The following is a 72,089-nucleotide window of genomic DNA, read 5'->3' as shown; positions in this document are numbered from 1 at the left end:
TATCTTATAGGAAATGCATGGTAATGCAAAAGCTGTTGTTTATAGGTAGATACTAGGCTATCTGCCCGAAGGCATTTATAAGCCTAGCCAGAATGTGCTGGCATTCGCCACCCCCTTAGATTAGTTCCCTGTGCCTCTGTCCAGCAGACCCACTGAAGTGATCCCCGGGGTAAACTTTCTGTTTTCCATCCACTTGTCAAGGCCTCTCTTGAAGAGTGTTAGTGAGGAGCTCTGCCTAATGTAGTTTGGAATCTTTTTCCAAAGCATAGGAAGTCTCTGGTAAAGGAATATATCCCTCCAGCACGTCCTATTTATTGTTGTGGTGAGGTTTAGATCCCTAGAGCTTGTGGCTCGAGAGGATATGGTTTTCTTTAGGTGGAGCATGTCCATCAATTCTGGGTTGGACATGGTTTTGTATGTCAAGCAGAGATCACCTCTGAGTAGGCGATATGCAACTGCAGCTACAGTTTCTTCAGTCGAGTTGCATAGGGCATCTGTTTGAGGCCAGTGATCCTCTTGGTGTGGTACTTCTGTGGTCTTTCCAGCTGTTGCAGGTGTCTTGTAAGGTACATCCCAAATGGGGTGTTGTACTCTATGATGGGTCTGACGAGTGATGAGTAGAGGGGCACAATGACCTCTTTTGATCTGGATGCAAACCCTTTTGTGATTAGGTGGGCCACATAGAAGGATTTTCTAACCACTTTGGTAATGTTATTATTTTCCGTATTTAGGGGACTACCACCTTTGCAGTAGTTTGTGGGTACTTTGTCTTTTCCAAAGGGGATGACTATGGACTTTTTGGCATTTAGCTTGAGGCCATGATTTTGACACCAGGTATCCGTCTCACTAAGACCCTTTTGGAGGATGTCTGTGTCAGCTGGAGAGTCAATTATAGCCCCAAGTTTGCAGTTGTCTTCGAACTTGGTCAGCCATAATCCTCCTGTGCTTGTCTGTACCTCTGAGAAGTATATGCCGAAAAGGAGGGGTCCTAGGACTGAGCACTGGGGAATGCCACTTGTAACTAGTTTAGAGTCGGACCTAGCTCCCGCAACTCTCACCATGTGGGTTATGTCCGTGAGCCAGTTGGCAACCCATCTTGTGACATAGGGGTTTATGTTCAGGCTGGTGAGCTTGTCTATAATACCAGAATGGGTAATGTTGTCGAAGGCCTTTGGGAGGTCTAGGTAGGCTGTTTGTACTACCTTTCCCTCATCTATAGCCTTCGTAACTGTCTCAAAGAAGTCCACCAGGTTTAGGAGGCATGATCTGCCCTTAACAAAGCCGAACTGGGTAAGGTCCAGTGTTTGGTGGTACCCAATGTCTCTGTTAATGAGTTCAATGATGATGCGTGCCATAGTCTTGCATACCAAGCTAGTCAGGCTTATAGGGCTGTAATTCCCGTGGTCTGTTGTGGCTCCACCTTTGTGGAGCAGAATAACCATTGCTGTGTGCCACTCTATGGGTACGTAGCCTGTGGAGAGGCTGAGTTTGAACAGTGTGTTTAGGTGAGGGGTTAGTTCGTCTTTGAGCTTGTGTAGGACGCAGCCTGGCACACCGTACAGTCCCATTGACGCTGTGTTTTTGGCTTTGGAGAGGGCTGTTTTAACCTGAGTGTCTGTGATTTCAGGGGCTTTACATTCTTCTGGTATGGTTATGGGCCCTTTTGGGAGTGTGAGGGAGGTGAAGTTTGCACTGAACCTGTCTGCTAGGATGTTGGCGATATCAGTTGGTTCATTGCTATTCTGCAATAACTCCCAGCAGATCTGAGTATTGCCACTTAGATTCTTGACATAGCTAAAGAATGTCTTGTGGTTATCTTTGGAGTCCTTGGCAATTTTTCTTTCGAAGCTAGCCTTGGATGATTTTATGAGGGATTGTAGTTTCTTGCTGATACTGATCGGGGATGTCTTCCCTTCTTGGGATTTTACTCTTTTCTGTGCTAGTGTCTTCCTCCTTTTGTATAGCTTTTTTATGGCAGGGGTCCACCAGACTGGTTTCCTTTTCTTGGTGGAGTGAGTCTTGGTTTTGCTTGGGATAGCATGATCCATGCACTCTTGTAGGTGCCCGTAGAATGCATTAGTAAAGGATTTTGCAGCTTGGACAGCGTCATCTTTTAGCATGGGTCTTTGAAACTTTCCACCTCAGTCTTAAGTAACGTGAAGTTTGCTTTTGAAAAGTTTTTCACAGTGGTTTCCTTGACCGGGGGTGGGGGCGGAATGTGGATATCCAGAATGATTTGTTTATGGTCATATCTAACCAGCGAGAGGTTGACCTCCGATGTGGAACACCAATCACCCATGTTGGTAATGACCAGATCCAATATGTTGTCACCTCTGTTGGGAGTGTTGACCAGTTGATCCAGGGTGTTTGAGTTTATAAACTCTAGGAAATGTTGGGCAAGGGAGTTAGTACTTGAGTAGTTCTCCCAGTTAATGTTTGGGTAATTGAAAGCACCCAATATTAGGGTGTTTGGTAGGACCTTTATGTTTCCAGAAACATTTTCCCTTTATAAGAGCAACAGTTAAAACCCGGGCATAATTTTATCATAGTATGTCTCATGGGTGGACTGTGGGCATGGTCTCTGTGATTGACATGCTAAATTACATATGCAAATGAAGCATGACTGAATGACATGCAGATTTGCCAGTGACATAATGCGTAAGCTAGGTACCCTATAACAGATCTTACTCCATTAACCCTAAAAGAGGAAAAGTTAAATCCAATGTCACAGAAATAAATGCAACATATTCATTATATGTACCACAACAAAAAATCGCATGGCACAAACATACAGAATGTACAAAAGCTGACTTATTTAAAAGAAATTGCATATATATATATATATATATATATATATATATATGCGTATGTATGTATTTTTTTTTTTTTTTTTTTTACATTGCTTACAAATCTCAGCCATTTGTCAAAATCTGACAGGTACACATATATGATAAATGTGAGACATATTGGAAAGATCATAGGAGGTTACTAGGCTAATGGCCCTAGGACCTTTGCAAGTCTAGCCAAGTACAACCCCTTTTCCCAAGAATATGAAGGTATTAAGCAGAGCTAAGTCAACAACTACTGCCCCTGTCCAAGAGAGACACAGGTGAAGCTCCTGGGGTGAATTTTCTGGCACCCATCCAATTCTCCAAATTATCCTTAAATAGGGTCAGCGAGGAGCTCTGCTTTACCTGAATTTAAAGTTTATTCCAGAGGAGAAGTAACCTCTGTGAGACATATCTGTCTCTCCAGTAAGTCCTGTTGATGTCACATACTTGTTTGAGTTCCCCAGAGTGAGTGCATCTTATATCATTTGCATTACGAATGTGCAGCATTTCCATCAGAGCAGGATCTGAGATTGCTGTATATGCAAGGCACAGGTCACCTCTGAGTAGTGTAAAACATGGAGAATGGTTGTAGTGATTTCAGTCTGTCAACATATGGTGCATGCTGAAGACACTGAATTTTCTTAGTAAGAACTTTTTAGGTTTTTCAGTTGCTGCAGGTGCCTGGTAAGGTACATACCAAAGGTAGCATTGTACTGTATTATTGGCCTGATAAGTGATGAGTATGGGGGGGTTATAACCTCATTTGTTCTGGATGCAAAGCCCTTACTTATGAGATGGGCAATGTAGAAAGCCTTTATTATCATTGTGGAGACGTGGTGGTCAATGGAAAGGTTGCTGTCCACCTCTGTGCCAAAAATCTCTCACCACCGATTGCGTGCTTACAGTGTTGTTATTAATGTGGTAATCTGCAGGGATGTTGCCCTTGCCAAGGAGGATGATAATGTATTTTTTTGCACTGAGTTTTATCCCATGACTTTGGCACCAGTTGTTTGTCTATGTAAGTCCCTTTTGTAGGATGTTGACGTCATTTGGGGACTCAATGACTGCATCCATTTTGCAATCAACAGCAGACTTGTCAGCCATAGGCCTTTTGTTTTAGTCTGTACATCTGAAAAGTAGATTCCAAACAATAGGGGCCCCAGCACAGATCCCTGTGTAACACCACTAGTTATGGGTCTGCTGATGGAGGTAGTCACCTATTTTGACTGTGCCCATTTTATCGGTGAGCCATTTTGCAACCCACCTGACAATAAACTGGTTGATTTCCAGCTGGGTGAGTTTATCAGTGATACTTGAGTTGGGAATAGTATCAAAGGCCTTGGCTAGGTCCAGGTAAGCCTTATGCACGGATTTGTCTTTGTCCAGGGCTTTGGTGACTGTCTGAAAGAAGTCCACCAAGTTCAAGAGGCAGAATCTCCCTTTAACTAAGCCAGACTGGGTCGGGTCGAATATTTGGAGGTCTCCAATATCTTTGTTGATAAGGTCCATGGTTATTCTTTCCATACCCTTGCAGATTAGGCTTATGAATCTATAGTTCCCAGGGCTTGTGGAGACACCTCCTTTATGTATCAGGATGATGGTTGCTGTTTTCCATTCAGCAGGTACAAAACCAGTGCTTAGACTCTGGTTAAAAAGAGTACCCAGCAGTGCAGCTAGTTCCTGTTTTTAATTCATTTAGAATACAGCCTGCACATTATCAGGTTCTATAGAGGTTATGTTTTTGACTTTGGAGAGAGCGTTTATGACCTGCTTCTTGGAGATAGTAGGTGGAGGCAAGTAGTAGGAATGTTAGTGGATATGTGGCAGGGGGGAGTTTTCACTGAACCTGTCAGCTAGCAGGTTGACTACTTCTGCGGTTTCAATATATGTGGTGCCATAAACAATGTTTTGCACAGATAACAGTATAAACCAACACTCTTGAATTAGGCACAGTTATATTTCTGAGCTAGGCATGGCTTTAACTTCTCAATAAGAAATTTGAGATTATCAAATGCAGTACTTTAAGTAGTTTTTTTTTCAAGTAGCTGTAGGGCTAACGATCTCTCTTACACAGCTAGACAGAGAGGTCATCTGTTCAGTTTGGTGGCATCATTAACACCAGGGGGCATAAGTAGATTCATGTACTGTTAATTTGTTCACTAGTGGGAGGCAGTAGCTGTCCTTTAAGCAGTTTAAAGGCAAGTGTATTGAATGGTTAAGTGGACCTTTTGGTGACAGGAAGCCATTTTTCTGTTTAAATGAAGGTGCAATGGTGTTCAAATAGAGCTATGAAGATGGATAAATCTTAGAATTTTGTTTTCAAAAGGGGCAACCAGAGATAACAGTATTCAAACATTTGAATTAGATTAAGATCTAATGACCCTAGGAAAAGCTACAGAAAAACTCGGACTTCCAACTCTCACTGTTATTTGGCAAATGCACATTCCTCTCATAAAAACATAGTTTCTGGTCAGGCTGTAGCACAATGTGAGCAGTATGGACAGTGACGGACAAAACCTTACGAGTAATGAATAGAGGACTGTTCAAAGGCACCATTTTATAGACCTTGTTTTACTTGTGTAATTAATGCTAATATTTAATTGTGTAATTCTCTTACAGTTAGGCTGTACTGAACAGCAGAATACATGATGAATATTCATGAGGGCTGGTGAGGACATCACCATGAATATTTACTAATATGTGTACATGTCACCAGGTGTTGGGTGGTAAGTGACATGTAGACAGGCCTCCCTACTGCACATCCACTAGGGGTACTAGGATACAATTATGTCGCTTGCGCTTTTCAAAATGTTAGTAGTTGAAAAGTTGACCAAATAAGAAAATGTGAATTTTAACATGCAGTTTTCATAAACAAGTCTGTAACTACTGTATGTTCTACCTTGGAGTTTTTCTCCCCAGGCCTCTGCTGATAATGGACATGTATCCAATTTTTCTTTTGAGCTATGATATATTATCTGGGTTGTCTCAGCATAGCAAGGCTTTAAGCTTAACTTATTCAACCATATAGCGCCTTTTTGTATTTGTCCAGTGAACACCCATAGCTCTTTATGGCCTCTAAGTTTTTTTTTTTTTCTTTAAGAGATGTGCCAGCTAATAATAAGGCAGTATTAAAAAGGGCAAGAAATAATTAACAAAATTACACTGACTTCTCTACTGTGGGACATCCTACATTAAAAATTGTAATCACTTTTTGACACTTATTCATGTTTATGTTAATATTTTCATAACTGAGAGACCTGCATGCTATTGAGGAATGTGGTGTGAAATGCAATGGTAGGAGACATGAACATTGATTGTTAATGTCCATTTATATCACAGTATACTGGAGATATTGCTATAGTTTTTTGTTAATTATGACAGCAAACAATACTTCTGTATCGACTTAAAACTTAAAAAAGTGACTTACAAACTATTGCATGGCAGCAGGGGAAACCTCAGATATTGATGAAGAAAACTGTCACTGGTATTTGCTGTGCAAGTTGCACATCTTGAGAGAAAGTTTCAGTGTTATTCATATTGGTAATTATGCAAATCAAGCACATGTTTTCGTATTTCTGTAAATATTTCAGTAAACCTGCATCCAGAGACACATTTCTTGCTGCCATTTCAAAGGTTATGTCTGGTTAACAAAAGTGTTTTAACAATGTATGCCTAGTGTGTATAGTTTACAATATGCGACAATTTGTTTATGAAAGTTTAGTAAAAATGTAACATCTAGTTTGTGTACATTATAGTATTTATGGAAAGACTATACTTCTTACTGGTGATATTGCTATTTGTACAGTGTTAATCATTTTAATTGTTCACAAAATACTAACAGTTGTTTATATCATGCTTTTAAGTTGATTTTTCAGAAAATGTTTTGTAATGCAATGTTTTGTGTAGGCTGCTAGAGGTGTGACATTTCACATCATATAAGTACTAACTTGTTAATGCTAGTGCCTTCCAAAAAACAATTACTAGAAAATGGAAAATCGAAATCTAAACCAACTGAAACTAAAATATTGAATATTGTTAAGGGGATAAAATAACTGAAGGTCAAATCTTTTGAAAAGGAAAGGTTACAAATTCATAAAAATAAATGAAATTTGTTGGAGCATTCATGCAAAGTAATGTTCGGAAAGAGTATTGAAATTTTGGGAATGCAAGGACTGAACAATGCATGTAATGCTGGAGTTAGTGAGATTATTAAAAAGAGAAAACGTATATACACAATTAAAATTAATGGAACTGTGGTTATGGTTTACTGCCTTTTCTGCTACATGTCACATTTTAAAAGATATAATGTTTAATAAAGATGTTTTAAAAAAGTGTACCCACCACCTTTTCTCCCCAAATCACCAACCTTAGGAGGAATAGACAATATTTTGAGCCAAAATCAGAGATTTCAGTGAAAACTGAGGACAGTTAAGAGGTATGCCCAGAAGGCATGGTCAGGGGTGACTAATTTGCAACCCCGATAACTAAAACATTCCTGTCAAGCAACCTTAGTAGGTAACATGAGTTATGAAGGATCAGTTTGCTGGACAGGTAGTAAATCTGAGCAGTTTAAAAAAAAAAAAGATCCAAGAGCTCTGACTGTGCACTCTTAGACAGAAAATCATTAGGCTTTATGGAGGCCTGAACAGGTCTATTCATTTCAAAGTAAAATGATGATGTTCATAAATGTCTGCATTACATTGGACTCGATTACTAATCAAAGGTCATTTTTTGTAATTATATTTATCAATTCCATACTCTTTAAATCTGTAATGTACCTTTTTATTTTTTTTCAGTATTTATTGTCAGTATAATCTTCCTGAAAAAAACTGAAAATACTTATAGTTTGCTTATAAAAAGATAAAGAACGGCTAATAACCAACTAGGTAAATGCTTAGTTACCCAACTGAAGAAAGATAACATAAAAATAAGGCTGTGGGTGAAGCAACCAGGCAAAGTCTCGTTATAAGTAAAAACAAATAGAATTTTTTGTTGCACAACTGATAAGCGCTTTCGCTAAAAAGCTTCTTCAGATCAAAAACAGTTTTTGCACTAATATATTTCCTTTATATATAGGAATTCAAATAACACTCAACCAATCACAATCATTATGTCACTTTGTTCTTAAAGATATATTGCTATAAATAAGCTTCCTAGTTATTTTCAGCATATTTATATCATGATCAAAGTGTTATTACTTATTATATATAGCTATACCTTATGTAGAACAAAATAAATCATTTTCAACTTACAATCTATAAATACATACTTATAAAAATATATACTTATGAAAATATATATGACCATATATTCATATGTGTTATAAAATCCATGCATTCATATGAAATGTATCATTAAAATATATATAAAAATGGCTAAAATAATTCAGTAGCTATTGTTTGCCTATTTTCACAGGCATACATATGAGTATATTGAACTAAATACATACTATTACTATCTTCATTTTGCTTTGTGCTATAAGTCTTCTTGAAACATTATATACATAGAATACATATATATAACGTAAGTGCTTTTATACAGGATAACCAATTCAAACGTGCCATGTCCTTATTGGATAATAGACTGGCTTTCATTTAATATTTCTACGTTTATTTAACAGGGGTTTAATGGTGGCCCATTCGTTTAGGCCACTGCCTCTGTCAGCTCTTAATATGATTATCCAATTATTTTCCCTGTATTCTGTGTGAATCTTAATATCACCTTGTCGTATACTAGCAGGAATGACTTCTAATGCTCTAAAAGTAAAGGTGTGAGTGTCTCCTAACCGTAGAACGTGTTTTGTTAGTGCATTATGTTCAGAGCCTTTTTGAATGTGATATATATGTTCTCTTATTCTGTCTCTGAATTGAGTATTAGTCTTCCCTACATAAAAGGAGTGACAAGTTTGACATTCGGCTAAGTATACTAGATTACAGGTCCTACGTGTTGCTTTAGCCTTTATACTAAATTCTTTGTGTAGGTCTGGATGCAAAAATATGTTAGAAATGTCTGTATATTGACAGAAATTACAATTACCACATGGAGTGGTAAAGCATTCTCCCTCTTCATAATTTCTATCTTGTTGATAGCACAGAAGTCTCTTTAAGTTTTTTCTGTTCTTGTATAAGAAATATGGCCTTTCACCAACTAGTTTTTAAATTTTTGGGTCCACCTGTAAAATAGACCAGTTCTTATTAAATATTTCAGTTAACTTACTGTTATCTGATGTATAATACATTGGAATCTTAGTAATAGTTAATTTGCCAGATGCTTCATTTAAATTTTTATTTATATCTAGTACTGGGCCAAAGTATGGAGCTGCTATATCTTTTTGTAGGGTAGAAATGTCTTTTAAATTACTTGAAATCTCTTCCTGTGTATACCCTCTATGTAATAGTTTACTTGTTAGATCGTTCATTTCTTTATCAAAATATACATCTAATCTATTCAGCCTCGATATTCTCATTCCTTGTCCTCTAATCAAGTTTTTAAAAATACATCTAGGATGCATGCTAGATCTTAGTAATAGAGAATTACGATAACTAGATTTTTGAAAAATTCCTGTATTTATCAGGCCATTATGCAATTTTTCTATGTAAAGGTCCAAATATTCAATTCTATGCATTGATCTATTCATTGTAAACTTTAGACATTCTGTTAGTTTATATATTTTATTATGAAACATGTCTAATTCCTTGTAACTACCTCTCCATAGCATGAAGAGGTCATCAACAAAACGTTGATAAAACACCACATGATTTTTAAAGTCTAATAAATTAAAAAATGTTTTTTTTTCCCAATGCGCCAAAAACATATTAGCGTAACTATTGGCGCATGGGGTCCCCATAGCTACACCTTCGCATTAAATAAACAATTTTTCATTGAATATGAATAAATTGTTTTCTAAAACTAATTCAAGAAAGTAAGTAAATAAATCTGTTTTGGTGACCTTTCACTGTGTCTAGAGATATACTGATGAATATATTGTACACCCATTTCATTGGGTATAACTGTAAACAATGATTGAACATCAAGTGTTACAAGCACTAATTCATCTATGTTTTCTTGTTTGTTTAGATTTTCATATAGGTCTATCAAAAACTGTTTTGAGTCTCGAAGGACGTATTCATTCACATTCACTATTGGTCTCAGATGTTTTTCTATGTAGACCGATAGATGTTCAGTGAGCCAGCCTCCACCAGCTACTATCGGTCTCATAGGTGGGTCTAGAAGGTTCTTATGTACCGTAGGCTGACCCTGTATGATAGGAGTTAAAGGATCCTTTACTACCAGATATTCTAAAGTTTCTTTGGTAATAATACCACCTCTATATATATCAGAAAGTGTATTAGTAACATATGAGATTATTTTATGTACTTCTTCTAATGTAATTCTTCTGTAGAATTTATCGTTTTTTCAACATTTCCTCTATTGATGTTACATAATGCAATGTGTCCATGACAACAGTAAGACCTCCTTTGTCTGCAGATTTTATTGTTAACTGATCATTTGCCTGTAACTTTTTTAGTGCTATTCTTTCTTTGTAACTTAGGTTATACATAGTGTTCTGTTGATGAATGGCGTCATTCTCATAATACTTAAATAGATCTTCTTCTGTTATTTTCATATAGGCATACACTAGTGGATGATTACGTAGAACAAAATTACTTAATTTTTTAAACCTTTCCTTGGGTTTTATAGTAACAGTGTTATTGTTGTTATCAGAATCATCATACAGAAATTTTAACATAATGTTTGTACAAAAAAACTTTTAAATCTAATATCATATCTGTCATAGGTTCATACTAGGCTATCTGCCCTAGGGCATTTAAAAGCCTAGCCAGAGTGTGTGTGGCTTTCACCACCCCTTAGGATGAGAATACTACACCCATTAGTTTGCTGTGCCTCTGTCCAGCAGTGATACAGAGATGATTCCCGGGGTAAACCTACGATCTCCCATCCACTCGTCAAGATTTCTCTTGAACAGAGTCAGTGAGGGGCTCTGCCTCACATGGACTGGGATTCTGTTCCATAGTGTAGGGAGTCTCTGGGTGATGAATCTGTCCCTCCAGCACGTCCTATTTATATCCGTGTTGAGGTTTAAGTCTCTTGCTCTCGTGGCTCTGGTGGATTTGGATTTTTTGAGGTGGAGCATGTCCATTAATTCCGGGTTGGACATGGCCTTGTATGTCAGGCACAGATCACCTCTGAGCAGACGGTATGCGACTGAATAGAGCTGGAGTTTCTTCAGTCTGGCATCGTATGACATATGTTTGAGCCCCTTCTCGTGGTAGGAATAACATTTAAGCCTTTTGAAAGTACACTTTGTTCTTCCATTGAAAGTTTGTAGGAAGAGATATTTAGTACGCCAAATCAAACACAAAAAAAGTGGGGGAAGGGCATGAGCCATTAGTACCAAATATCTCTTCCTACAACTTTCAATGGAAGAAGAAAATGTACTTTCAAAAGGCTTAAATTTTATTCCTACCACGAGAAGTAAAATGACAGATACGATACTAGATTTAAAAGTCTTTTGTAGAAACATTATGTTAAAATTTCTGTATGATGATTCTGATAACAATAATAACACTGTTACTATAAAACCTGAGGAAAGGTTTAAAAAATGAAGTAATTTTGTTCCACTTAATCATCCACTAGTGGATGCCTATATGAAAATAACAGAGGAAGATCTATTTAAGTATTATAAGAATGATGCCATTCATCAACAGAACACTATGTATAACCTAAGTTACAAAGAAAGAATAGCACTAAAAAAGTTACAAGCAAATGATCAGTTAACAATAAAATCTGCAGACAAAGGAGGTCTTACTGTTGTCATGGACACATTGCATTATGTAACATCAATGGAGGAAATGTTGAAAAACGATAAATTCTATAGGAGAATTACATTAGAAGAAGTACATAAAATAATCTCATATGTTACTAATACACTTTCTGATATATATAGAGGTGGTATTATTACCAAAGAAACTTTAGAATATCTGGTAGTAAAGGATCCTTTAATTATTATACATGGACAGCCTAAGGTACATAAGAACCTTCTAGACCCACCTATGAGACAGATAGTAGCTGGCGGAGGCTGGCTCACTGAACATCTATCGGTCTACATAGAAAAACATCTGAGACCAATAGTGAATGCGAATGAATACGTCCATCGAGACTCAAAACAGTTTTTGATAGACCTATATGAAAATCCAAACAAACAAGAAAACATAGATGAATTAGTGCTTGTAACACTTGATGTTCAATCATTGTTTACAGTTATACCCAATGAAATGGGTGTACAATATATACATCAGTATATCTCTAGACATAGTGAGCTGTCACCAAAACAGATAGATTTAGTTACTTACTTTCTTGAATTAGTTTTAGAAAACAATTTATTCATATTCAATGAAAAATTGTTTATTCAATGCGAAGGTGTAGCTATGGGGACCCCATGCGCCAATAGTTATGCTAATATGTTTTTGGCGCATTGGGAAAAAAAACACATTTTTTAATTTAGAAGACTTTAAAAATCATGTGGTGTTTTATCGACGTTTTGTTGATGACCTCTTCATGCTATGGAGAGGTAGTTACAAGGAATTAGACATGTTTCATAATAAAATAAATAAACTAACAGAATGTCTAAAGTTTACAATGAATAGATCAATGCATAGAATTGAATATTTGGACCTTTACATAGAAAAATTGCATAATGGCCTGATAAATACAGGAATTTTTCGAAAATCTAGTTATCGTAATTCTCTATTACTAAGATCTAGCATGCATCCTAGATGTATTTTTAAAAACTTGATTAGAGGACAAGGAATGAGAATATCGAGGCTGAATAGATTAGATGTATGTTTTGATTAAGAAATGAACGATCTAACAAACTATTACATAGAGGGTATAAACAGGAAGAGATTTCAAGTAATTTAAAAGACATTTCTACCCTACGAAAAGATATAGCAGCTCCATACTTTGGCCCAGTACTAGATATAAATAAAAGTTTAAATGAAGCATCTGGCAAATTAACTGTTACTAAGATTCCAATGTATTATACATCAGATAACAGTAAATTAATTGAAATATTTAATAAGAACTGGTCTATTTTACAGGTGGACCCAAAAATTAAAAAAACTAGTTGGTGAAAGACCTTATTTCTTATATAAGAACAGAAAAAACTTAGAGACTTCTGTGCTATCAACAAGATAGAAATTATGAAAAGGGAGAATGCTTTACTACTCCATGTGGTAACTGTAATTTCTGTCAATATATAGACATTTCTAACATTTTTTTGCATCCAGACCTACACAAAGAATTTACTATAAAGGCTAAAGCAACATGTGGGACCTGTAATCTAGTATACTTAGCCAAATGTCAAACTTGTCACTCCTTTTATGTAGGGAAGACTAATAGACAATTCAGAGACAGAATAAGAAAACATATATATCACATTAGAAAAGGCTCTGAACATAATGCACTAGCAAAACACGTTCTACAGTTAGGAGACACTCACACCTTTACTTTTAGAGCATTAGAAGTCATTCCCGCTAGTATATGACAAGGTGATATTAAGAATCACACAGAATACAGGGAAAATAATTGGATAATCATATTAAGAGCTGACAGAGGCAGTGGCCTAAATGAACGGGCCACCATTAAACCCCTGTTAAATAAACGTAGAAATATTAAATGAAAGCCAGTCTATTATCCAATAAGGACATGGCACGTTTGAATTGGTTATCCTGTATAAAAGAACTTACGTTATATATACGTATTCTATGTATATAATGTTTCAAGAAAACTTATAGCACAAAGCAAAATGAAGATAGTAATAGTATGTATTTAGTTCAATATACTCATATGTATGCCTGTGAAAATAGGCAAACAATAGCTACTGAATTATTTTAGCCATTTTATATATATATATATTTTAATGATATATTTCATATGAATGCATTGATTTTATAACTCATATGAATATATGGTCATATATATTTTCATAAGTATATATTTTTATAAGTATGTATTTATAGAGTGTAAGTTGAAGATGATTTATTTTGTTCTACATACGGTATAGCTATATATAATAAGTAATAACACTTTGATCATGATATAAATATGTTGAAAATAACTAGGAAGCTTATTTATAGCAATATATCTTTAAGAACAAAGTGACATAATGATTGTGATTGGTTGAGTGTTATTTGAATTCCTATATATAAAGGCAATATATTAGTGCAAAAACTGTTTTTGATCTGAAGAAGCTTTTTAGTGAAAGCGCTTATCAGTTGTGCAACAATAAATTCTATTTGTTTTTACTTATAATGAGACTTTGCCTGGTTGCTTCGCCCACAGCCTTATTTTGACTTATAGTTTTCTGCTTTTTGTTTTGTGGCTGTCTTTTGAATTACATTTTGACTGAAAAGGGTCTTTGGCACAGCTCACCTGCCAGTTAACAAAGTTAAGTAAATAGTATACCTGATTATCTACTTAATGGAGTTTTGATTGTGGTTGAGGCAGTGTGGGAAAAGTCATATTGAAGTTCAGCAAAGAGAATGGCTTTTCCAATTGCTTGTGGGTCAGGTGAGGAGAGGTACCTGGAGATTTTGCTTGTTCACTGTGATATTTTAATCAAAGGGTGCAGTGTTACCACAGAACTAGATACTTGAAATATAATTTGTCATAGTGCGCCCTGAAGGGTTTTAACTAATTTAGATTTGTTTTACTCTGGCATTGGAACTGAAGTGCATCAGTTTTGTTTTATTGATTTAAATTGATATTTAGTAAATAAATAATTATCAATTTAATTAATAAAACCAATAAATATATTTATAAATAAATTATTGGTGTATGTAACATTGATTAGATGCCGAGCAAGTCCTCCATAACATTGAGACATATCCAAATGACCCCCCAAAAAATAATAGTAATTCTATTTATCCCCACCTCACTACATTATCGGGCCTGCATATTTAATATCACCTTAGCAACTTACACCATTGTCAAGCTTTATTGCATACAAATCTAATTATCACAGACCAACATTTAAAGTTCGATCAACAAATTGATAATACTGCATCCAAAAACAGATAATAAACCATCTAATTTCTATAAAACTAAGTCTTATTTAATTGAGCATGCAAAACATAAAACAGCAAGAGCTCTTCTATTTTGTATACTCCTGCATTCTTTATCAGTATTAATCAATATAAAAAAATAGCTCCCTAACTTGAAAAGACATATATTAAGGTTGCAAAATTTGCTGCAAATGTATCAAATAGAACACCTGCTTGTCTGGCCTTGGATAATTTACAGTGTGTAGATATGCAAAATAATCTTTCACACAACCGAAATTTATTCATAAACCAAACACTCAGCTGCTCGGGGACTTTCATTTCAGCAAAAACAGCTGTTATTTACCATTAAATCCCACAACCAAAAACAAACCAAAATAATTTTGGTATACAGCATTGATCATGAAAGCTATCTTTAATCAGTTATATACTAAACATTTCAGCCATCCCAGTTGCTTTTAATTTCAGTATTTCCCCTTCTTTTATTTATTACTTTGTAATTTCAGATTAGCATGCTTGTATATTTTCTCTTTTGTTTTTCAATAAAAAAAAAAACTTGTCTCCTCACCTCTTCCTCAAATACTGTTTCCTTACTTACCTATCTGCAACAAGCTAATTAATATAGCACAGTTGTAAGGGTAAATAAAAAGGTAGAAATACTTATGCAACATGAATAATTAAATATTTAAGACTATCTGCCCTGCTTTTTTATATTTATACTACTTAACTGTGCCTAATTATGAAAGTAACAATTCTTGTTTGGATCAAATGTCTTGACTGTCTTTTGTATGACTTGTATATGCTTAGGAATATATTCTATTTTGTCGACTGAAAGTTTATAAAAAACATATATCCTATTTTCTGTGCATATTCTGTTATAATTTATGAAGTACATCTGCTTAGCATCATGTTTTCTTTTGTTTGTTTTTTTGAACATTTTTATTTTTTTCTGTTTTCTTTTTTATGCACAAATTACATTGCAAAGTCTGTAATAATTATTGTAGTGTACCTTTTATTTACCAGTGTGGAGCTTTTCTCCACAGACTACCACTGGAAAAAGGCCTCCTTGTTCCAGTCAGCCTAGCTCAGTTAACAACTATAATAGAGTAATAAATTGTATAGCCTGGAGCTTGAGTTTGGCAAGAAACATTTTGATGAGAGGGGTACTCTTTGCTTGATCATGTCGTCTTCATCATTATGTAATAAGATTTTGATATCAAAGAGAGAAAGTAGAGGGTTAAGGAACAAACTAAAGAAAAGAAAGGCAGCAATGATATTTCCTGTAAAGCTTTGATAAAGGGGAATAACAAATATGGTGGATCCATTTTTAAGACAGAAGGATTAACATGGCAGGATGTTGGACAACTAGTGCCCAGCTTTGCAGGTGTAGCCAGCCTACTGTAGTTTGTCACCAGTTTACCATAATAGCCTTTGCAAGAGTATTGAAGACAGCTCCTGTAAGGAAGCTTTTATCACTCAGTTGGAGTGTATCATTGGTTCGAGTAGCTAAGGTGCTATTATCAAACCAGAAACCATGCTGGGATCTGGAAAGAACACCACAGTTTTGAATGTTCTTGTATTTGCACATGTACAAGTGTTTATTCTAGGATACTGTCAAGAAATAGAAGAATGGAGATAGGGCTGAACATTTCTATGGCTTGGGGAGATAAAATTATAGGGATCGGTCACGTGGTTTTCCACATAATTAAGAAATATCTTCTCAGAGATTGATAGAGATGTAGATAAATTAGATTGTAGATGGATTAAAATGGATTTAGAATAATTGTCTAAGGTGCAAAAAATCTCCAAGTAAAAAAAAAAAAAAAAAAAACTAAAGTTAAAACTGTAAGGTCTAAGGTGGAGAAAACCTCTGGGTGGGAAGGTAGTTTAAGAGCTGTTATAGGTAGGGAGTGATGTGGAATTCAAAACAGTTCTTTTGGGTGTCCTTCCAAGAAGGTATCAAGTTACTAAAAAGAGAGGATAGTTTGTTTTGGAAGTCTACATTTTATGACAGTTGTATGGCTTTTTCATCTCGGTATACCATAGGAAGCTGTACATGCCTGTAAATGTTTAGGAAGGCTTGGCTTTCCTGTTCTGCATTCTCAACTCCAGGGCTTCAGGGGAGAATTTTAAGCAGAGAATGGAGCATAATTTTTTACGTATGAGTATGAGAATATCTGTGCACTGAATGAGCTTTGTTGTCTGAAGAATGAGAAGCAGAGTCCTTTTCTGCTTGATGGTTACTCTTTTTGTTGTTGGGTAATCCATATTGTTTCTTCCTTACCTGTTTTGCATTAAAACAGCTTTTATCCTCTAGGAAAAAAAATATTCTGAAGAAGGGACACAGCAGCTTGAATCTCACACCTGCCTCTTTAAGATTATCTTATTGCTAGGATAAACTTGCTAAACTTCCTCATGTACAGTGAATTTTCTACAGCATTCTATTATTTCCAACTTTTTCAGTACTTTTCCTTTCTGCCACAGTTTTGTAAGGATCAACTCTTTCTGCTGGTGTGATTGTATCTTTATTTATATAGGTCATGGCTGCTTTCTCTTGGCCACTTTGGAGCATATACACAGTATGCCCTTTCAATGAACAAATCCTGCTCTAGAACATCAGTCTCGTTCCTTATTAGTACTTTCATAAAATTAATACTGTTTGCTCCTTCCTTTTTCTCTGGTACAGCAGGGCATCTCAGATTTTCTCTATAGGCTCTGTTTTATAACTGTATTTTTTTGAAGGAGAAGGAGTGCTTCTTGAGAAGCCTCATACTCATCCAGACTTTTCTTCATTGTAAGGAAGAAACAATATGGATTACCCATGATATTTACAGTTATACCAGTACATCTGAATAGCTAGTTACAGCTTCTATTTTTCCATCCTTTTGTTATTTGAGTTGATATGTTCCTTTAGAGGTTCATTTATTTTTAAACTCCTCTGAGTGCATTTGATTTATGTTTTCTTCTAAATTACTGGAAGCCATGCCCTGTACCAGAGCTGAAAATTGAACTGTGTTTTACTGATTAGCTTTAGGATTATTTCCAGCCAGAGTTTTCTGTTTCCCTTTTCTGGTTTATTTTCTTTCAGACTCACCAAATTTCTTCTTTGTTGGCATCCAGGCAGTGCAATTAGTCAGTGACTGAATTTTACCCAGACCAACAGTTTCAATGGCTTCTTTTTTGTCATTTTTTTTTTAATTTTCACACTGTGGGAGCTCAAATCAACACGTTTCTTGGTGTCTAGCTGTCTTGGGAGTCTGTCCATATTGGTTCTTGATAAAATAACCTTGAGCACTCTATTTCCATTCAGGTAACTTGCCTGAATAATTTTGCATTTTAATTTTTTCTTAAGTTATGTACCTCTTAAAAGATCCGCAGAGTATGCTTTGCCATCTGCTTTTTGAATTTGTTTCATGTAGTTAAGGAAAGCAGCATTATGTACTTTATGAAAAAAAATAAGAAATGTATAGAGGATGTGTGGGATTAAAAAGCAAAGAGATGTTGTCTAATAGATGTGATCTTTAAGTTTGTGAGCAAGAAATGAAATGTGTTGAATTTCAACTGTCCTTCGTATGCTTTAAATGGTGAAGAAGACATAAAGAGAGAGATTGGATTTACAGAAGGTAAGCAAATGTCAGTGTTAACAGAATGCTTATGGTTCAAAAGGATGCATTAGACAATAACATATCAATAGGTTTGGATGTGGAAAACATGTTTGCAGAGTGAGTTAGGAATTTATCAAGACATCTTGAGGTGTTTGGGTTTCCATAAATATGGACAACATTAATATTTAATATTAAAAGAACATCTCAAACTAGGGTGAAATGTGATGATAACCTGTCTAAAGCATTTCACCTCACAAGAGAAAGTAGACGGGGGGGGCACTTTGCCTATTATTCTTTGTGTTATATTTATAGCTATTATCCAAGGACATAAGACAATCAAACATAACATGTAAATGGAGAAATACTAATGAAAAATTAATGAAAAATTGGCCTTTTTTTTGTGGATAATATTTTATATGTTACCAGTCCAGAACATTATATAAAATTTGAGTCATAAACTGAAATATTTTAAGTAAATGAAGCAAACAATAGGCTATAATAATGAATTATGCCCTAATACTAACACATGATTTGGTACAGAGCTTCCCTATTTTGTGGGATCATACTATCATGAGATCCTTTGGAATCTGGTTAAAACAGGATGTTGAACAAGCAGCTAAAGAATGTGGAAATTAATTACAAAATAAAAGTAAAATAAGACTATATGAACTGTTATTTATGAACATTTACAATAACATACAAGTGATTATGATGTTTTTGGTCCTAACGATACTTTATGTAGGTCAGGTTTACGTGTATTAACAGTAAAATCATATATGGAAGAATATCAAAAAGAACATTAAGGAGATTCTTTGTGATAGTAGAAGAGAAAGAGTGCAGTGGGAGAAACTAAAACTGACAGAGATATGGTAGTTTGCAACTTCCAGATATGGAAACATCCTGTAAGGCCACACAAGTAAAGTCATAGCTCTCAAATAATCAGTGACATATTTCAACAGAATCAGGGACAAACCCAGAAACAATCAGGGGCATTTTTAAGATATTAATACTATTAACTTGAGACACTGTCAGAATAAAAGAATGTTAATATACATTTTGTGAAATAAAAGAAATCTATAACTCTTAATTATTGCCATTATCTTTTGAGTATAATTCACCACCTTTCCTCCAGGAGTCACCAGTTTTAGGAGGGATTAAGAGGGACAGAGCTAAATTTTGGAGTCAAAATCAGGGACATCCCTGAAAATCTGGGACAGTTGAGAGTATGAGTAAAGTTAGTATGCTTGATTTAGGATGTGAAATATATAACTAAATGGGAATCACATTATAGGCATAGTGACTAACAAGATAACAGGATCACATATGGGCATTTGGGCAAATGTAAGAAAGGAATATAAAAAGCATTATGTAGCCTTATAAACATAAAAGTATTAAGCAAGTCTTTGTGATAAAGGAAGCCAGACAATGGAAAAATTGAATGACACCAACAGGGTACACTATGTATAGTATTAAGAAAGACACAAGAAAATGTAAAGAGCATTTGGACAAGAAGGAACAAAGGACCAAAGACTTTTGGAGCAGCTGATAAAAGGGAATGAAGTAGTAAAATGGAATAAAGCATGTTAAATATTTTGTTATTGAACTTGGATCACTTGCATATACAGGTCTAATGATAGAGTTTGAAGAAGATATGTGGAGGTAACTTGCCTGAAGAATTTTACCTTTTCATTTTTTTCTTAAGTCATATCCCTCTTAAATATATTAAACTTTTATTAAACCCCAAATAGCAGGTTTTATAACTGAGGCCATAACAAAAATGACAGAATGGAAAAGTGTAATAATTAGATCATATATGGCAATATTATATTTGAGAAAGCCATCCAGTACACAGTTAAAACTAGCATGGGTTGAATCATTAAATAACTACATTACATCATGGAGAAATATGTCTTACTCCTAGGTATGTAACAAAATCGAGAAAAGTTAGAATTTTTCCATGGAAATGTTTGCACAAATATTTATATTCTCATACAGCACTTGAAAAATTCCATTGATAACTAATTTTCTTGGCAACAACAACTTTTTTAGTCAAAGACTAGTACCTCAGGTGGAATCCACTACAGAATTAAACGGTGAGAACTCTAATTTATCCGATAAAATTGAACAATTTGATAACAAGTTATATAAATGTAAAAAACTCCAGTTAGAAGTTTCGTATTTGAATGAATGTATTGGTAACAAGGTAGTTCCTAAAGGTCTCCGCCAGTGGAGGTTTCCCGCTGGACTGGCTGATAATTCACCTTTTTATCAAAAACTGACTGACCTATTTGACCGACAAGGTTTCGAGTTCTTGAAGGCACTTATTTCTTTCTATTCTAAAGATATTACTACTTTAACAGCTGAACTAGAGACATTGGAACAGGAAATTGTAACTAATCCAGATTTTTTCAGATACAAATACGAATACTCTCGCTTTTTTTCTAGTATTGAAGTGAGTTTAAGTAAACTACTTTTCACCAGGAAATGAAGCTTACCAGAGATATCACTGATTATTCTAATAATCGTGCATACCCCAGACTTTCTACTAAGGTAAATGATTTACCTTATGAGAGCATTTCTGATGTGCAACATAATAATGATGCTCATTCCATTAACAACAATAATTTTCGTAATAGTTCTGTTCATAATTTTCAAAATAACTCTGTCCATCATAATGACAACAGACAATTACCACGAAGGAGTCCTAGATTTAACAATAACAATAACAACAATGTGACCAATGGTGGTCACCAGCAAGGTGGCTTGCCTCAGGTTGAATCTAGGGATAACAATCAGCCTAGTGGTTCATCAGGCCAGTCTGTAGAGAGTACTAACCAGCAAGACCATCAGGATTTTCGCCCTGTCAACAACGCACAGAGATACAACCCTCCCCGGGCCCAGATGCAGAACAACACCAGGAACAAGAGGAAGGGACGGAGGAGATAAATGATTCTTTTGACTTTGGTGTACAACCTAAATTACTTACAAGTACTAATTGTAACTTTACTGTTTACAATTATACTCTTTTAAATATACAACAAGACATGGTGGATTTTATGGCCAAAGACCTTTCTTTTGTCCCAAGTCAATATATGGACATTGGTAAAACTATCATAGACCTTAAGGTATTTGTAAGAAAGCTTAACTTAAATTTATTAATGGGTAACACCACTGATATTGTGAATACTTGAAGAGTTTCCAGTTCATACAATCCACCACTCCATCCTTTGTTAAATACATTTGAAAAAATCTGTGAGATGGATCTTTGGGCTATTAAGAATCGAGTAATGTATAGCAACCATAAACATCTTGCTAACATTTCCCCTTTAGAATGGGACTTCCTTAGTCTTTTGAAGGATTGCAACATACGAGTTATGAAACCAGATAAAGGGGGTGGGGTGGTTTTTATGGACCACTGTAAGTATACCGAATATATGTCTGAGCATTTGGACACACCAGCCTATAGCAAGGTTTCTTTGAACGAAATACTTGTTGCATACCACAAAATCAACAACATTTTGTATGATTTATTAATGGATGAGTTCATTGATGGGGATGCCTATAGATATCTTAATATAGCAGCTCCAAGGATCCCCGTTTTCTTTGGGACCCCCAAACTTCACAAACGTTTGAATGCACCCCCTTTCCGTCCCATAGTTGATGGGAGGGGGGTCTATCACTTACCCATGTGCTAAATTTATTGACAACATTATTAAACCCCTTATTGACAAGGAGGTGCATATATGTAAAGACTCCTGGTCCTTTTTGGAAAATATTAACAAACTAATGTATAGTCCCCAGGCAGTGTTCTTGACTATTGACGTCAAGGACCTTTATACTGTCATTCCCCAAACTATTGGTTTAGCTTGGGTTAGGGAGTATTTATCAGCAAAAAAAGTTAAAGATGACATTATTTATGTCACTTTAACCCTCCTTGAGACAGTTTTAATGAATAACTACTTTACTTTTGAGAACAACTTTTATTTGCAAACCTCAGGGGTGGCCATGGGTTCGCCTTGCGGTGGTACTTTTGCTAATGCTGTAATGGTGAATTGGGAGTCCACACTTCTATTTAAAGATGACTTATTCCAACAACATGTCACCTGGTACACTAGGTACCAGGATGACATATTTTGTATTTGGGAAGGAAATTAAGATCTCATACCTTCCTTTCTGGAAAGGATTACTAGTATGACTGATTTTTTAGAATTCACTTATACAGTGGATGACACTGAAATTAACTACTTGGACATTCTCCTTATCAAGGACACTATCAACCATAGGTTTAAAAGTGTCATCTACAGAAAACCCACATATTCTAACTCTTTGTTGCACTTTTCTAGTAACCACCCATACCACCAAAAAAGATATGTGGTAAAAGGTCAGATTGTCAGGGCAGCATGTATGGTAACAGATGATACGGATTTTAACAGTGAATGTAACAAGTTAATGAGTGTGTTTGAATCTAGGGGGTACCCAATCAACTTGTTAACTAGTATTATTTCGGAGGTATCACGTAAACGTGAGGAAGGGTATTTTTTTCCCCTTCTAACTGGCCATCATAACACTAATAACCCTAATAATCACAAGAAGTTATTTCTACTATTAGTCCAAATTTTAGGACAAATAAGCAGAGTGGCAACACGTACTGTACTAGTTTTTTGTATACCTTTTCCTTAGATTATCAATTAATCAAGGGGATTATTAATAAAAACTGGGACATAATAAAAAGTGAAGGAACTCTTCTTAATGTATTAGGTGATAGGCCTAAAATTACTTATAGGAGAGGCTATAATTTAAAAGCAATTTTGGAGAAGACCAAGCCAAAAAGGGCATCAAATCGACCATCAGGGATGTTTAAGTGTGGCTTTTTTGCCCAATGTTATCACATTAAGGTGGCAACACATTTTTCTATTAATGGTAAGGAATATAAAGTTAAGGACCACTATAATTGTGAAACTAAATCGGTCATTTATGCAGCATTGTGTAACTTTTGTAATGCGTTCTACATTGGGAAAACGGAACGCAAGTTTAAAACTAGAATATACGAACATATTTACACCATTGCTAAGCAAGACCATACTAATGCCCTAGCTAGGCATATTATGGAACACAATGACCATCATTTTAGTTTTATTATTTTACAGCAGATTATCCCAGACATCAGAGGTGGCCCTTGGCAAATTCGTCTCGAAATAGACGAACTACTATGGCAGATTCGTACAAGAGCACACATCACCCCTGGTATTAATGATGCCCTTTCCATTAAGTGTGTTTTGAGCTGGCTCTCTTATAATAGGTAATCCCTTTTAACTATCACTGGTGCATATGCCTTTATTTACTATTACCTCTTGCCTTGTGACTATTAGAGTTGTTTGTATTGTCCCTTAGATTTGGGTACAGCACATGTGGTGACATCCCAGTTATTCCCTGTCCCTGTGTGCATTTGAATTATTTACTGGAGTTTTGAATTAGCTTAAGCTTCACTGATGTAACTATTTATTTATTTATTAGTACAATAATGGATTGTTCTAATTTTGTAGAGAGTAATTCTATTTCTTGATTTATTTAATTTTGTTCAATGAGGCAAATATTCTACTTGTATATACACATATATATATATTTTTTCTTTTACCTAGGCTGCTGGTAACATATTGATATTAATTCTAAGCACAGCATAATTTATTTGCACATGCTGCTTGAAGGTTATTACATTTAGCGAACCTCATTTGCTGTGTTTTTTATGTTTATTACAAAACAATGACTAGTATTTAATAATGTAAAGTATATTGCTGTTTTAAGGTTTCCATGGTTTTTTCTTAATTGAATAATGCACTTGCTCTTTATTTGTTAAATTATTTGTAACTTATTTAAAAGAGGTGCCATTTGAATGATTGATGTTTGTCTGATGAAGGCAGAACACTGTTTCTGCCGAAAGCGCTTACCTTTACTTGGATTTTATTAAATATTTTCAGTTTTTAGCCTGCTCTCATTGTGTTCCAGCTTGCTTCTCTGTCGTTTACTGGGTTTGTGTGTTTTTAAGTTGTCTTAAATATATTAAACTTTTATTAAACCCCAAATAGCAGGTTTTATAACTGAGGCCATAACAAAAATGACAGAATGGAAAAGTGTAATAATTAGATCATATATGGCAATATTATATTTGAGAAAGCCATCCAGTACACAGTTAAAACTAGCATGGGTTGAATCATTAAATAACTACATTACATCATGGAGAAATATGTCTTACTCCTAGGTATGTAACAAAATCGAGAAAAGTTAGAATTTTTCCATGGAAATGTTTGCACAAGTATTTATATTCTCATACAGCACTTGAAAAATGTTCCTGCAGACAAGGCACATGTTGAAGATGTGAGGGCTCATAAAGAGAATCTTGTAAGCATCTATGTGGGGAATGTATGCAGCTTCTTCAATGCAAAAATTACTTTACAACAAGTCAACTAAACCTTCTCCACACTCCAAGTATAAACCTTGGCATATTATTAAATAATATACCAAAGAAGTGAAAGCATGGCTATCTGGATAAGTAATCTTTAACTAGAAAATGGAAAACTAAAGACAAACCATCAACACAAAAGGTGAAAAGATGAGTACAGAGATGAAAAATATGGGACTGAGAACTATTAAAGATTAAATAATAATTTTGTATTAAAAATGGACCGTATGATTACGTTTCTAGGATTTATATCTGTGTGATGTCCCCACTCTGTTCTAGTAATTAAGGAGACTGAAACCTCACAACTGACACTGGAGAGGGATGTTCACTTGGAACAAAAATGGGTACACTCAGTATTTCCAGATACAGACCTCTCTGCATCAAGTGGAATTTCCCTTAAGAGCACACAGGGAACACAGCCCAGAATCTGGATTTCTCTGTCTCCCCCCAGGTCCTCGATAAGACTCACCACTGGCACAGCTTCAGAGCTAACTCTTCAGCCGAGTGCCCAAGCCAAGCCCGCACCACTATCTCTGTGAGACCAGTGCTTTGTGTCCCTGCTCCAAGTAGCTGACACACACGCACCTGGCAAAGGCTGACACAGGTTTACTAGCTATGCCACCTTCTGCCCAGACTGTAAGTTAGTTGTCTCTGCCACCAGGCACTACAAAGCCGGGTACCCAACTATTCTGAGTTAAATTAATATTAATACAAATGGCAGTGTTGACCAAACAGCCAGGCTTTCAGGAATGGCCACCATTATCACCAAACAAATATATGCAAATACTCTGAAAGCTTAAATATTCTCTAAAAGGATCAGCCACAATGAAAAGTTTAAATATATTTAATAGTAAATAATAAAAGAACAATAAAATACTAAAGATCTAGTTACAGTAAACACCAGAGTATCAATCACAGGAAATATCCAATATTAACAAACAATCTACTAATTCCCTCACAACATCACAACATAGATTGTGACCTAATCACAGCACTACCACAGCCCTAGTAAGTTATACCAGTACCGTGAACCAACTCCGTAGTGAAGATTATGTAGTCCCATCAACTTTCCTTGTCAAGCATTTAACACCATATCTCATACCAAACTCTTAAATATCCTAGCTGAACTAAACCTCAGCCAGACAGCAATAGCCTGGTTTCAAGACTATCTGGGTGGCCGTCAACAGTCAGTATTATGGCACCAAAAACTCTTCCCCACTTCTGCCCGTTACTCTAGGAGTCCCACAAAGTTCTATCCTTGGCCCACTCCTCTTTACAGTTTTCACAAACAAACTCCATACAGTCACAAGAGACACCACATTCGTACAGTATGCAGATGATTCACCCCTAATATGCGCTGCTCCTACCTTCCAGCAACTAGAACAAATAACTCAACAGTCATTTACAGCTGTAGAAGCTTGGCTAGCTAATGCTCAGCTAATACTGAACCCCCCCAAAAAATAAACTCATCCTGTTTCACCTTACTAGAGCCCCTGACACCTCCCCTCCATTCAAAATTATCTCAGCCAATGACACCATCATAACTCCAGTTTCTAGTACAAAGCTATTAGAGGTTGCTATTGACCAGAATATACTATTTGACATTCATATAGCCCAAGCCATAAAAAAGTACACAAAAAACTGTGGTGCCCCTATAGGAGCTAGCACTATCTCACAGCCGACACCAGAGACACTATTGCCAAAACTGACCTTATTTCAAAATTACTCTACGCATCCCCTATCTTTACAATCCTAAAAAATAGATATAACAAAACTAGAAAGTTGTAATAATAAAATCACAAAGTTTGCTACAGGTGCTAACTATAGATCCCACCATTGCCACTCTCTCAAAAAACTTTCATGGCTTGAACTCCCTGCACTGTTAAAATACAACCAGCTCAAAATGGCTCACCAAATAATAAACCAGCCTAAAAAAACTCCAGCCCTAAATAACCTGCTAGCACACTACTCTGATAAAAGGACTCTTCACTCTAGCAGTAAGGCACTGTTAGAAATAACAAAAACCTAGCTATAGAATGCCTCTACTCCTGTACTGTAGCCAAAGCCTGGAACAGCCTTCCACTAGACAGCAAATCCAACACTAACATAGTCCAGTTCAAAAAAACTACTAAAAGCCCACCTGTCTGCCACATGGATCTGTCCATGTATTGAACTGTACTAAATAACTACATTAGAATAAACCAAGTCATCTGACAGGTTGACCAAATTACTGTCACAGACTAACCAAGCTAAATGACTCCATCACTATCTAAGTCACACCAAACCTGCTAGAGCTTAACTAATCAATAACTCTCCTAGTGTCTTCTACACTCTCACTATACAGTTTCCTTTAGCATACCTCAAGCTCAAACTTATAAATGCTTTCCAGTCTTGTAAAGGCTGTATATAAAGTAATCTGCTCACACTGTTACTATGCCTGTATGATTTTTGTATAAACACCATAAAATATTTGTTTCTTTTTAAAAATGCTATGTCAGTTAAGATTTCTGAAGAAATTCTATGTAAAATTGTTAAACTTCTTATTCTCTTTATGTCTTGGAGCTTTTCACCCCAGGCTTCCGCTGAAAATGGAGTTGTTGTTCAGTTGGACTTTCCCAGTAAATGAATGTAAAATAAAATAAATATTAAAAATAACACAGCTGGAAAGATTCATAAAGTTACAGAAAAACAATACTTAACTATTCTCACTATATTTTCTTATCTGATTTAGAGAATTACTATAAACACAAGGTGGGATGCGCTCGAAGGGACAGACCATAAATTGCATAAAAACATTTGAAAAAGGCAAAAATGCGTCAATAATCCAAACTTCCTTGAACTCGTTTATTGCTAACACAGACAAAGTTAATCTAGGTTTCGTCTCCACACTGAAGACTTCTTTAAAGCAATTACTACTTAACAACTCCTTCTTTTATATCCTAATAGCACCAATTAAATTGAATCCATTAAAACCATTAAATCTAATAAATATTTAAAGAACCATATACACTTTAATTGTGAATGTACTCTAATATACTAATACACTAAAACTCTATTAGAAATTAATGTCATATAATAATTGTATGTGACAACAAAATAATATTAGGTCAAAAAAACATATAAGAAAATGAATAAAATAAAAAATGATGAAAATGATATATATATTTTATAACTATGTAAACCATTTCTGTGATAATATGATACTATGATTGGCAAAAAATATTGATTATACATTCATTTTATTTAATATTGATTAATCTAAAATTCATAAATTATTTTCAACAAGGGTAATTAACCCTTTAAATGTCTTAATTTTAATAATGGTACAATATTAATGTTATCATTAATACCGGGAAATCTTGTAGCATCTATCCTTAATTGCCATTTCATTTCACATAATTCTAAATGGACATCCAGAGTAAACCCCTGGGCATCCTTAACAATTTGTTGAATAATACAAAATTTAAAATCATGTCCTGGATATTCTTTAATATGCCTGAATAGGGCATTAGTATTCTTCTTATGTTTAATATCAAGCACATGCTCTCCTGTCCTCTCTCTAAGGGCTCTACAAGTTTTCCCGATATAAAATGCAGGACATTCACTGCATCTAGCCATGCATATAACATTTCTAGTAAAACAATTAAAATGGCCTTTAATTTAAAATTGTTTCGTCGCCCAACACTAATCTATTACCTGTTGATAGAATGTAGCCACATAAGCTACATCTACCACATTCAAAATTTCCTATTGACCTATGTGTGCATAACCTATTAGAATATGTACCTCTCTCTAACAAATTCTTAAAAGATTTACTTTTTTTTGTATACATTAATGGGTAATCTAGTCATTTTCGTATTTACTTTTTCCATCTAACTTTAACAACTCCCAATTTCTCTGTATTACTTTAATTACAAATTCAGTATCATAAGTGAATGTTGTAATGAAGTACAAACTTTCCTTCTTCTCCGTTAATTTTTTAAATGTAGCATTTAACTGTAACTTCTTATTACCACCCATAGATTTTAAATCCAATTTTAAAATTGGCTGGTAAAAACCCTCATTTCTCTTTAGTACAATTTCATTCTTAACAGCATTAACTAATTTTACAGGATAGTCCCTTCTAATAAACATATCCATAATATTATCTAACTCAATTATGAAATCTTCGTTGTTGACCATTCTAACTGCCCTGACCATCTGCCCTTTAACAATGGCTTTTTTCTGATGGTCAGGGTGCCAACTCATATAATTTAAATAAGCGTTAGAGAACGTGGTTTTCCTATGTATGCTAGAAGAAAGTGTTCCTTTGGTATGATCTACAAATAAACCTACGTCTAAATAATTTATTTCCTTACCACTATAATTATAAGTAAATTTCAAAAATGTCACTATGCTGTTAATGTATTCCATAAATCCCTTCAGTTTATCTACCCCACCGTCCCAGATGATAAAAATATCGTGTAAGAATCGTGTGTAATGTTGAATATACTGATTGAACACACTCTGAAAAATGTAATTCTGTTCCCAAAAAGACATAACATAATTGGCGTAGCTGGGGGCACAGGCTGCCACCATAGCTACGCCAGTAACCTGCTTATAATAACAGCCGTCGAGACACATGAAATTATTAGTCAATACTATTTCCATAAGAACGACCAGAACATTAATCTGGTCTTGATCGTACAAACCTGTTTTTAATAGTTGACATTCCAACCATCTCAATCCAATGTCATTTGGTGTAACAGAATATAGGTTGCAAACATCTATAGTAATAAATAAAGTGGTGTGACCAACCATAATATCATTAAGTTTATGCAGAAAATGCCACAAATCCTTGGTAATATATTCATATTTTACCAGCCCAATTTGAAAATAATAATCCAAATATTTGCTGATAAAGAAGGTTTTACTTCTAAACACAACATTACTTAAACCTTTATGTAATTTTGGGATACCGAATATCTTCCTTATTGCCGGATATTCATTTTTCAAATAACTGTGATCTAATTCATTAATTTGACCTTGGTATAACAAGTCATCTATCATTAAATCTACCTTAGTAAAAGCGACATGAACTTCGTTCAAAGTGACTTTCTCATATTCATCCCCAGTCAACATTTGAAACGTGGTTAGAATAATCATTTATATCCATGATTACTATGCCGTTCCCTTTATCATGTTTCATGAACCGAATACTTTTATCTTTAATAAGCTTATTCAACCTTTTATTCTCTTCTTTCGTTAAATTACTTTTGTCATTGAACATAAACTTGTTTATACTTTTATTTGTATCTTTAAAGTATTCTCTTATTTCCAATTCACATGCTTTCTCAAATAAAGCCACTGTAGGGTTAGCTGGCGGATTAAATTTACTAGGTTTTCTTAGAATACTAGTCCCGTGAATACCCTCATTTGAAAAACACACCTAATATTCATTTTCCGGGTTAGTAATTTCAAGTCTATTAAAGAATCCGCCACTGTTCCTCTTCTTCCAGGCACAAATGTAAACCCTTTAGATAACAACTCCACATGCCCAATGTCCAAATCTTTACAAGAAGAATTGTATATTTTAAAATCCCCATATTTGTTGGCTATTATGTCAGGTTCTTTATATTCTAAATTATCATGATCTTCATTTATTACAACTAAAAGATCGGAAATATTTAAATTACTTCCTGAATCATCATTATTTTCATTACTAACAATAATATTGGGCGTTATTAAAGAATCAACATTTTGACTCGTATACAAACTAATATCACTTCCTATATCAGAAAGTTCATCTATTACACCATTTTCACATAAAGGCTGATTTGAAAACACTATAGCCCTTCCGTCAAAACATCACTATGAAAACATTCAGATGTTGAACATGCATTTGTTTGTGATGGAACCGCATTGGCTTTATGAAAACTGTTCGCCTCTACGATATACCCACTTGCTTGTAATGGGGAACCAGTAATTACCTGATAATAATTTATATCCACTGTTTCACGTTTATGACTGGAATAATTAAAATTTGAATTTTCTACCATAACATTATCAAAATCCAAACAAACCTGCTCACATTCAATTGGAATTACTGTACTTGATAATTCAGGTACAAAATGCGTATTAACTTGTAATAAGGAAACATCATTGTCATTTTTACTAATAACATCTTCAAAACAAACACTTACATGGGTTGAAGGGATAACTTTGTCCAAAGTTTCAATACTGTTAACAAAATCCATTAGATCACTAGAACAATTGTTTTTTAGTCCATTTAAGGAACCGTTGAAAATAATTTATGAATTTTAGATTAATCAATATTAAATAAAATTTATGTATAATCAATATTTTTTGCCAATCATAGTATCATATTATCATAGAAATGTTTTACATAGTTATAAAACATATATATAATTTTCATCATTTTTTATTTTATTCATTTTCTTATATGTTTTTTTTTATCTAATATTGTTTTGCTGCCACATACAATTATTATATGACATTAATTTCTAATAGAGTATAGAGTTTTACTGTATTAGTATATTATTGAGTACATTCACAATTAAAGTGTATATGGTTCTTTAAATATTTATTAGATTTAATGGTTTAAATGGATTCAATTTAATTGGTGTTATTAGGATATAAAAGAAGGAGTTGTTAAGTAGTAATTGTTCTGAAGAAGTCTTCAGTGTGGAGACGAAACCTAGGTTAACTTTGTCTGTGTTAGCATTAAACGAATTCAAGGAAGTTTGGATTATTGATGCATTTTTGCCTTTTTCAAGTGTTTTTATGCAATTTATGGTCTGTCCCTTTGAGGGCATCCCACCTTGTGTTTATTTTCCCTGGTTTGTCATTGACTGTTTTGGAGAAATTTGTTTGCTTTTACACTAAGGTGATGGAGGCCAGTTCGGATGTGATGGACCTTTTAAACAAAATCAATCAGCAATTAATGGAACATACCGAACAAATAAAATCTCTGGTTGAGCAACAACAGGTAGCGACTGAAGGGACTCATCGGTTGTTCGGTAGTTTGGGTATGCCTTTAACCCAACCAACTCCTTTAAGTAGTAGTCCATTGATTAATTTGAATGAGGCGAATGCCGAGGGATCAAGGTTAAAAGCAGCGATGGCTACCGATAGGAATAAGGGAATTACTTTTGATAAAAGTCAATGGAAGCATAATGCATTCAGTTTTCAGTCGGAATGTATTAGAGTGGTTCCTACTGAGAAAACTGATTTAACATTAGCAGAACGTTTAAAAGGGTTTGAAAAGAAATGGTTTAATATGAAGAAACTACAATTAGAGAACTGTTATTTAATGAGAAACATCGAATTAGGTTTAGTACCACGGGGCTTACGGTTGTGGAGGTACCCAAATGGTATTAATATAGCAATAACCCATGCCTAGGTGTGGGTAATGCAGGATTTACCTACGGTGGGTAAATCCCGCATTACCCACACCCAGAAGTGGGTTATTGCTATTATACTATGACATTATTTAAGAAAAGAAATAATTACTTTTCTTAAATAATGGCATTGTATAATGCCTCTTTGCTGCCCTTCCGCAGCTGTCTGGTATCCATGGCAGTTCTGATGTACAGTGCATGCCTACGCAGTACATCAGAGCTGTGCCAAAAGCAATGGAGAAAGCAAGATCTCCGTTGCTTTTTACTGTTTCGCTATGTTAAATGGGTTTAACATAGCGAGACAGCTTTAAAATAAGCAACGGAGATGTCTGTTGCTTATTTTATAGCTGTCTCGCTATGTTAAACCCATTTAACATAGCGAAACAGTAAAAAGCAACGGAGATCTTGCTTTCTCCGTTGCTTTTTTTTTTTAAAACCTGTTTCACTATGTTAAATGGGTTTAACATAGTGAGACAGCTTTAAAATAAGCAATGGGATCTCCATTGCTTATTTTAAAGCTGTCTTGCTATGTTAAACCCATTTAACATAGCGAGACTGCTTTAAAAAAAAAGCAACGGAGAAAGCAAGATCTCCGTTGCTTTTTACTATTCGCTATGTTAAAGGAGTTTAACATAGCGAGACAGCTTTAATAAAAGCAACAGAGATCTCCGTTGCTTTTTTTAAACCTGTGTCGCTATGTTAAACTCTTTTAACATAGCGAGGCAGTGTTTTAAAACAGACTTATACTAATGGAAAAAGTCCAGGCGACTGGACCTTTTTCCATTAGTGTAAGTCGATTTACAATGTGCACTCTGGCCAATCAGCGTGCACGTTTTGGAATATTAATGGGGGGGGTCATGGTATAATGGTAATGAGGAAATGATTCAAGAGATACATCAGTTATTTGATAGGACTGGCTTTGAACTTATGAAAATTATGATTAAATACAATGATGTGATGATGGCACAATTGAGTGATTTGGAATGAGACAATGACATCATTTTAACAGATTTGAATTTTGATAGTTACCTGACTAATTATAATAACCTTTTGACCAATGTGAACAATAACTGTCAAACAATTTTTATGAGAAAAACTAACAAAATCAAAAGGGATACTGAAGAATATCGTGATCACAAAGTTTACCTTTTATCGAAGGGTCACCATAGTAACCAAAGATGGCAGCCAAAACCAGGATATGATGTCACAGCGTAATGAATCACATTATCAGCAAGAGGATATCCCTTTAGAAGGTGGATATAAATTATTATCAAGTAATTAATGGTTCCCCATTACAAGCAAGTGGGTATATCATAGAGGCTAACAGTTTTCATAAAGCCAATGCGGTTCCTCCACAAACAGATGCATGTTCAACATCTGAATGTTTTAATAGTGATGTTTTATCGGAAAGGGCTTTAGTGTGTTCAAACAGCCTTTATGTGAAAATGGTGTAATAGATGAACTTTCTGATATAGGAGGTGATATTACTTTGTATATGAGTCAAAATGTTGATTCTTTAATAACGCCCAGTATTATTGTTGGTAATGAAAATAATAATGATTCAGGAAGTAATTTAAATATTTCCGATCTTTTAGTTGTAATAAATGAAGATCATGATAATTTAGAATATAACGAACCTGACATAATAGCCAACAAATATGGGGATTATAAAATATACAGTTATTCTTGTAAAGATTTGGACATTGGCATGTGGAGTTGTTATCCAAAGGGTTTACATTTGTGCCTTGAAGAAGAGGAACAGTGGCGGATTCTTTAATGGACTTGAAATTACTAACCCGGAAAATGAATATTAGGATGTGTTTTTCAAATGAGGGTACTCACGGGACCAGTATTCTAAGAAAACCTAGTAAATTTAATCCGCCAGCTAACCCTACAGTGGCTTTATTTGAGAAAGCATATGAACTGGAAATAAGAGAATATTTTAAGGATACAAATAAAAGTATAAACAAGTTTATGTTCAATGACAAAAGTAATTTAACGAAAGAAGAAAATAAAAGGTTGAATGAACTTATTAAAGATAAAAGTATTCGGTTCATGAAACCCGATAAAGGGAACGGCATAGTAATCATGGATATAAATGATTATTCTAACCACATGTTTCAAATGTTGACTGGGGATGAATATGAGGAAGTCACTTTGAACGAAGTTCATGTCGCTTTTACTAAGGTAGATTTAATGATAGATGACTTGTTATACCAAGGTCAAATTAATGAATTAGATCACAGTTATTTGAAAAATGAATATCCGGCAATAAGTAAGATATATGGTATCCCAAAATTACATAAAGATTTAAGTAATGTTGTGTTTAGACCTATTGTGGATGCAAAAAGAAGTAAAACCTTCTTTATCAGCAAATATTTGGATTATTATTTACAAATTGGGCTGGTAAAATTTGAATATATTACCAAGGATTCGTGGCATTTTCTGCATAAACTTAATGATATTATGGTTGGTCACACCACTTTATTTATTACTATAGATGTTTGCAACCTATATTCTGTTATACCAAATGACATTGGATTGAGATGGTTGGAATGTCAACTATTAAAAACAGGTTTGTACAATCAAGACCAGATTAATGTTCTGGTTATTCTTATGGAAATAGTATTGACTAATAATTTCATGTGTTTCGAAGGCTGTTATTATAAGCAGGTTACTGGCATAGCTATGGGGGCAGCTTGTGCCCCCAGCTACGCCAATTATGTTATGTCTTTTTGGGAACAGAATTAAGTTTTTCAGAGTGTGTTCAATCAGTATATTTAACATTACACACAATTCTTACATGATATTTTTATCGTCTGGGATGGTGGGGTAGATAAACTGAAGGGATTTATGGAATACATTAACAGCACAGTGAAATTTTTGAAATTTACCTATAATTATAGTGGTAAGGAAATAAATTATTTAGACATAGGTTTATTTGTAGATCATACCAAAGGAACTCTTTCTTCTAGCATACATAGGAAAACCACGTTCTCTAACGCTTATTTAAATTATATGAGTTGGCACCCTGACCATCAGAAAAAAGCCATTGTTAAAGGGCAGATGGTCAGGGCAGCTAGAATGGTTAACAACAGCGAAGATTTCATAATTTAGTTAGATAATATTATGGATATGTTTATTAGAAGGGACTATCCTGTAAAATTAGTTAATGCTGTTAAGAATGAAATTGTACTAAAGAGAAATGAGGGTTTTTACCAGCCAATTTTAAAATTGGATTTAAAATCTATGGGTGGTAATAAGAAGTTACAGTTAAATGCTACATTTAAAAATTTAACGGAGAAGAAGGAAAGTTTGTACTTCATTACAACATTCACTTATGATACTGAATTTGTAATTAATGTAATACAGAGAAATTGGGAGTTGTTAAAGTTAGATGAAAAAGTAAATAAGAAAATGACTAGATTACCCATTAATGTATACAGAAAAAGTAAATCTTTTAAGAATTTGTTAGAAAGAGGTACATATTCTAATAGGTTATGCACACATAGGTCAAAAGGAAATTTTAAATGTGGTAGATGTAGCTTATGTGGCTACATTCTTTCAACAGGTAATAGATTAGTGTTGGGCGACGAAACAATTTTAATTAAATGCCATTTTAATTGTTTTACTAGAAATGTTATATACATGGCTAGATGCAGTGAATGTCCTGCATTTTATATCGGGAAAACTTGTAGAGCCCTTAGAGAGAGGATAGGAGAGCATGTGCTTGATATTAAATATAAGAAGAATACTAATGCCCTATTCAGGCATATTAAAGAATATACAGGACATGATTTTAAATTTTGTATTATTCAACAAATTGTTAAGGATGTCCAGGGGTTTACTCTGAATGTCCATTTAGAATTATGTGAAATGAAATGGCAATTAAGGTTAGATGCTACAAGATTTCCCGGTATTAATGATAACATTAGTATTGTACCATTATTAAAATTAAGACATTTAAAGAGTTAATTACCCTTGTTGAAAATAATTTATGAATTTTAGATTAATCAATATTAAATAAAATTAATGTATAATCAATATTTTTTGCCAGTCATAGTATCATATTATCATAGAAATTTATTTTATTTATTTTATTTTACATTTGTTGACCGGGCTAGTCCAATTGGATATATGTCCATTTTCAGTAGAGGCTCGGGGAGAAAAGCTCCACTTTTAAACTAGATAAAATCAAGACAATACAAAAAAAAAAAAAAAACACAATACAAAAAAGGATACATGCAATATGTAAAGTAAATAAAAATTTCTCCATCAGCTTAGGTTATATAGAAACTAAAAATAAACAGATTGTGAGTAGTAGGTTAATAAGGTAGAATGCAGTATTATGACTAAGAGAAAGGGATAGATCATTCAATATTAGTATAAAGGGTAAGAATGTGTCTTTGAAATGCTATAAAAAGGTTATGGAAGGTGAATAAAAAGGTAATGTAAGGTGTAAAACACAGGGTAGATGGTGACATTTTAGAGGACAGGGAAGTAGGAGAAAAATCTGGAGGGTAAGTACAAGAGGAAGCAGTTATAGTCAAAGTGGAAGAAATAGAAAGGTTTATGTATGAGGTGGGAAGATAAAGAGTTCACAGAGGAATGAATAAGTAGTAATAAGCCTTAGTAAACCTTAAGTAGTAAGGAGCCTGCCCAGTGATAGCATGTTGGGAAATAAGATACTAGGATAGGGAAAAGTGAGGAATTGCTGTTATACTTCAAAGTGGGTAAGGAGGAGAGATATAGAAAAGGTCATGGTATGGGGGGGGGGGTTAGTCTCCGGTTTGAATCCTTTCTTACATCAAGTGTTATGGTATGTACGTTTTGTGGATGATGTTTTTATTTTATGGAATGGCAATGGTTCAGATGTTGCATCCTTTGTTGATTATCTGCATACCACCACTGACTTTTTAAAATTCACATACCGGCTATCTGCAGCTGAGATTGATTTTCTTGATGTACATCTAGCTAAAGCTGAATTTAACTGCTTCAAGAGTAGCATATTCCACAAACCAACCAGAAAGAACACATACTTACACAAAACTAGTATGCATCCCAGGCACATCCCGAGAAATGTATTAAAAGGGCAAGTTTATAGGACATTAAGATTACATGATGATGATGAGGATGCATTACTAGCATTAAATAATTAAAAATTTGAGTTTATAGCTAGAGGATACCAACCTGATGAAATTGATAAAACTATATCTGATGCATGGCATATGAGATCAACTAAATGTAGACCTTATTTTAACAACAATGAGGTAGTTCCATGTAATAATCCATCTAACATAAACTCTAGGCCACATAATGAATTTAGAGTAGTGTTACAGTTTGCGAGTGACGTCAACCAATATGTTGACGTAATTAACAAACATTGGCACTTATTACAAGAGGTACCACAGTTGCAGGTTATTACCTGTAAAGATCCACTATTCAGTTTCAAGAACAATATGTCACTCAAGAAGCAGTTATGTAACAAGGATATGCCTAAGAAAGCCATCCCTTCTTCACGTCAGGGCACTTTTCCTTGCAGGTCATGCAGTGCCTGCCCCTATATTTACAGTGTAAATACCTATGTCCACCCCACCAAGCATTTTCAGTTACAGCTTAATACTTGTGCTGATTGCAAGAGCACTGATGTTGTTTACTATTGTTTTTGTCAGAAATGTCCGGTGTTTTATGTAGGTAAAACAAATAGATTTCTTAAAGATAGAATTCTAGAACATCTTCGTGATGTCAAAAATAAGAAACCCACTAATGCACTCGCCCAGCATATTATTAATACAGATAATTCACATTCTTTTAAGTTTTTTGTGCTACAGCGCATACACAAAAACATTAGAGGAGGGGATATAGAAAATTTTACTGAAAGCTGTGAACAGAGATGGATCATTAAATTGAATGCAGATAAATATCCAGGCTTTAATGGCTCTACTTCCTTGGTTCCTTTCTTGAAAGCAAGACGCATCAAACATGTTTAATTTTAGGCACCTCATACACCCATTACACCTTATTTTTTCATATTTTAGAGACATAGACTACTTTTAGTTATACATACATATTGTAGATAGATTTTATAACTAGATCTAGATTTTTATCCTTTAATTTTTCATAGCTATAGTATTTATGGAGTTTATAAGTATTACTTAGGTCTTTTACCAACAGTTTTGTATATAGTTTTTGTATATAGTTTTTATATGCATTTACATGCAGTTTTTTATATGTGTCTTTTATGTGCAGTTTTCTCTATATGTAGCCTTTTCGACATTTATACATTTATAAGTTATATAGCTTTAATGCCTTAATTGACCTATGACATCAGTGATTGAGTCAATGGTTCCATCTGTATATAAGCAATGGAGTGTTTTATTTTCTTGTCCGATGAATCAAATAGTTTTGCGAAAGCGCTCACCACTGTTCTTATTTTTTGTGTAATAAAGACGCTATTGTGTGGTACCTCGGTGTATTTTTGGTTATATATAGTTCTGGTTTTGTGCACCTGGGTTTTACCTGAAGCCGTTTCTCTTTTTATACATGTTCCAAACCTTCCCCACAGAATTAGAGAAAAGAGAATCACCTGCCTTGTTGTGGGATTTCAGGGTGGTAACCAGTAGTTTATTTGCTGAGCGAAGGTTAGAAAGGTTTGTGTAGGGGGAGATAAGGCTACTGAGAATAGGAGTCTTACTAGGTTGATAAAGTATTTTATGAGTAATGGAGAGTTGTTGAAATTTTGGCTGGTTATTTAGTTCAAGCCATCGTAGAAGTTTTAGGTTTAGACAGTGATGTGTTCTAAATGAGGACCCAGTAGCAAACCTGGCAATATTGTTATACGAAGTAGACTGTTTTTTAGGTTGCTTTTGGAAAGATTTGTATAAACTGGCGAGGCATAGAAGAGGATGGAGATCAGATGGGTCTGGCAATAGTAGTTCTGGCTTCTGGTGTAAGAAAAGGTTTTATTCTATATAAGGATCCAAGTTTTCTGTTTGCAGTTTTGATGGTGGCATTAATATGAGCGTCAAAGTTGAGGTTGTGGTCAATCAATACATGTAAGAGTTTTGTAGTTGGGTCAGGAGCTATGATTGTACCATCAATGGAGGTTATAGAGAAATCTAGTGGGGTGGATTTGTTAGTTGGAGTAAATAGTAATAGCTTGTTTTTTTTGGCATTAAAGAGGAGATGATTTTGTTGGAACCAGTTTTCAACATGGTTGAATACTGATTGGGTGATGGCCTGGAGTTCAGATAAGGTGGTTGCTTTACAAATCAAAGTGGAGTTGTCTGCGTATTGTATGCAGATAGGTAGAGGTGGATTAGTAGAAAGGTCATTAATGAATATGGAGAATAGTAGAGGTCCCAGGATAGAGCCCGGTGGGACACCAAGGGTAACAGGGAGATGCTTGGATAGATCATTATCCCAAAGGACAGCTTGCTGTCTATTGTGCATATAGGACTTGAACTACTGTAATGCCTGTGTGTCAAGTGAGAACGAGGTGATTGTATTGAGTAATAATTGATGGTTGACCATTTCAAAAGCTTTTGAGAGATCAATGAATAGTGCAGAGGAGAGCATGTTATTGTTACGATGTTTATTAATACAGTCTGTAAAGGATAGGAGAGCAGTAGTGGTACTGTGGAATGGTCTAAAACCATGTTGACAGTCGGCTAGGAGGTTATATTGGAGAATGTGGGCAAGCATTTGTTGGTGGATACATTTTTCCATAATTTTGGCTAGTGGTGATAGTAGGGCTATGGGCCGGAAGTTAGAGAGTTCAGTTGAGTTCCCTCCTTTGTGAAGTGGGATTATATGAGAGATTTTCCATAGTGAAGGAATGGAGCCTTCAGTTATGGTTCTTTTAATAAGAATAGAGATGGGGTAGGCAAGAGCTTTAGCAGCAGTTTGAATGTATTCAGGTGGTAGGAGATCGGCTGAGGGTGTACAGGGTTTGAGCTATGAAGCAGAGTATAGATGAGGCCTGTGGGAATAGGTTTTAAGTAAAAGGTAGGTGGTAAGGTAGTGGGGGAGGGTGATTGGGTAGGGCTGAGAGGTGGTAGGGAGTTTGCTAGAGATTGGATAGTTTCAGTAAAAAAGCTGTTAAAAGCATTAGCAATCTCATTTGGAGAGTTCTGGGAGAGACCAGATGGGGTTGGTGTTTTAGAGAGTCCTGGATGTAAGAGTTTATTTATGCCTGACCAGAAGCTGTTGGGTTGACTATGGTGATTTTGTTGGAGTTTGAAGAAATAGTGTTTTTTATCCTGAAGTATTGATTTTTTGGCTGCATTTCTTAGTTGTCTAAAGTGTTGCTGATCAATTGGGTCTTTGGTGTTTCTCCATTTGGACCAGATTTTGTTTCTTTGTAGGATTTGTTGTCTGGTTTCTTTAGTGAGCCATGGGGCTGCTTTGCATCTAGTTCTTATGGAGCGTGAGGGGGCATGGAATTCTAAAATTTGTAGGAATGTGGAGTTAAAATGGGATACTGCTTCTTCAATTGGCAGGTGCCTTAAGGGTGACCAGTCACAGGCTTGAAGCTCAGTTTAAAAATTGACTGGATTAAAATTTTTTTTGTTGCGGGTGATTTTAAAGGTAGGTTGATTTGGAATATAGGATTTTTGTCTGCATAGGTAAGTTAGTGAGTGGTCACTAATATCATCAGGAAGGACACTTACTTTGTAAGAGAGAGAGTGGCAGTTTATTAAGATCCAGTCTAATATACTTTCTTTGCCTGTGGGTTTATGGATTCTAGGGGGGGTGGTAATAGTTTGAGAGAAGCCGTAGAGGTTTATATGGGTTGTGGGTTCTAAAGTGGTACAGGAGTTCCAGTCTATATTAAAATCACCGAGTACTATGGTTTCTTGAGGGAAGGATGTAGAAAGCCAGCAGAGGATACTTTCTATGATGCTAATGTTATTGCCTGGGGATAGGTAGGAGCATATTATGTTAATAGATTTAGTATTATTGAGCTGGAGTTTGGCAATAAGAATTTCCACATTGGTTTCTAGAGGGGGTTGTACCTGTATGGATGAGACCTGTAAATCAGATTTGTGCAGTATTGCTACCCCACCACCCTTTTTGGTAGTTCGGTCTAACCTCAGGATGTTATAACCAGGTGGGAGTATTTCATTGTCTTTTGTAACTGGTTTAAGCCAGGTTTCAGTTAAGCATAGGATATCAAAAGAGTGAGTATCTAGTAGAGCGTGCAGTTGGCTTACTTTATTGTTAACACTTCTTATATTGAGATGAGCTATAAGTAGTGAATTACTGGGAGTGAAGGGGGGGGTGAGTTGTCTTATGGTGTTGTTATAGGGTCCTGGGTTGGGATGAATGTCTCCATGAAGGAGTGGATATTTGAGAGGACTATATGGATGCTTCAGTGGTTTAGTGTAGTTAAGTTGTGCTTTCCTAAAATGTGTAAATGTAAAATGAGCTACTCTGTGGTATTTAGGTGATAGATAGGATGAGGAGGATGTTATGTTAGAATGGCTAAGGATTTCAAGATTTATTATTAATGTTTGTTTAAGGGATTGGTGAGAAGATGAGAATTGCAAGTTTTCGTAGTAAGTGAGAGTATAGGGAATAGAGAGGATAGATAGTAGTAAAAGGAGGAGTGGCAGTTTTATGTAAATGAGTGTATAAGTAAAGGTCATGGTGAAGGAGATGATGAAATGTATTAGGAAATTAGGAGGTTTTATGTTTTACATAGTTATAAAACATATATATAATTTTCATCATTTTTTATTTATTTTATTCATTTTCTTATATGTTTTTTTGACCTAATATTGTTTTGTTGCCACATACAATTATTATATGACATTAATTTCTAATAGAGTATAGAGTTTTAATGTATTAGTATATTATTGAGTGCATTCACAATTAAAGTGTATATGGTTCTTTAAATATTTATTAGATTTAATGGCTTTAATGGATTCAATTTAATTGGTGCTATTAGGATATAAAAGAAGGAGTTGTTAAGTAGTAATTGTTCTGAAGAAGTCTTCAGTGTGGAGACGAAACTTAGATTAACTTTGTCTGTGTTAGCAATAAACGAGTTCAAGGAAGTTTGGATTATTGACGCATTTTTGCCTTTTTCAAGTGTTTTTATGCAATTTATGGTCTGTCCCTTTGAGGGCATCCCACCTTGTGTTTATTTTCCCTGGTTTGTCGTTGACTGTTTTGGAGAAATTAGAGAATTACTATCCCTGGTCACTTACTAGCGTAAAGCAAGATGAACTGGTGAGTGGTCTTCATCCTTTGTCAGGTTCCAATCTCCTAAGACTTCAGTCTCCTCTAATATTAAAACATTTTTTCTTTACAGAATGACATCACATACACCTGGTCATCTGACCTCTGGTTCCCATGCAACCCCCGTTGCTAGAAGCTGTCATGGTTTTAGCATCTACATGTCAGTAATACACACAAGAGCATTATTCAGATCTGCTGCAGCTGCTGGAAGTCATAAAATGATTTTAACACGTCTAGTCCTTCTACAGAGCTACTAAGCCAGGCTTTTCAAAGACATTTATCTCTGGCTTCATTAAAAACTGTGAGATAACATCTTTATGGCCTAGGCCCAGTGGTTTATTTTTTATTACTATTTTTGAAGTTTTGAGATTAACTTCTTCCCTTCTAGTATCCACTGTCAAAACATATACATTTAATTTAGTTATAGTAATGCATATACATTTCTTTTCTTCCTAACAGGGCACACTATTGATACTTTTTAACACAAACAACTTTACAAATACATTTTTCAACACAAGCATCTATACACATCAGTTTGATATACAAATGACATACAATTCTTTACAAAATTCCAGCTAGCTGTGCTGGCATATGTTAAACTTCCACTGCCCTACTTCTCCTGGCATGGCTGGCAGTACAGCCTATGATCGCATCTCTTCCCCCTTTGAAGACTCAAGCTAATTTTTTAAGTGTCACTTGAAAAACATTGCTTGAGACGAATGAGCTTATCTGGCAATACATTATCATATACCCTGTCTTCAGATCCCATCTCTCTTGGCATTGCTGACCCCTCTACAGTGCTGCACTGTCCTGTCATATGCCTGCAACCTTAGGCTCCACCATAGTAACTTGGCATTTTGCTAGCTGCCTTGCTGTAGCCATAGATCCCCTCAGACAGCTCTTCCATCCTACTGCAAATACTTAGCACCAGGGCCTCCCTGTCATGATAAGGCTTCATCATGTTAACATGGTACAATTTATGCCCCTGTCTCCTGCTTAGCAGTTCATCCATGTAGTACAATCACTGACCTTCCTTACCACTTTGAAGGGTCCCTCCCAAGCTGCCTGCAGCTTATTGTGTCTGACAGGAATGAGAACCATAACCTGCTGTCCCAGAGCATACTCTGCGGCTCAAGCATTCTTGTCATACCAGACCTTTTTCTGATGTTGGACTCCTGTCAGCTTCTCCTGGGCCAAACCCATGAGCTCTCCAAGCCTTGGCTTAGGTTTAGGACAATATGCCACAACAGGCTCCTTGTGAATTCACACTCACCCTCCCATTCATCATATCTAAAGCCCCACTCACCCTATGTCCATACAGCAACTCAATGGGTGAAAAACCTGTGGATTCTTAGGGTACTTCACTGTATGCAAATAGCAGATGGGGCAAATATTTGTCCCACTTTCTCTTAAATTTGTCTGCAGATGTCTGTAGCATGGTCTTTAGTGCATAGTTGAACCTCTCTACAAGACCATTAGTCCAGGGATGGTAGGGGTGGTCTTTATGTGCTTCACCCCACAACACTTCCACAGACAAGCCAGGAGGTCTGACATGAAATTGGCACCTCTGTCAGTCAGTATTTCTCTTGGGAAACCTACCCTGCTGAAAATCTCTAGCAAAGCATTTGCCACCTTCTCTGCCTCGATGGAGGACAGAGCCACCACCTCAGGATATCTGGTAGAATAATCAATTACCACTTGGATATACTTTTTTCCCTGTGGAACTTGGGGTACTCAGAGGCCCCACATTATCCATAGCTACCCTCTGAAATGGCTCCTCATTCACAGGCAAAGGCATCAGGGGAGCTTTGACTTTGTCTCCTGCTTTGTCTGCATTTTGGTACTGCTCACACTCTGTGCAGTACCCTGTTACATCCATTGCAATCCCAGACCAATAAAGGTTCTGCATAATACATCTTTTGATGCACCTTATGCCCATAGGACCTGCAAAAGGAATGTCATGGGATGTGGCTAGATGTGCCAGATGATAGTCTCATCATAATACCAACTGCTGTATTACCTCACCCTCTAGCCCTCCCTCAGGGGTCCACTCTCTATACAGTAACCCTTTGTTCCAGTATATAGACTCCCCTTTTCCTTAAAAATCAGGTGCCTCCCTCAAGCCTCTTAGTGTAGGGTCTGAGAACTGAGCATGTCTTAGCTCTACTTTTGTGACTCTTCCCAGCTCCCGTTCCACAGGAAGTCTGGAATCCTCTGACAGTGGTGTTTCACTGTCAGCCTAGGAAATGCCATTCACCTCTGCCCTTGCAATCACTCTGTCCAAGGGGACATCAGTACCTACCAGCAGCTGTAGCTTACAAGTAGCCACCTCACCAGCCCTGACTTCAGGTATGGTGTCCTGTTTGGGTTTCCCCCAAGCTACCAGACCTACATGCTTGTGCCTAAGCCTGACTGTGTGTAACTGCATGCATACAAGGTACTGCATTATCAAAATCATTCTCTATCAAGACACCTGCAGAGATATCCTCAAACACACCTATTTGCTTGCTTCCATTTCCAAGTCAAGGTGAACCCTGGTCAAAGGCATTTGGAATGGGGTCCCTCCTAAAGCTCTGACTGGGGTGTACTGCCCAAGCAAGTACTGCTCCTCTTTAACCATTGCAGGCTTCACAATGGTTAGGTCTTTGGCTGTGTCTGTCTTAGCAGTGGCCTGTTTTACATCCACTAAGATAGGATATAACCTCTTCTGATAGTTTGGCACCACTATCAGGGTTTTAGCACCTACATGTTAATAATCCACACACAAGAGCATTGCTCAGATTTGGTGCAGCTGCTGGAATTCTTAAAGCCATTTTTAAAATGTATACTCCTACTACAGAGCTACTAAGCCAGGCTTTTCCCAAACATTTCATCTCTGGCTTCATTCAAAACTGTAAGATAACATCTTTATGGCCTAGGCCCAGTAGTTTAATTTTCTTGCTATATTTGAAGTTTGAGATTAACTTCTTCTTTTCCAGTATCCTGTGTCAAAACATTTACATTTAATTCAGTTACAGTAATGCATATATATTTTTTCTTCCCAACAGGGTGCAGTGTTGATACTTTTTAACACAAGCAGCTTTACAAATACATTTTCCAACACAAGCATCTGTATAAAATGACATATAATTCTTTACAAAATTCCAGCTAGCTGTGCTGACGTGTTACACATCCACTGCCCTACTTTGGCATGACTAGCAGTACCTCCTATCATCACATCTATTTAATAAAGTAGACTGTAATACAAGGTCAGTGGTTATTGGTTCAGTTGTAGGATTTGTAGCACAATGAAAATAAAACAATATGGCCACCAGTTAAACAATGATCTTAAATTATGTTGTAAATAATTAATGTTTGTACTTTAACTGTTTTTATTTAAGGAGCAGTGTTAAATTAATCTTTTTTTAAACAAGAAACATTTTTATTGAATTATCATGCATGACGTAGGCCATGTTAAATTTATGTAAATGAAAATAAACCAGTGACACACTCTTAGTTGTAAACATTATACATTCCAAACCGTGCCAACACAACTGTAGCTACAAATATTTTACATCACTTTTAACATATCCAGTCATTGTTAGTTAACTATTACATAGCTCATTCAAAACCTGCCTTCTTTTAAAGCTCTTTCCTCCTTTGCATATTTTGTTCCCACATTTCCCATTTTTTCCTATGTAATTTGCTTCTGAACTTTTCTAAAAATCCCAGTTCCAGTTCTTTTATCTTTGTTACTATCTTCACTACCTCTAGCAAAGTTGGTTTAGACTTTGATTTCCATTTTCTAGTAATTGTTTTTGGCAGCCATCATAATTAGACTCAGTAAGGCCTTACTATGTCTAGACAATTCTGATTCTGTATCATGGCTCAAAAAATATTTCCCTAGTTACTCCAGTTTGCTCACCCAGCATCTCAGACAGAGCAGTCTGCAGAGAATCTTTAAAGTCTGCCAACTCATTACACTCCTAGAAAATATGTTTCCAATTACCTTTATCTTCCCCATCACACCTCCAGTATTTGCTGTCTACCTGGAGAAAAATTCTTGAAGCCTGCTTGGGGTGTAAAATACCTATATAAACACTTCCAGGGTATCTCCTCATTGTTTCTTTGTGAATTGCTTATCTAATCTCTCTTCCCAAGCCTTCCTATCCTGCTCTGACTGATTCTTATAGTTATCATGCAGTACTTCATATACTCTACTAATTATTTCTTTTTTAATGGCAACTGCTGTTCTTGAGTCTACTAAAAACTCTACCAGTGCTGGTCTTTCATTTATGGCCCCTCCCCAATTTCTTTCTCTCTCTTTCTCGATCTCTCTCACTCTCTCCTATATTCTAATATCAATCCTTGATATGGAAGGCAGTCTCTAGCCTACAGTCCAGATAAGTTATAGGCATCTTCCCATTCTGTTACCTTGCCCTCCCTAGTTATTTGCTGCCAATACCTTGGTTCCTTTGCCAGTTTTCTCCAATATATTCCTGCCCCCTCTTGCCTGTTGTCTGCATCCCTAATTGCAGTCATCCCTATCAACAGAATCTCCTTTCTCCATTCTCGCATTGGCTTAGTTCTGATAACACCTTCTGCTACTTTATGAATATAATATTCTGTATTGTTGTTGTTCTCCTTAAAGGCCTGCATCCAAAATCCCAATCTCTCCTTGTTACTTGAGCTTCCCCCATTTCATTATTATCTCTTTCCACTTTGATTTATAGTTTTCTGCCTGTGCTATGTATAGCAGTCTTAACTGTGGTGCTCTGAAATACCCCTTCAACTTAGGTAATCTTAATCTGCCCTGTTCTATTGGAAGATTCAGCTTATCCCACTTGACCCTTGCTGTCTTCCCCTCCCAGATAAAATCCTTCAGCTCTTTATTAAGTCCTATCCACAACTTCTCTGGTTGATAAAAATATGCCTGACCACTGTATAAGACTAAAGGGACAAAAAACATTTTAACTGCTTGTATGTTATTATTAATATCCATAAAACAGAGCTTTCATTTTCTCAGTTTTTGTATTATATTTATTTAGTCTCTTTCCACATATCCTTAGCTGCTACACCAGTATCATTTTTAATCCATAAGCATAAATACTTCATTTTATCATGTCCCCATAAATATGGATATTGCTGATCCAATTCATGTGTGGATAAGTGATTGTGGATACATAATTTGCCGCTGTTGCTTTTGTTTTAGTTTCATTAATTTTGTATCCTGAAAAGGTTTGAAACTGTCTCAATATGTTCCACAGCACTGTAATGTCCCTTTCTGGTTTTGTCAGGTACAAAATAATGTCTTCTGCAAATAGAGCCAGCTTTTCTTGACTACCATACCAATTATATCCTTGAATTTCTGAGTCCCTTATTTTCTTTCCCAGTGGTTCTAAATACAATGCAAAAAACAAAGGGGAAGGAGGACACTCCTGCCTGGTCCATCTGCTCAAGCAGAGCTCATCAAAGAGGACGCCACCCACTTTAATGTTCACCTCTGATCCTTCATATATCCTCCTAATCAACCTTATAATTTTATCAGGGAATGCAAATGCTTCCATTGCTCTGCTTATAAAGTCCCAGCTTACTCTGTCAAATGCTTTCTTTGCATCAAGACCCACCAGCAACAGTGTTATTTTCTTACATTCTCCTTCCCTCTGGATCATCAGTGTTCTGTTTATGTTGCCAAATGTTTGCTTCCCCTCTGCAAAACCACACTGATCAATATCTGTCAATTTTGGCATCACATTTGCCATTATTTTAGCAATTATAGACATAAACACTTTATAATCATGATTTAGTATTGATATGAGCCTGTATGAAGCTGGATCTGATGAATCTTTATCCTCTTTGGGTATTAGAGCTACTACCACTTTCTTCCAGGATGTTGGTACTTCTCTTCCTCTTAAAATACTGTTAAACAAAACCTTCCAGGTCTTTATCAGTTTTTTCCTGCTAGATTCCAAACTTCCACAGTAATACCATCTATTCTTGGGGACCTTCCTTATCCATCTCAATTTTTATCTCATCTCCTTCTATCCTAACCGTTAGTAATTGAGCCTCATCTACCTCTAATCTTGGCATTTTTAATTCTTCTACAAACATTTCCATTTGTATCTTTTCTTGATTTCCATATTTCTCTGCATTATACAGACCTTCATAGAATTTTCAAAATATTTCTAATACTTCTACAGGATCCCTTGTTATCTTCCTTGTTATAGGCTCCCTAAACTTGATAACAGCCCTTTCAATCTTCAGTTGCCTGAGTTATCAAAAAGCAGTTGCATTACAGCAGTCTTTCTAAACTTATGCATATTATCAAGGTAATCCCTTATTTTCTCTTTAGCATTCTGTAGTTGCTCTTCCTCTTGTTCTGTGAGATTCCCTTTATTTTGTATTACTTTAATAGTTGTCAGTCCCTCTAAATAATTCTTATTTATTTAGTACATCTTGCTTTCTTTTATTTCCACCGTATTTTTAAATTCCACTTTAATTTTATCCCACCCCATAGCTATATTTTCAGAAGTTGCTTCTGTTTTCATTGATAGCTCCTAAATAATGTCCACTACTCATTCCTTAAATTCCTCTCTTTTCAATAGATAGGTGGGAAAGTGCGAGTAAGCCATTTTTATTTCCTTACCCTTTGTTTTTATTTTAGTTATTATTGTCGCATGATCTGAAATATTGATTTGGGTGCATATCAAGACCTTGAATTAGATGCACATGTCCCTGTGAAATACAAGTTCTGTCTAGCCTAGCCCAGTTTTTGTATCTTGGGGAATAATTTGTAAATTCACTCCAAATTCCTAGTACTGAATTCACATCTTCCGTGACAAATATTTTCATAAAGTTCTTAAAAATATATCCTCCTTTGTTATATTTGCCTTTCTGCAGCCCCAGACACATCTTCAGTGTTGCAAATCAAATTCAATTTCCCACCTATAGGTAATATTCCTTGCTGAAAGCTGATTATCTCTCCCAACATTGTCTTTAGCTCTATTATAGCAGTTTTTGGTGGAATATAAATACATGCCAGTGTAATCCTCCTCCCTTGCCTGTAGCACCTTAGTACTAAAAATCTACCATTATTGTCTTTTTTTTCTTCCCTCTTCTATTAGTATTGGAGCTCCTCTTGCAATTAATATTAGTACTCCTCTTTTCCTTTGTCCAGGTATTTTGCTGAATAACCACCCTGAAAACATTTTTTTATAAAATTCACATATTCACTTCTTTCCAAGTGTGTCTCGTATAGCATAGCTATTTGCATGCTACATTTCTTAATATAGTTCATTACTCTTTCTTTTTTATATTTATGCATGAGACCATTAACGCTTAAAACATTATAAAAATAATTATATTCTTCAGGGATTATTATTCCTACCTTTTATGTATAACAGCTTTTTGTTAAATGTCTAGTTCCAGCTTTTGTATTACATCTATGCACTGTTTGGCAGGTTAATCTTTTATACAATTGTTTATTGTCATCTCCATTTGAGCTTATGTCACATCTTTCAGAACTTTTTGTTTTATTGAAAACATTCAAATAAAAATGTGCGCACACACACACACACACACACACACACACACACACACACACACACAATATCCACTAAAACCTACTAACTTAATAATAACACACAAACCTATGTACATCTTTAGATGTTAAAGTTTTACCCCCTTAATAGAAACAAAAGTTCCAAACTGACAGCACCACACACAGACTCGAGCTAAAAAGAAAGAAAGATTATCCATACTAAAATGCATGGTAGAGCTTGTGATTCTATTAAGTGCTGTCTGTTTTTGCCTTTTCTTTGTACTGTACAAGCTGGGAAAACACCTACATGCTTTCAAAAAACATTTACTCCAAGCCATTTCTCTTTATGAGATAGTCTGCTAGTGACATGAGAATCAGATCCAGGACTGTTTACTAGAAAAAAGAACTTAAAATATTCAGTAGTCTTCTTCATTTACTTGTTATCTATTAAAGCTTGTTACTGTATAAAGCTAATGGTCTTATCCCAGTCATCCCCCTATATAAGAATTAGAAAAAACAAACTATTTTTATTTTGTCATGCACTTTTAACCAGACCACCTTTTTTGATATTGTAGTGCCTACTTTTCTTAAAACTGAACAAGGAGAAACAGACAAAAAGAATAAACAGAAGCACCTATTTACATTAGACTCCCCATTACACTTAAAATAACTGAAAACATACTTTATAATATCCAGAGAAAATCATGCACCATTTAAGTAATACTGTTAAGAAAAAAAATTGTTTTAGTTAAAGTTAATTACCTCCCTCATCTTCCCCCTCCTGAGTATTTTTCCGAAAATTAATGACATGTAGTAAGACATATGCTTTAGAGTCACCTACAAGATTAGCAAAGTCCAAACCAGTCCAATATTTCCAGATTTACTTGTTCTGTCCTGTTTCACAAATATAATGCCTTGTAATCCCACATTTGTCAGTTTACAAGTTACTGATTTTAGTCTCCAAACATTAATGACATGAAGTAGGGCTTATGCTTTAAAGCCCCCTACAAGTTTAACAAAGTCCAAGAAAGTCCAATATTTCTGTTCTATTCTGCTCATTTCTATCTCCCAAACCCTCTCTTTGCTTCATCTCCAGTACACTCTCGAGTCTTCTAGTCAACTCCTGTGCTTTTTTCTTTCTCTCAGGCATTTTCCATTGATACACCAGGAAAGGTCTCACTGGCACAGCCTCTCTGTGGTCTTTATTACCAATAAAACAAGGAGGAGAATCTCCTTCTGTTTCACAGCTCACTTTTTGTTGGATAAACGTTTGTATTTCTTTCTTAGCATGTACTTCATCAAAAATTGTTTTGTTCCTCCACAGAAAAATATTTTGAAAATAGCTGGGTACTGCAGTTTGAATCTCATGCCTGAATCTCAGTGTTAAATGAATGTTGAGATTAAGACATGCTACAATACTTGATTTTGATGTGTACAAGCTTGGCAATGGCAAATTATTGCAAGTTAAATGTAAGTACTCTATGTAACATGAGCCTAGTTTGTTTATATTGTATAAAGGTACACTTTTAAAATGGTTTTAACAGCAGTCAGTGTTGAAATAACAAGTGCTTCATCCATGGGGATTGCAGGGTATGTAAGAATGAGCATTTGTTGTTAATAAACTACTTGCATTGCTCTAAGGAGAGAGACGTTTGGACTACTCCTGTTGTTGTAAATGATGTGTTCCGATGTGGATCTTTATTGTTAAAGGTGAGACTTAACTTTGAGCCTTTTCTGTACATATCCTTTTAGTTTAAGTAATGAATGATTATCTAAGTCAGTTTTGCTAATACAGTTGATCATGTTTGCACTTTAGTGGCCCATGTGGAGTGTTTTAGCTTTGATTGTCTGATTTTTGTAACTGAATAAACCAGTGGGAAGTTAGGGGTCCTGCCAATATTTACTTAGTAATATTTGACTCTAGTAGCCTAAGAAATGCAATTACATATTTTAGGTGGGATTTGGAAACCATCTGTTTTTTCGTGCTCTTTATTGCAGTGTGGCATGCCATGTCAAGTCTGGAGGGGTAGTTTCTAATTTTTTTACACATGCTACGAAGGAGTAGTATGACAAGGTAAGTATATGAGAATTTCTAGGACACATGCTGAAGATGTTCGTGTAGCATTATCTATATAAAGTTCACTCAGTAAGTAAAGCATAGAATAATGACCATACAATACTGCATAAGAGAAGTATTATAAGTACGAAGGAAGTGATTTTTTTGTGGCATTAGTTGAAGTTCTGCTCAGCAGTATCACTTACATGCACACGTGTGTGTGTGTGTGTGTGTGTGTGTGTGTGTGTGTGTGTGTGTGTGTGTGTATATATATATATATATATGTGTGTATGTATGAGTCCCCTTCATATGATCGAACTTTCAAAAGTTCAACTTTCATATGGTCTTTTAAAAGTTCGAACGTTCTTAATGGAGATCTCCATACAGCATAAAACGGGAAGATTTCCCTTTTCTGCACTGTAGTGCGATCTTGGAGTTGGTATATATAAATAGCAGGGGGTGTGGGGGGTGCAGGGGGCTTGCCCCCCCCCCCCGCTAAAGCCATTCAGTTAATTTTTTTCTTTTTTTTTTTTACTTTTTTATTAGATGCACAAACTTTTAAAGGTTCGATCATATGGTCTCGGCCATATGAAAGTCGAACATTTGAAAGTTCGATCATCTGAAGTAGACCCATATATATATATATGTGTGTGTGTGTTTGTGCATGTATTTGTGTATGCACACACACACACATATATATATATATATATATATATATATATATATATATATATATAAAATGTATATGCATATACATATTGAAATATAATGATTATATAATTTATACTTATATACATATCGTAATATAATGATTCCTAAGCCCGGGGTTGAGGTGGGAAAGCATGCTGTTGAGCCAAAGGGACATGAGCATAGAAGAGGGTGCACTACAGAGGATAAATCATCAGGCAAATTATTGTCATGCTAATTAAGGAAAAACAACTGACTTTGGAGCTATATCAGGACTAGTACTCTTGCTAAGAAGGGTAGTAGAATTTGTGAGTCTGTGTGTATAAAAAGACGAGGTTTTACAATATATCCCTGAAATTAGGAAGGCCTAAAAAGCTGTTATCTTTTATACTGAAGAAGAGAATTTTGGAAGATGGTCAAAATACCCATTTGTTTTGACTTCCAAAATGGCTCCACATTGAATAACACTGAGTAACAACTTAATTCTAGCTCTCCAGTTGTGAACTCAGGAACTCAGCAGAGAAGGCCAGTAAGCTTTTGTGTTTATGGGTAAACTTCAGTAACTAGCTAGTAATGTACTGCTTGGATGTCAGGGAAAAAAGAAGTACAGAGGACACGGAAAAAAATCAGCTACAAAAAGTGAGGAAGAAACACTGGCTAGGGAAAGTTCTGCAGCTATTCAGCAAAAGCAATGCAACCTCCAGACGTGACTTTCAGTAACCTACAGGAATATATAAGACAACTACACACAGACCTGGTTAAAATAAACAAAACACTGATGGAGTATTTCAACACACACAACAAAAGGATGGCAAAAATGGAAGAAGCTTTAAACAGACTTTCAGATGAGGCGATAAAACTGCAAAAATCAGAAGTTGAAATGAAGAAAAGGCTGACTGAATATGAGACTACTCAGGAAGAGATGTTTCAAAAAATAATAGAATTAGAGGACAGAGCACATAGGGAAAACCCGATATTTCAGCTATACCAGAGAAGTTGGAAGGAACAGACTGCATTAATTTTATGAGAACACAGATAAGTAACTGGACTGGTATTCCACAGCAAGAGTTGTTAGTTGAAAGGACATATCATGTGTATGCTCCAAACCTCAATATGAGAAAGCAACCTAGACCTTTAATAGTAAATATGCAGTCCTACCAGCAGAAGGAGTTGATTCTGGTAAAACTGTGGCAGAAGGACGAAGTACTAAAAGTGGGAGACAGCAGAGTATTTGTGGAGAATGATTATTCATTGTACACCAGGCAGAAGAGGAGTAAATGTATTCCACTATTTAGGAATGTTGAGATACAGGCATGAGATTCAAACTGCTGTACTCGGATGTCTTCATGGTATTATTCCCTTGAGGGACAATTTTTTTTCATGAAGTATATGCTAAGGAGAAAATACAAAAGTTTGTCCAACAAAAAGTGAGTTGTGAAACAGGAGGAGATTCTGCTGCTTGTTCTCCTGGTAATGAATACCACAGAGAGACTGTACCAGTGAAACCTTTTCTAGTGTTTCAAATGAAAATGTTGGAGAGAAGGAAGGGAGCATGACTGTTGACTAGAAGAATTGTTGAGAATGTTGGAAATTAAGCAGAGACGGGATTTGGGAGATGGAGGTGAACAATAATAAAACTAGTAACTCAATGTGGTATTACAGTGCAATAATTAATTTGTGAAATATGACAGAACAAGAACATCTGGAAATATTGGACTTTTTCAGAATTTGCTGGACTTGTAGAGCATATACTCTACTTCATGTCATTAATGTTCAGGAAAAATGCTTTGGGGAGGGGAAGAGAGGGGAGAAAGTCAACTGTAAGAAAAACAAATTTCCTTAATAGTGTTATTTTTGTTGTGTATGGTTTTCTTTGCATGCTGTAACGGTTTTCCAGTTATTTTTAAGTGTAATGGGGTTGTATACAGGTGCTGATCTTTTATTTTTCTTTTCTTTCTCCCTTCTCTGTTTCTTCTTGTTCAGTTTTAGGAAATGTAGGCATGGTAATGTAAAAAACAGGCTTGTTAAAAGAGCATGACTCGTTTGAAGTTTCTGTCCCATCCATCCCCCCAGCAGTAATCAGGCTAAAAGGCTAAAAAAATTCTCAAAAGCTGACTACAGCCTTCTAATGGAGGGTATCAGCTTCATACCACCACCCCCTCAGAGGGGTATACAAGCACCTGTACAACTACATGGACTCAACCATACCCAACAGAACAAAAACCTGCTCCTGTCAGAAACACAAACCTATCTGGTGAACATTCTCTATCGACAGGCTTTACAACAAAAGGACGAAACTGTTGTCCAAGGGTAAAAAAGCACAAATTTCCAGTTGGAAAAACTCCCTCTGTAGCATCAACAAGCAAATTAGATCACTAGTGAAAACATCCAAAGCCAATTATGAATCAAAACTGGCCTCCAAAACAAAGGGTCACCACAAAGCCTTTTTCAGCTACATCAGGATCCTGCATGGCAAAGCCCAGTTTTTTTCCAAATTAGTTCTTAACGATACCACTTACACTGAGCCTGTTGTCTTAGCTAGGCTGCTAGCAAATCCCCAATACTTGTCCTGCACCTCAAATCTCCATAGATCAAGTGTTAAAGGCCCTATCCAAGGCAAAGAACACAGCTTCCATGGGACCTGATAGTATCCCAGGCTGTATTCTGCACCATCTTCAGCAAGAACTAACCTCACCATTGACCACCTTATTCAACCATAGCCTGAGTACAGCCTTCATTCCAGAAGAGTGGAGAATTGCCATTGTCATCCCCTTGCACAAAGGTGGTGCCACTACTGATCCTGGAAACTATTGCCCCATTAGCTTGACAAGTCTGATCTAGAAGGCCATGGAGTGTATTCTTATGGACCTCATAAACAAGGACATAGGCAATCTCCAAGCACTTGACCCCACCCAGTTCGGATTTGTCAAGGGCAGATCTTGCCTGTTGAACCTGGTTGACTTTTTTGAGACTGTCACCAAGGCCCTGGATGAGGCAAAGTCAGTACATACCACTTACCTTGACTTGGCTAAAGCCTTTGACACAATCCCCCACTCTGGAATCATCAGAAAGCTAACACAACTTGGCGTAAATCCCTGTCTCATCATATGGGTGGCCAACTAGCTCATTGATAGGACCCACAAGGTCAGAATAGGTGCCTCTACCTCCAACAGCAGACCTGTCACTAGCGGTGTTCCCTAGGGATCTGTCCTGGGACCCTTACTGTTTGGCATCTACTTCTCAAAAGTCCAGGCAAAGGCAAAAGGCCTGTGGCTGACCAAGTTTGCAGACAACTGTAAATTAGGTGCTGTCATTGACTTCTCATATGATGTTAGCATACTACAAGAGGGTCTCACAGCAACAAATAACTGGTGCCAAAGTCATGGCCTTAAGTTAAATGCAAAAAATGTATTATCATGCCATTCGGCAAAAACATGGCCTCTACTGTTTACCACATCAATGGCAACCCCCTAAGCACACAACCTATGGTGAGAGACTTGGGTACACAGGTTGACAACAATCTCACATTCGACCATCATGTAGCGGCAGTGGTCAGAAAAGCCTTTTACTTGGTTCATCTCATAAGTAAGGGGATTGCATTCAGAAAAAAGAAGGTTATTACCTCTCTGTACTCCTCCCTCATTAGGCCAATAATTCAGTACAATGCCCCGTTTGGTATGTACCTCTCCAAACACCTGCACTAACTAGAAAGGCCACAGAAATACCTCACAAAGAGAATCCATGGCCTCCAACTCCTGTTCTACGTGGACAGGCTCAAATCACCATCACTCTACTCAGTATCATACATCTTGCTCAGAGGTGATCTGTGTCTTGCCTACAAGGAAATCTCAGACCCTGCCCTACTAGAGGTGCTCCATATCTGTAAGTCTAACTCCTCGTGCATTATCTGATCAAAAGGCCTGAATCTCATATGCGACATTAACAAAACCTGCTGGAGAGACAGGTCTGTCTCCCAGAGGCTGCCCCATCTCTGGAATAGACTCCTCATACACGTCAAACAAAGTACTTCACTAACCCTCTTCAGGCACAACCTTGATGAGTGAGTGGGAAACCACAAATTTGTCCCAGGGGTTCCACCTTTGTCCCTCTTTGACAGGGGTGACAGGTAGTGATTGAGGTTTATTTTTCGAGGATAAACTCTTGGCTAAGCTTGTAAGGGCCCCAGGGCCATAAGCACAGTAACCTCCTATGATACTGTGACAAAATAAAAATGAATGTGCTTTTTCTTGTTTTGCATGGGAGAATGCCTGGATTAGGGACCTTAGATTGATTTAGTAACAAGTTCTAAGAGAAAGCAAGTAAATGAAAAAGAATATTGAATATTATGAGGCTTATTTTCTAGCAAATGAATGTACGCTTATTGCAGTTCTGTATCTGGTCATCATGTCTCCACGGAAACAATCTGATAAAGGGAAATTGATTGTCTGGTTCTTATGTCTGCATGGAAACAATCTAATAATGAGAAATTGGCTGTCTGGTTCTAATGTCTTCATGAAGACAATCTGATAAAGAGAAATTGGTTACAGTCTGGTGGAGAGTGGTTGGGGGGGGGGAAGAAAAGAGAAACTGGCTAGGAGATAATGTTCTCTGAAAGCATTCAGGGTTTTTCCCAGCTGGAACAGCTATAAAGATAAGACAAAACCAGTTAGCACTTAGTAGAAGTACAGGTTGCACCATGTGCCTTAGCATGGATTAGCCTTTCTTTTAGGTTAACTCTAGTCTGTGAGTGTGGCTGTCAGTTTTCGTCATTTGCTTCAGTGAGGAGGGTAAAACAAATATTTGAAGATGTACATAGATTTGTGTGTCAGTGATAAGGTAATAGGTTTTAGGAGGGTATTTTCTGAGGGCTTTCAATAAAACAAAAAGTTTTGTAACGTGAAATAGGCTCAGCTGAATATGACAAGAAACAACTGTATACAAGTTCAAGCTGCCAAACAGTGTATGCATGTTACACAAAAGCTGTAGCTGTACATTTAACAAAAAAGGTGTTATACGTAAAAGGTGGGAATAATAACTTTTTAATATACTGATGATTTCTGTAATGTTTTTAAATTTCAGTGGTCTTACAGATAAATACAAAAAAAAAAAGAATGTAAATAGCTATGTTATAGGAGACACGATTGGAAAGAACTTAACATGTGAATTTGATAAAGAAAGGTTTTCAGGATGGTTATTCAGCAGAATACCTGGGGAAAAGGAAAGTACTTGTATTAATTGGAAAAGGAGCTCCGATAGTGATAGATGAGGATTAAAAAGATAATAATGGTGGATTTGTAGTGCAAAGAGGCTACTGGCAAGGGAGGAGGATTGCACCATCATGTATTTGTATTCCACCTAAAACTGCTATAATGGAGCTTAAGAAAATTCTGGGAGAAATAATCAGGTGGGACTGGAATTTGATTTGCAGCAGTGAAGATGGGTCTAGAGGCCCCAGAAAGGAAAGTATAACAAAGGAGGGTAGATTGTTGAAGAAATTTATGAAAATATTTGGCATGGAAGTTGTGAACTCAGTAATAGGAGTTCAGAGTGAATTTACATTTATTCCCCAAGATATAAAATCCGGGCTAGGTTAGACAGAATTTACTTTTCACAGGAACATGTGCATTTAATTGAAGGTCTTGATACACACCCAATGACTATTTCAGATCATGCAAAAATAATAACTAAAATATAAAACACAGGGTAATGAAACAGAAATGAGACACTCGTGCTTTCCCACCTATCTGTTGAAAAGAGAGGAATTTAAAGAATGGGTAGTGGAGATTATTCAGGAGCTATTTGAAAGGATATGAGATGATAGAAATTTCTTCTGGAAAATATAGCTAGGGAGTGGGATAAAATTAAGATGGGATTTTTAAAAGTAGGGTGGAAATAAAAGAAAGAGAGCAGTGGTTAAAAATTAACAAAAATTATTTACATGGAGTGACAAATGTTAAAGTATTGCAGAATAGTGGGAATCTCACAGAACAAGAAGAGGATAAACTGCAGAATACTAAACAGAAAATAAGGGATTACCTTGATAATATGCATGAGTTTAAAAGATCGCTGTTAAGCAAGTGTTTTTGATAATAACACTAGAGCACAAAAACTTTTAGCATGACGACTAAGGCAGCAGAAAGTAGAAAGGGCTGTGGCCAAGCTTAGGGGGCATGTAACAAGGAAGTTAACGAGATCCTGTAGAGGTATTAGAAATATTTTGGAAATTCTATGAAAGTCTGTATAAAGCAGAGAAATATGGAAATCAAGAAGAGCTATAAATGGAATTGTTTATGGAAGAATTAAATATGCCAAGGTTAAAGGACGATGAGGCTCAATTACTAATGATTAGGATAGGAGGACATGAGATTTGTGATTTATAATCAATGTACAGGAAAGTCCCCAGCAATAGATGGTGTTCTTGTGGAAGTTTGGAAGCTAGTGGAGAAAAATCTGATAACAATATAGAAGGTTTTGTTTAACAGTATTGTAAGAGGAGGAGAAGTACCAACATCCTGGAAATAACTAGTGGTAGCTGTAATACCTAAAGAGGGTAAAGATCCATCAGATGTAGCATCATTCTGGTCCATTTAAATACTAAACCATGATTATAAAGTGTTCATATCTGTAATGGCTAAATGAATGGCAAAAGTAATGCCAAAACTGATAGTTGTGTATCAGTGTAGTTTTGTGGAAGTTGGTAAACATTTAACAACATTAACAGAATATTGATGATCCAGAGGGAAGCAGAATGTAAGAAAATACTATTGTTGGTGGTGGATCTTAATGGAGAGAAAGCATTTGACAGAATAGAATAAGCTGGGATTTTATAAACAGGGCAATGGAAGCATTTAAATTTCCTGAAAAAATTAAAGGGTTGATTAGGAGGATATATGAAGGATTGGAGGCGGAAATTAAAGTGGGTGGGGTCCTCTATGATCATTTCTGCTTGAGGGGAGGAAGCAGGCAGGGGTGTCTTCTTTCCCCTTTGTTATTTGCATTACATTTAGAACCATTGGCAAAGAAAACAAGGGACTCAGAAATCCAAGGATATAATTGGTATGGTAGTCGAGAAAATCTTGCTCTTTTTGCAGATATTATCTTATACCTGACAAAACCAGAAAGAGACATTATTCAGTGTTGTAGAACATTTTGAGACAGTTTCATATCTTTTCAGGATACAAAATTAATGAAGCTAAAACAAAGGTAATAGCGGTAAATTATGTATCTTACACGTGACTTGGCTCAGGAATATCCATATTTTATGGGGACATGATAAAATGAAGTATTTAGGAGTTTGGTTTAAAAATTATTCTGATGTGGCAGCTAAGGAGATGTGGGGAGAGACTAAACAAAAGATTATATAAAAACTGAGAAAATGGAAGCTTTGTTATAGGGATATGGATAGTAAGATACAAGCAGTTAAAATGTTTTTAGTCCCTTTAGTCTTATACACAGGTCAGGCATATTTTTATCAACCAGAGGAGATGATGTGGATAGCAATTAATAAGGAGCTGAAGGACTTTATCTGAGAGGGGAAGATGGCTAAAGTCAAATGGGATAAGCTGATTCTTTCAGGAGGACAGGGTGGTTTGGGATTACCCATATTGAAGGGCTATTTCTGAGCTACACAGTTAAGGCTCCTATACATAGCACAAGCAGAAAACTATAATCCAAAATGTAAATGGATGATTACAAAACATGGGAGATGCTCAGTAAACAAGGAGATACTAGAATTTTGGATGCAGGCCTTTAAGGAAAATAACAATAATCATACAGAAAATGATATCCATAAAGTAGCAGAATGTGTCCTAATAACTAAGCCAACATGGGAATAAAGAAAGGAGAGTCTGCCAGTAGGGATGACTAGACAATAGGCAAGAGAGGGCTAGAATTTATTGGGGAAAACTGACAAAGGAGCCAAGGTATTGGCAGCAAATAACTGGAAATGGAAAGATGATAGAATGGGAAGATGCCAAGAATTTATTTAGACTGCAGGTTCCCTACCAAGGACTGATATCAGAGTATAGGTAGTGGAGAAAGAAATAGGGGGGTACTAAATGAAAGACCAGCTCTGGTAGAGTTTTTAGTAGACTCTAGAACAGAAGCTGCCATTAAAAAAAGGAATAATTAGTAGAGCATATAAAATATTGTATGATAACTATAAGAATCAATCGGAGGAAATTAGGAAGGATTTAGAAGAGAGACTGGATAAGCAATTCACAAAGAAACAATGGGAGGATTTATATACGACTTCCAAATATACGGCAGATTCTAGAAGATTTTTGATTTTTGCTTGGAAATGTTTACATAGATATTTTTATACCCCAAGTAGGCTCCAAAGAATTTTTCATCAGCTAGACAGCAAATGTTTGAGGTATGATGGGGAAGCAAGAGATGATTGTGAACATATTTTCTGGGTTTGTAGTGAGTTGGCAGACTTTAAGGATTCCTGTGGGATGCACTGTTGGCGATGTTGGGTGGGCAGATTGATGTGACGAGGGAGTTGATGATTTTTCTGAGCTAAGATACAGAATCGGAACTGCCTATACACGATAAGGCCTTGCCGTGTTTAATTATGGTGGCTGACAAAAAAGCAATTACTAGAAAATGGAAATCAAAATCTAAACCAACTGTAATGAATATAGTAAGAGAGATAAAACAACTGGAATTGAGATGTTTAAAAAGGGTAGGAGCAAACTAGATAGGAAAAAATGGGAGTTGTTAGTTGAAAGGACACATCATGTGGGAAATTGTGGGAAAAATATATACAGAAGAGAAATGATGTTTAAAAGAAGGCAGGACTTAAATGAGGTCTTTAATGTTTGACTGAAAATGATTGGGAAGATTATAAGTGTTGTATAATATTTGCAGCTGGGAGTATTTCAGTATGGTTTGTGATATAACACGCTTGCAACTAGGATTGTGATGGTGTGGTTTGTTTTCATATATTTAAATGTATGATTGCCTATGTTATAAGCAATGGTTTAATAAAGATGTTTAAAAAAAGAGGAATTGTATAATTTATATAATGTTTCTAATGTTATATGATATATAGATATATATGTGAAGTATAATGTTTGTATAAGTGAACTTAATACATTTTATATACATGTAAATTTGTCTATGTCACAAGTGATAATTCAGTAAAGTTGTTTAAAAAATGCCCATTTGTTTTGGGATTGAATCTTTTTAAGTGCTGTTGAATTTTTGATTACTGTGGAGTGGAGCACAGATAGCTTCACAACTGTTGGATAGAATTTATTGGAATGTTATTTTTTTCTGTTACTCCCCCTCTTGGAAAAAAACAAACCTGTTTCCCTTGTGTGAACAAACTTGCTTAAACTTAAAAACATTTACAGAACATTCCTTTTATTATTACAATATACCACATTGGTTTTATGGATTGCACTGGGCAGAATAAAATTATTTTAACAATTGTGACTTTTCTTCTTGTTCTGCTTGATTTTTCTCTCTCCATAATAAGCAGTGCAAGTTCTTTGAGTATCAGTTACTGATTGTTTAACAGGACTTAGCCTTCAGAGTGAATGCTTCATTTTAGAGTGGTAGGAATCACTGCTCTTTTGAATAAGAAGCTTTCTGATTAAACTGGGGAAATTGTTCAACCCTTATACAGGTAATTACTGTGACCAAAGGGGTCCTCATGGAGGTAAGAAGAGTTCCTCTGAGGAACTGTTACAAAATCTTGTGCCCATATGGGATTTGTTGCGGGGGGGGGGGGTTGGACTCACTGCAGTGGAAAGGGGGTTGTCTTGAAGAAACAGTTTTTTTCCCCTGTTTGGTGAAGTCAAGATGTGTAGTGGAGTGTAGCTGCTGACGTCTGTGAAAAAATGGAACAACTGCTTGAGTTTTTATAAACTCTAATAAAGTTATCATGAGTGCTACTACAGCTTTTCAAACTGCTTTTCAGTAGAGATGTGCAGCCACTGATCGACATCTGCTTAGCTTGCAACAACATATCCCAAAAAGTATGAACCAGCATCTTGTCTCAGAGGAAATCCAAGATACAAGTGGACCTCTGAATAAACTAGCATAGGAAGGTGATGCAGAGGCCTTTCTGATGGTGTTCAAAAAGCAGACTGATAAATAACTAGCTCCAAGCTGTTTTCTTCTGTTATTCCATTTAAAAATAGATTTGCTGATAGCTTACATGGCCCTTGATGATGGTGTTGTACACAGCTACCAGAAACTAAAACCAGAAATGTTGTCAAGGAATGTAGCTTCACCTGAAGCACAGTCCCTTTAGTTTCACAGATAGATATTTAGTATGGACAGACCAGTAAGGTCACAAAATGCTGACAATGCATATTTACTTAAACATTATTTACAGGAGATTCTAACTAAAATTCTAGCATTCTTGGCTGTATATAAGTTAAAATGGCACTCCTTTGTAGCTCAAGGACATAGGTATTCCACAGTGACCTTAACTATTCTGAACAGCTAGGTGGTACTGTTAAGACCCACCGGTCCAGTAATCAAGGAGCTTCAATCCTCACCACTGGTAAACGTGGGGGACATTCACTGAGAGGATGACCGGTACACACACAGGAATTCCAGATGCAGCTCTCTGCATCAAGTGCAATTTCCCTTAAGAGCCCACAGAGATCACAGTCAGTCTGGGGCTGGTTTCTCCCTCTTTCTCCAGATCCCCAATAAGACTTCCCACTAGCACAGCTATAGAGTTGCGATCTCAGCTGTGTCCATGCCAAGGCCTCCAGCACCCTCTCTGTCCAACCAGTGCTTCTTGTCCCTGCTCAAGTAGCTGACACCCACCCACACACACACACACACACACACACACACACACACACACACACACACACACACACACCCCTGGGAAAGGCTGGCACAGGTTTACTAGGTATGCCCCCTTCTGCCCAGACTATAAGGTAATTATGACTATAAGGTAATCATAACTGCCACCAGACACTCCTGCCAGCTACCTTAAGGCTGTTTCAAGGGTACCCAATATACTGAGTGAAATTAATATTAATACAAATGGTAGTTTGACCAAGAGCAAGGCTATTAATAGTGGCCTGCACAGTGTTAACAAATAAATATGCAAGTACTCTAAGAACTTGAATATCTCTACAAAGATCATCCACAATGAAAGGTTTAAATACATTTAACAATACATAATAAAATTACAAGACAATACTAAATATCTATTCACAGTGACATCAGAGTTCAAAGCCACAGGAAATATTTAAAATAACATTGCAGTACAGGCTCACACAAATAAAGAAAAACAGTATCTAAACTAAGCTTTACTATTTTCCTGACTGAATCTAAAAGAGTTAATATACCCTAATAACTTACTTAGACCAAGGCAGATGGTGTGGTAACTGGTTCTTCTTCTTGTCAGGCCCAAGACTGAATACAGAATGTTCAGTCTCTCTTAGAGACTTCTCAAAGTAATATCTAAAATATTACTGCTGGGAGACCTTGCAGAAAAACATAATTTCTGGTCCTTGACTTCTAGTTCTCATGCAACCCCCCCCCCCCCCCCCATTTTTGGAAGATGGCAGGACTTGGCACCTACCTGTAAAAATACACACATAAGGACTTTTGCTTAGATCTTTGGCAGTTACTGGAAGTCATAAAACAATTGCATTCCTCCACAATTCCAGGTAGTAATTAGTTCACAGCAAAGACAATACAGAAAATGTCCTAGTACACACTTTGTGTCTCTGGCTGTCTTCAAACCTGTGACATAGCAACTTTATGACCTAGCCTATAAAGTGATTTAAGTTCAGATATTTTTCTAAAGTTTGCTGGACTGAGGTTAACCCTCCAGTTTCCTCTATTAAAACATAAACATTTAAACAGTTACAGTAGTGCATTTACACTTCTGTTCTCTCCAGTAAGGCACACTGTGCATACATTTCAAACACAAGCACTTTACAAATACCTTTTCAACACAAAAGTCTGTACAAATCAGTTTGATATACACATGACATACAGTTCTAATACATTTTAAGAACAGCATCTTGTGTAAATCAATTTGATATTCACAAATGGTGTATAGTTATTTACAAAATTCCAGCTAGCAGGGCTGACAGTACCTCCTTTCATCACAGGTACACTAGAATGCTTATTTGCGGGGGGAGGAAAGTGCAAACACCTAAGTCAGATTTACATATATCAGTACTTCAACGGCTATCAGTAAGCCCTCATTCAGGTATATATATATTTTTTGCTTGTAGACAAGATGAAAATGTTACCTTCTTAAATGGCTTGTTTTATGCTCTAGAAAAGAGCATATAACCAAATACTGTGCAGTCAGTGACAGATATACTATGTCTGTTAGACACTATTAATGCTAGCCAACAAACTGTACCTAAAAGCTTGCAGATGGCATGCAGTGATGCTTAACTTTTAACTACTGGAAGTATAGTATTGGTTTTCTGTCACTGTGCTGCTATTTAACTTGTCATATTTAATATTACTGTAGAGGTAAAGGAAATAAAAGTGTTGTTGGACTTGCATTTGAGCATTGTATGCTTGTAAGTTTAAAATATCTAATTTAACAGAAGGTTGAAGTAGTTTCTCTACACGGGGCAGAAAAGATTACCTTTAGAACGAACTGGCTCCCCATTTAAGCACCATGTTCAATAATAGCCTCGTATCAGGCTTTGTGCCCACTGAATGGCACACAGCAACAGTTATCCCACTCCACAAAGTGGGAGCCACCACTGATCCCGGGAACTATCGACCTATTAGCCTGACGAGCCTGGTCTGCAAGGCCATGGAACGTATCATCCTGGAACTCATAAACAAAGACATTGGTAACCTCCAAACTCTGGATCCCACCCAGTTCGGGTTTGTGAAAGGCAGATCATGCCTCCTGAACCTGATCAACTTCTTTGAGGCAGTCACCAATGCCGTGGATGAGAGTAAGGTGGTTCACACAGCCTATCTTGACCTCACCAAGGCTTTCGACACCATCCCCCATTCTGGAATTATAGCTAAACTAAATTAGGTATAAATCCCTACATCACAAGATGGATTGCCAACTGGCTCACTGACAGAACTCACACTGTAAAAGTTGCAGACTCCAAATCTGATCTCAAGACAGTGACAAGTGGAGTGCCACAGGGTTCCGTCCTTAGACCTCTCCTGTTTGGTATCTACTTCTCTGAAGTACAAGCTAACACAGAAGGCCTCTGGCTGACGAAGTTTGCAGATGACTGCAAACTAGGAGCCATAGTCAAGACCCCAAATGATGTGGACATCCTACAGAATGGCCTCGCTGAGACAGATGCCTGATATCAGAGCCATGGCCTCAAGCTCAATGCCAAAATATGCAGTGTCATCCCCTCTGGTAAAAACTCTGTACCCATGAACTACCAACTACCACATAGGCAGCAATCTACTTAACGCCAAATGCATGATAAGAGACGTTGGGACCCAGGTGGACAGTAGTCTCTCCTTTGATAGTCACATCACCACAGTAGTCAGGAAAGTCCTTCTACGTGGCACACCTCATCATAAAAGGGTTCTCATCCAGAAAAAAGGAGGTCATTGTTCCCCTCTACTCGTCACTCATTAGACCCATTATAGAGTACAAAGCCTCTTTTGGAATGTACCTCACAAGACATCTGCAGCAGCTGGAAAGGCCACAGAAGTACCTCACAAAGAAGATTACTGGCGTCAAACAAATTCCCTACACTGACCACCTCAAAAAACTCCAGCTTTACTCCGTAGCATATCGCCTACTCCGAGGTGATCTCTGCCTAACATATAAAGCTATGTCAAACCCAGAGCTGTTGGACATGCTACACCTAAAGAAAATCCCAATCCCGCCACGCTACACACTCTAGGGACCTAAACCTTGTCACCACAATAAACCGGACATGCTGGAGGGATAGATTCCTGTCCCAGAGACTTCCTATACTCTGGAACAAGCTACCCATCTATGTCAAGCAAAGTTTTTCATTAGCACTCTTCAAGACAAATCTTGATGAGTGGATGGGAAATAGGAAATACACCCCGTGGATCACTTCTGTGTCTCTGCTGGACAGTGGCACAGAAAAATAACTTTCTTGGATGGTGTAAGCTATGGTCCCTTGCTGGCTGGGCTTACGTAGGCCCTTGGACCGATAGCCTAGTACCTACCTATGAACCTATAATGCAAGTAGAAATTCAAACCCTTTTACATAAAGTGTTACATCCGGTAGCTGAAGTGCCTAATTTAATACATGATGTGATAAGTGGCCAAACATTTCCCCATTTCAAAAATATGTGGAATATGGATAAGGGAGTAGAGCAGGATACATAAGGGCATACCCTATAAAAGAAAAAAGTGTAAGACTAGAAGACAAAAGGGGCTAAGAGTCAATTCTGGGTTGAAAGATTAGATAAATTTGATAAGTCTTTCCAAAAGATTCCAGTAATTAAAGTAATAAAATAATTCAGTGTGCAGACTGTTGGGAAGGGGCTATAGTTAAGAGTAAACTAAGGGAAGTAGGTGAAGGAACTGAGGAAGAAAGGATTAAATCCCGTACTGAACGATGAAAGGAGAACTTTAATAGAGTCCTCAATTGCTCCCTGCACTACCAAAGCAGAAAGTCCATCAGAAACAGAAGCTGGACTCTTAAGGGTAAAAAATCCAATACAATACAGAAGAGAAAGGAAAACTACCATTACCCCAGTGGAAAAATATAAAGAAGAACAAAGGGAAAAAAGAGTACTGGTATTTAAGGAGAAGAAGTCATAGCTTCCACTTCATTTAAGAGTACTGATAAAAATTATGCTGACTTGGCAGACATCCAGATAAGTCATGACAATTTGAAAAAAAAAAACTTGGTAGGAGCACAGTACACAAAGTATCACTAGAGAAAATATAGTGAAAGTAAATGGGGAGCCAAAGAAGCAGAACATCCCCAATGTATATCAATACTTTGAACTAATTAATGACTTGTTCTACAAGATAAGATAGCTTAGTATCTGTTTTCTGTCTTTGGTTACTTATTAGTTCTGAGGCCATTTTCTGCACTTATAATGAAGCTGGCACATAGCTACATTTTTAGTAGCTGTTTAGGAATAGATATAAGAAAAAAACTATTATGGAGCACATGGAGGACTTCTATGCAACATACCAGAATGTCAAATGAAAGCATTCAGGTCAGGATTTAAGAACTCTTTGATATAGATTTATTATTATTATGATTATAGCTTACATCAGTGGTGACATTCCTCTTGCATGGTGGACCTTTTATTTCCTCTTAGTGGTTGATCCTTAATTTCTCACAACATTGTAACATTATTCAGCCTTTGAAGTATATCTTACTTTTATACAGTAGGTCCAAGCCAATACCAAGGGTTACAAATCATTTTATATACCACGACTTCGTCTTTTAAATATTAGTATAGTGCACATTTTTTGTGTTTTAATCCTTTCCTCTCCTTTCTTTTCACTTTCCTTTGCACTTAAACATCTAATCCACTTCTCATTGAAATTGGTCCCAATATTTCCCTTCCCTTTTATATTTCTTACTTATTTCCCCTCCTTCTGGTCTCAATTCCCTATGTCTTATGCCGTTCAGTAATCCTGCAACCTCTTCTATTGTTGGTTCTTGTACTGTTCTTGTTATATCATTTTTCGGCTGTTACTGCTAGCAATGTTATTATAGCCATTACTTTCCCATTCATTACTAGCAGACGCACGCAATTCAAGTAGAACTCTATTTTTTTCCATTTCCATTTATATCTCATTATTTTTTTCCAATCAGTTCCTGTAACTTTTTATGGAATACTTGTAATTTATTACATTTCCAAAAATGTGTTGCCAACCCATACCATTTCTTGCCTACATCTCCAGCATGTTTCATTTACCATCAGAAACATTGCACTTCCCTTTCTAGAGTGTAAAATACTAATGAAGACATTTGTATGCAAATATACTGAATTTCTGGAATTTAGTTGCTTTTCTTAGAGCTATACAAATTTGTTTCCACATTTTATCTGATACTTCTTTATCCATTATCTCTAGTCATGTTCTTAGTTTGCTTCATGTTATTATTCCACTCATTAATAGTGCTTTAATAAAGGCTGGTTATTAGCCTCTTTTGTTCTTGCTTCTGTTAATAATCATAGTAATGCTGGCATCTGTGACGGATCCACACAGTCTACCAGTTTTTGTTATGCCTCGAGCCACATATTCCTGTGTATGTTTAATTATTGTTAGCTCTTGATGTACCACTACCTCACTATATGCTGCTAATATTGTAACAATACAATATGCTTAAAAGCAGACCTTGCTCACTGATTACTGGTATTACTGAACTTTTGTTAACCTATAAGTTGTTTATCAGCTTAAAAGATGTTTACCAGAATGTGGGGATTTCAAAGAGGAACTATATCACAAGGTTGTGAGCTAACTGTTCTTTGAAAAAGGGAAGTAGGGCACAAGACCAGACATTACAAGGCTTGTTTACAACTTAGGAAATGATCTGTAATTTTCTAAAATATTCCATCAACTCATGATGAGCTTGTAATGTCAGATTTTTCTACAATATTCCATCAACTCATGAAGACTATAAAAGCTCAAAGGCTAAGATGAAAATCATCATCCGGATTTGTTCACAGCACCAGCCTGAACTGAGCTTAGAGACATTTCGCCAGTGTCGGCCTTGCCTTGACTGAACAGATAGCTGCACTGGATAGGATTTGAAGTTTCCCTATCAGTGGCAAAGATGATTTTGTTTATGCATATGCTTGAAAGTACATGATCTATTAGTTTTTCTGTTTATTTAGTATTAGCTTTACTGTTTATTTAGAAAAGTTTTGCTTAATAAATTGTTAAGTTTGAGCCTTGGTGTCTTGTGTCATTTCTACTCCTGTATTAACCTCAGATTTTAAAGTAACGGACTAGTTCACTTGGCGTAATCGGCAGGATCTGGGGTTTACAGTGGAAATGTCACAACAACAACCAATGTTTTTTCCTTTAAAACACCTAGGCATAGGTAAGAAGGATGCTGCATTAGGCACCCCAAATAAATTGGGCATTGATACTACGTTGACAGCATTATTTGGTAAGTGGGATCCTCTTGCTAAGGTATTGAGTCAAGTTTCACTTCCTCCTTCCCCAAAACCCTTGCAGGAAAGACCTAAGGCAGACCCTGATAGTCTAGCTACAGCTTTATCGGAGCTAAAATTGGATGATAAGGGGAAAAAGGTGAAGGAAGGGGTGGGAGCAGCCAGATGGCTGTTCTTTGAAGCAATTCAGGAATTAGACAGAGATGTAGAGAAACTAAAAGAAAAAGTTTTAGAATTAGAAGAGCAATGTAAAGAACATACACATAGATTGGATAGAGATGCCTTGGAGAAGGCAAACTTGGCACTTGTTAAAGTAGGGGAGGAAGCTGAACACTGGAAATCTAATTCAGTGACTCTAGCTACTCGAATAATTCAACAGCGTAGACAACGAAATGGGAGAAAACTAAGCCATCCGCCCTCAAGGCCGCGGGTTCATGCTTTGCTGTGTAAGGCAGAGTTTGATCCTGAGGAGTGGGAAGGTGATCTCCCCTCAACGGATGAGGGTGATAGTGATTTTGAAATAGTAAATTCTCCGTCAGTGGAGGCACGCCCAGTTATTGAAAAAAATGGACAGTATACTGGGGGGGGCAGCGCCACAACAATGGGTTGAGGTGCAGAGTTATACTCAAGCTGAATTATTGAATATAATCCAAATCTATAAGCAAAGGCCAGGGGAAACTGTTTTAGCATGGTTTCTTCGGGTTTGGGACACAGGAGGAGAAGCGGTGTCTCTAAATGCTGAAGAGATGCACCAATGTGCATGTTTGGTGTTTCACCCACGTTTAAAGCAAATGGTAAACAATGTAAATCATGATGATCCCCAGGTGAATACACTGGTGGTGTGGTTAGCCTCGGCTTTCCGCGCTACTTGGCCTGATGCTACAGCAGTAGCTGACGAACATAAGCCTTGGAAAACAATAGCAGAGGCAATACAGCATTTAAGAGAAATGGCTATGTTGGCTACCGTCTACTCACTGGAATTGAGGAATGGGACATTAGTGCTTCCGAAAGGACCAGATGCACAAATTATGACTAGCAATATGAGGAGCAAATTGATCAAAAACGCACCGCAGTGGTGGAAAGGGCAGCTGATGGCTGCCCTGGCAGGCTGTGTAGGTCAACAGATATGGGATGTAATAGCCACTCTAAATCAAATGGCAGAATTAGTGGAAGAAAAAGAACAGAGAAGAGCTAAAAAGGCAAATGCAGAGAAATCGAAAGATAAATCTGGAAAAAAAGTTACAAGAAAGCAAATGTTTCTAAATCTGTTAAGGTGGGGGATTGAAGCTGCAGAAATAGATGGGATAGCTACTGAAAATTATATAAAAAGTGGAAGCAAAAACAAAAAGAAAAAGGTTCAAGTTCTGAGCGTAAAAAGCAAACCCCTACAAAAAGTCCAACCAGAAGTACCACTGAAGGGAAGGTAGGATGGAATCAATTATATCCTGGCATCCCTACTGATGAGGAGCTAGCACAGTGGCAAAAGGGGAAATTTAATGATGAGAGAGATTGGGGAGGAAAGAAATGGAGAACCCCGGTCGAAAAGACAAATTGACTAATGGGCGGGTCCCCAGTAGCTAGGGCTACAGTAAGAGCAGTTACACCTGGGGACCAACGCCCTTACGTACCCCTTACCATTTTTTGGAGGGGAGGGCCACAACATGTGATCTCTCTGGTAGACACAGGATCAAAAGTAACCATTTTTGCAGGCAACCCCCGTAGATTTTGTGGACAGTATGTAAAAATTAATGGTTATGGAGGGGCAAAGACACTAGGTACCAAAACCAAAATTAAGATAGCTTTTGGGAATGGTATTCTATTTACATTGAAGCAGTAATAGCTCCAGTACCTGAACACATTTTAGGAATAGATGTGTTTAAAGGGTAGAACTTTAGAAGCCACTGTAGGGCCATTTAGGTTTGGAGTGCGGCATTGTTCAGTTAACGCAGTTAAGGCTGTAGTTCGAGGCAATGCTAAGTGGGAACCACTTTATATTCCCACGCCTAAAACAATAGTGAACATCAAACAATATCGTATCCCAGGTGGGCATGCTGAGATCACTGAGACGATCCAAGAACTGCTTCGGGTTGGCATACTTAAGCCAACAGTGAGTCCACAATCGTGGAAAAATTGTCTTCATCTGCTGGA

Source organism: Protopterus annectens, chromosome 10.part0, assembly GCF_019279795.1.
Source record: "Protopterus annectens isolate FY-2018-M chromosome 10.part0, PAN1.0, whole genome shotgun sequence".
Lineage (NCBI taxonomy): Eukaryota > Metazoa > Chordata > Ceratodontiformes > Protopteridae > Protopterus > Protopterus annectens.
Note: the sequence above shows the minus strand (reverse complement) of the source record.